Source organism: Rosa chinensis, chromosome 6 (assembly GCF_002994745.2).
Source record: "Rosa chinensis cultivar Old Blush chromosome 6, RchiOBHm-V2, whole genome shotgun sequence".
Taxonomy (NCBI): domain Eukaryota; kingdom Viridiplantae; phylum Streptophyta; class Magnoliopsida; order Rosales; family Rosaceae; genus Rosa; species Rosa chinensis.
In genome coordinates, this window is record NC_037093.1 from 9,818,736 (window position 1) to 9,890,433 (window position 71,698).

Below are 71,698 nucleotides of genomic sequence, written 5' to 3' on the forward strand. Positions count from 1 at the left end.
GGGACTCGACAGGTCAGTTTAGAGCTGCATTCTTTCAACCTGTAATATTTGTGGCATCACCAAAACAGTGTGAACTCCTAGCCATTCGAGCAGGCTTGGATCTGTTATCCTCCTGCGGTATCCACGACGTCAGTGTTGAAAGTGATTGCATGGAGGCTGTCTCTGAAGCGAATTGTAGGAATTATGATCTGTTAGCTAATGGAGGTATAGTGGATGACATTCATGCAGTACGGAGTACGTTGCAGGGAGTGACTATACGTCATACTCCGCGAACATGTAATGCAGTGGCACACCGCCTGGCAGCTTTAGGTTTTGAAAATCCTATTGGAGCCGTCTGGTTTGACAAAGCTCCTTCTGATATTCATGATGTACTACAGCACAGCTTTAGGTTTTGAAAATCCTATTGGAGCCGTCTGTTTTGACAAAGCTCCTTCTGATATTCATGATGTACTACAGCACGACTGTGCTCAACTCGTTTGAGTTGCTTGATCTATAAAGTTCTTTCTTTGATTCAAAAAAAAAATATCGAAATGATAATGACAGTGGTTAAGAATATTACAAAAATATAGGCCATAATTACCAAAAATATCATTCTACTCGAAACGTTGATAGTGTGTTTGTCACTACTCATATTTTCAAGCGGTTCGCGACCACACTCTCACATGGCCAAGCTCCATCTACTCGCATCCAATTTTTTAGCCCGACATTCGCTTTCAATTAAATTGTTCTTCGAAAATTATAATTAATAAATATAAGGGTATAAATGTATATTCAGTTGACCACATAGATCAAGTGCGAAAAAAAGACGACAATGGTTACCCTGTGCCTGTATTATCCTGATCATCACATCCAACGGTTGATTAGACCAATTTCCTTTTAGTCGATCATTTTGATTTTGAAATATATACATTAATTTCTAAAGAACAAGTGACAATTTTAGTAGGCATAAAGAATTGCGATATAAGAAATAAATAAAAAATTTAAAATGATGGATTCAATCTTATCCTATATTTCTCACGTAGCAATATGCACAATGTGAAAAGATTGGCCTTGTGTACCTTCATTTCGGCCTCAATCAAGGCAGTCGATTATTAATTTTATCTTTTACCAAAGTACCTTTTGTGATTGAAACGACTTTAAAAATTCGATATTTAAGCCGTTTGTGACTATACACTCATACAAGTAACGTAGGAATCTAGCAGTTTTTTTGGAATCTTTCATTATATGTGTACATATCACACTCATGTGTTTAATTTATGGCACAATTTCAGTATATTTTTTTTAGGTGAAATATTCCTGCTTTTAGCAGTAGGCCATGAATATTTGATCACGCGGTAAAAGACTCTTGCTACAGGCGGTCGGCCTTTTCGTTTTGAGGCCGCGAAAATTTGAGCTAAAACTTAAAAACTCCCGCCGTTTTCTCCCGCTCCCTCAAACTGAGTTAAACAAAGGGGTGGAGAAAAGAAAAAGGAGAGTCGGTTTCAGAGGTCTCCCATATCTCTGTCTCTGTTAGACAAATCCAATTTCTGGCTCTCTCTCTCTCCCAATCTCTTTTCAATTAGGTTTAAAATTTTCAAATTCCAGTCCTATTTCGTCTCTGTAACTATTCCATTATGTTTTTTTGATTCTAGATCTGCGAGATTCAAGCAGAGTAATGATACTTGGGCGTGGAAATGGAGGCAAGGGTTTGGGTAAGGAAGGAGCAAAACAAAATTGTAAAGCATCCAATGCATAAAGCCGGCGACGGTTCAGTTCTCAAGGTCGGCGAGGAGAAGGAGATCGGAAAGCCGTGCTTGAAGAAGAATCTTCTCAAGGAAGGTGAAGGCTGGGATATACTCCAAAGTGCAGTGACGAGCTTCACTATATTTCTTTGTGCTTATTGGTTTTTTTTTTGATTGGGATCGATTGCGATTATGTTTGAATTCAGTCCATTACACCGGGATTTTGCTGGAGTTCGATTCGAGCGGCGATAGGGGGACATCGATCAGTTCACTCGGACAAGGTAAGGGAACTTTTGGCCCTTCACTTGTATTAATGAGTTGATTAAGCTGTGAGCTGTTTCAGAAGAACGGAAAGATATGAAAAAGAAATGTCTGGAATGGAAGAGGTTGGCAATGGAACCAGGTGCTTCTTTCTTCCAGAAAATAACTAGTGAGAATTTGAAAGAACAACATCGTTTGTTTTCCTTCTTTATCATTGTTTATTAATTTCAATGTATTGTTTGAAAGTTTGATTTGAATTGAGATATGACATGGTGAGAACTGTTGTTCTTTACTAGCTTGTGCTCTGACTTGTTTGCCATCCGCATTGCACAGACGGGTCCTCTTGTGTTTGTCAACAACTAGCTTGTCGTGTTAATTCTAAGTACAAAATTGGGATAGACAAATATTCGTGATATTGTTAAACTAGAGTTTTGGTTTGGCTACTCATGATTTCTCCTTGGTTTCTCAACAGGTTTTGAAGGTTAATTTCTTTCACTGCAATTTCTTTTGGCTATTAAAAGAAGAACTGAAACTTTGTTATCCCTTGTTTGAACTTGTTCCTTTAGTTATATCATTCAGCATCAAATTGTTATGCACACAAGATGTTTGACAAAATGATTCTAAATTGCTTTCTTTTGAGCTTAAGGCTTTGGGTTTAACCTACAGCAGGTTTTGGTCTTCTCTTCTTATGCTTCTAGTGATTGATCTTAATTACTAGTTTCATGGGAATGAGTGAGACTGGAGTGTTCAGGTGGTGACTTTCAACAGGGAGGTGCATATTGCGTGTAAAAATGCGGTTGAAATGGGGTTTTTTCTGGTTATCAGATGGAGACCAAAGAGGCTATGTCCGGTTACCAGAGGTAGTATGAAAAGTACCAACTTGAGACAATAGTCTAAACTGTGAAGTAGGGTCTTTAAGTGTTTAGATCCAGTTGTTTGTATCGTAAAGGTTTCAGTAATATCTTATCATCCCAAGGGAAAAGTGAAAATAGGAATTTATAGTTTTTGGTTTGTTTGTATAATTACCATATGGCTTCAAGTTGAGCAGAGAACGCATTGTTTTGTTTCTTTCAAGTTACCCAGAGCACATTTCTTTCATGCTCTACTTTCCATCTCCAAGGAAAATTACCATACTACAATGCATGACATATTTTTTTCACATTGCATTTGTGGATTGCAAAATGAACGATGAAAAGAATAAGTGGTTCACAAATGCTCTATCAATGGCTAGAACTTCAACTTCACGCATAATACAACATCAGATTCCTGTTTTCTGCAACTCTCCTTGAAAGACAACATATTTAGTATTTTGAATTGCAATTTCTACATGAGCTCACTTTGTTAAAAACACAATGGAACCTTATTGTCAGCCTAAAAATCTTAAACCCTCAACATGAGCTCACTTTGTTATATTATACAACGACATTGCATATACTTTTGAAAGGAATAATATTGTTTTAACAAATAGTGATTAAACTAAGACGTCTGCAAAAACGAATTCAGGGAGTGGGGTCTTCCAGCAATCAAGATACATACGCAAACTACCACCTTATAACCTCCAGCATTCTCCTCCTTTGCCTGCATAAGGACTCTGCTTCTTTATCAACCTGGAATATGTAACCATTTGAAAAACCAATGAGCAATGAAATGCTTGCAATATATTTACGGTTTCCTTACCAATTTCTTGACGGAGACTTGAGGAAGCTATTCTTAAGATAGTCTCATAGCACGATTATGATGTGCACTTAGCAGCCGTGAGAAAGAAGATAATGAGAGGTCCACAACCTTCCCAGCAAGGATAAATGCTAAACAATCATCAATTCAGGCTACAGAAATTCAATTCATCAACCCATCACTGAAACCTTGACAAAGAACAGAGCAAAAAGGACACACTTTCTTGAAAGCCCCCTTGCCTAAAACCTCTATGTAATGCGAAGTGCAAATCACCAAAAACACAATATCAGCACAAATCAACTCATATTCATCAACCCAAATCAGTACTTGATGAAAAGAATAAGACTTGCAAGAGTAGAACAGCTAAATCAAATAAAAAATCGAAACCATACTGTACAATCGAAATTACGCAATAATTGAATTAAAGCCAGAGATTAAGTTCGAACAACTGAACCGTCCGTAACGACCAGTGAGATCAACCTTAGTGAACTCAGCTTCGGCATCGTCCGCTTCCTGGTCCAACGACAAATCTTGAGGCATTGATTCTCGCAAAGCCTTTTGCTTTCGATCAAATCAGACTACGATCGTATTCGGATCGAATCCAAAACCCTCAAATTCAATTTGGGTGGGAACCAATTGTGATTTGTGAAGAGGGCCCGCTAAAAATAGAAACGCATCAGGGTCGGCGATGTGGTTTGGATTTCTGGGTTTTGAGAGAAAGCGAGGAAGACGGTCGAGATGCCCAGCGCCGAGACCACCTGCTGCCTCTGGTAAATTTGGCTTTTACTGCACTACAATTTTTTTGGTCTTCGTTTGACTATGGTTAGTGAACAAACGACCAGCTAACGTTGGTATTCAGCTGTTAGCACACGTGACTTGCACCCTGCTGGTGCAAGTGACCCGACGGTGCATGGAATCCTCTCCGTATCCCTATCATGGTACTTTATTGCAAAATAAGATATTCACTGCAACTTAATTACACAACTATTCTGTTAAGCGGTAAAACGGAACATATGAGTTTTGAACGTCATCTCAACGGTCATCGATCTCCTCTTTCATCTCAACCGCCATCTCCTTTTTCATCTCAACAGCCATCTCCAAGGCCAAGATTGATGGATTTCCCTTTCAAAAATGTGGTGAAGAAGAACACCCACGGAACACCGAGTAGTCCCAGGTGCAAGAAGATTGGAAAGAGAGGAGAGTACGGGCAATGGTTTCAGGGGAAAATCAAGCACCAAGAACAAGAGATTGAAGTCCTAGTGAGCAAGATCAAAGGAGATAAAGGTTTTAAGGTATATCGAACTCTAAATCTTCCTTTCACGGGAAATTTGAACAACTTCAATATACTGTGAAAGGAGGATTTAGAACTCAATATACCTTAAAACCTTTATCTCCTTTGATCTTGCTCACTAGGACTTCAATCTCTTGTCCTTCGTGCTTGATTTTCCCCTAAAACGATTGCCCGTACTCTCCTCTCTTTCCAATCTTCTTGCACATGGGACTACTCGGTGTTCTGTGGGTGATCTTCTCCACCACATTTTTGAAAGGGAATCCATCAATCTTGACCTTGGAGAAGGCTGTTGAGATGAAAAAGGAGATCGATGGCGGTTGAGATGAAAGAGGAGATGACCGTTGAGATGATGGTCCGGCCATTGGAGATAGCTGAAGAGAGAGAGAGAGAGAGAGAGTGAGCGTTCTGATGGAGGAACTATAGCTAAGGCTTTGGGGAGAGAGAGAGAGAGAGAGAGAGTGTGTGTGTTGAGCGTTCTGATGGAGGAACTATAGCTAAGGCTTTGGGGAGAGAGAGAGAGAGAGAGAGTGTGTGTTGAGCGTTCTGATGGAGGAACTATAGCTAAGGCTTTGCAAATGTATGCATGTGATGGTCTTTCTACTTTGGCCTACCTGCATCTCTTCTCATCTTCCCTTACGTTTTGCATTTTAAGGTAACAATGATTATCTTCTGATCTTACTTTTGCAGACACCCAGCTAGCTAGCAGCTGGTCATAGTTTTTATTTGAAATCAATTATTAATGTTTGTTGTCTTCTCTATTACCCATACCCTCCTCGATCTTTGGTCTCTCTCTATCTCATTCGAGACTAGAGAAAAAAGATATTAATTTGAGAACCTTAGATCATATACTTGAGGCCAATAATTTCCCATAGGAGAACTTAATTATCAAAGCTTAATGGCTACTGGGTACGTAGTCAATTCTTACTAAAAGCATGCATGAACTACATGGATGACCATTCTAATAATATAGTAATGCATGTCATGAAAATAACAAATTATCAATACATCCATCTACACCAAAGTTTGTAAATCATATGAGACCTAATTACCCAAAAAAGAAGAATGGATTTAATCAAGGCCAATGCGAGAGAGAGATTGATTTAATTCTTTCTGTTTGGATAAGCGATCGATGAGGTGGGGTTTCATCAACTAATGCTACTGTAATTTTGCAGTTTCTTAATTTATGATAGCAGACTTCATAGATGCATGCAATAATAATTCAGGAAAGAGAAAAGTTCAACGCACATGAGTGATAGTATATTAGTATACCTTCTGCGCGCATTGCCATTTGATTTTTTTTTTTTTTTCATTTTAGGCAAACATTATGACTTTACTAAATGACTATAGAAGGTGGAGAAATATTGATAATCTATACCTAATTTGGAGTTGAAGTTATTTCATAATTAGTCTTAATTAATCTAGATACTTATGTATGGGGTTTCATCCTGCTGTCTCTTTGCTTACTAACCGTAATCCGTATGACACAATTTTTTCCTCTATGCTAGACGGATGCAACTAGTTAGTCGAAAGCCTCATCTTTTGTGTTCCCGAAATTATTTACACTCTTTAGATTCTTATCATACATTTGTTTATCTTATGCATGAATGAGAAAAAGTTTGCCTATTCACTCCCTTGCAATTCTATTTTTTTTATCTTTTTTTTTTGTTTATTTGGCAAGTCAATCATCCAATAGTTTTATTTGCCCGCCTCCTTCTATGTACTCTGTCTTCAATACTATTTTTTTTTTTTCTCTTTTCTTTTCCATCAAAAGCTTCTCTAGCATAGTCATTCTATCTCTCTAATATGACGTTTTGAAGTTCAATCATGGCAGAACAAGCAACTTTATACCCATCTTTGGAGACAATTTTACAACTGATTTGCAATAGAGATCTTCTTCTTTGGCTTTCCTCCGCCAGACTTGGCCACTTTTGACATTGGAAAGAGAAAAATCTTCTAATCACTAATCTTGTAGATGTCATGGAAAATGAGAATCTGGTACAGAGTGCTGAATTGAAGAAGACACCCTTTAATGAGATTTCAATTTGTTTTAGCTTCTTCAATTTTTTTCTTTATATATCTAATTGACTGATTACATATACTAAAGCTCTAACTCTAAATGAATAGTAACACCGAGATTGATTTACTATTTTGTCCATAATGTTGTGTTTATTACTATTCTGCCTCTCATGCCTGTTTTACTATTTTACCCTCCCTCCTAATTAAATTACCCACAAAATTCAAATATGTAATTTGGACCTTATATGTAAAGCTCTAACTCTAAAATCTAAATGAATAGTAATACTCATATTGATTTACTATTTTGCCCATAATGTTGTGTTTATTACTATTCTGCCTCTCATACCTATTTTACTATTTTACCCTCCCTCCTAATTAAATTACCCACAAAATTCAAATATGTAATTTGGACCTTAATTAAATTAGAATGGGGAGTAAGATAATGGAAGATTTTGATCTCATAACTCACACCATTCATATGGTGTGTTGGCAATTTCTAGTTACTACGAAATTGAATTTTGCAACTTGATGATGGTCCAAAAACACTCATTTAGGCCTATATAGCACACTTCATCAGAAATAAGAACAACATAACTCATTATGGGCAGTTGAAAAGCAGTTGTATTTCCATTATAATGTCAAAAAACAGCTCATATAAAGTCTTGCTTAAATAGCATTAGAGTCGAGTATTAGCCAACCTATTTTCTGGTCTAACACTGTGGAGACCATGTGCATAACTATTCACCCCCACACAAGTCATGTAATGAAGCACAAGAAATGTAACCAAAGAATACAAAATCAAACAACATAGCGCACCAGCTTTCCTGTGGTCAGTAGCATTATGATAAAGGAGAGAAGTGTAGAACAGAGTCCTTGCCATATAGTCCGACGTGTGGTCAGCCAGCAAAGGGTTCTTAATTCCAGCAATCAATCCCTTTGGCAGCATAATATGTGGGGGTTCCAAATAGTGCATGGCAATCAAAGACATGGTCCGATCAAAATAATAAACTTCAGGACATGATCAGGACTTGCTCTCACAGTAATGCTTTAAAATAATTATGCCCCTTCCTTTCTCATTGGCCATGACTCACCTATACAACGTATGTAACCCCAATAACACATTTCAGAACATTAAAGCTCAATACTTTTGCCCCAAATCAAAGTCTCTCACATGTCGGGACCCAATCAGAAACTAATCAACTCATAAAGAGCCTGCAGAATGCAGTAGCCTAATACCATTGCCTCATAGAACATTGAAGCAGAATACTTTTACCCAAAATCCTTTCCATCTTCCAAAGAAACAAAACTCAACTATCTATGTACTATTTGGCTTTCGACCAAAAAAAAATATATATGTACTATTTGGCTGCTCTTCCAGTTGGAGCTGAGGTTCTTAATTGTAGCACATTAGCTAGCCTGATCTACATTTGCATCTAATTGCCTCTTGTTTATTTTTCATCAATGTGGGCTTTAGGGTGTCATCAAGATAGTAGTCTTGTGGGTTTTCCTTTTCCTAGCAAAATAATGATCCATACATACGTCCAGCCACGTATCATAATTTCATATTATGTTCTGTAATACCCAAAAAGCCAAACGGAGCAAAATAACATAACAATACATTACATAATCTCCAGAACAAGATAGCATTTCAGGCATTTCGAGAACTTCTACAATAATCGATTGTAGATACGCTTTAGGGATGAGCATAACAGGAACTTATGTCAGTTGCACAAGGTTATAATTTGAGACGTACGAATTATCACAAGTTTACAGTACATGAGTTTATGGTACATCAGCTCTCTTATGCGCGCATGCTCGTCTGATGACAATTAATTCAATCAGGATTACGATATAAAATGCGCAACTCATTATGGATTAACACCACCCAAAAATTTCAACAATTTGCTTCAATTTCCACTCTCCCTTGCTCCAGAAAACACTCTCAACCTCACTACAGCTGTTATTTTTGCTACTATGTTCTAAAATAATGTAAAATTTGGCTCAAGACAAGGGTGATTATGTGGAACAATAAGCACTCACAGATCATAGCAAAGTATTCATATATAACATAAAAGAGCCATGTTTTTATTTGGTATTAACTATCATTAGTCATTACTGGATTTGCTGAACGGCTGAAACAACTTCCTCAATGTTCTGAAATTTTCTCCTCTCCTTAAGAATCAGCTTTGCAAACTCAAGTGCCCGTCGCTCACAGCCCGATCTCTTGCTAGCATCAGTGATTGATTCAAAATCTTCGACATGTGCCACACCAACAATTCTCCTGCAAATAAGTAAAACAAAGTTAAGCAATTAAATCAACAGTTTCCAGAAAGATCTCCAAGATTAGAAATCCTATATATGGTAAAAACATGCATTGTATCCATCTATCTATTAGTCTGTCTTTTCTAGTAAACAATCCTTCAACATGAAAACCTGCCAGAAACTGACAAAGAAACAAATGAAGAAGACTGAAGCTTGAGAGATATTCAACATTATGGGAAGTGCCAGAGCAAAATGTTAAAACTTCTGGAAAAATTACAAAAATAAATAAACCTAAGAAATTGTATGGATGAAGAAAACATTGGCTCTATCTAACCTTATCATCTTTGCAGCACCAAATCCAAGGGTGTCATGAAGCAATTCTTTAATATATTTGTCTTGTACAAGCTGTTGAAGCTCAGAGTTGTTATAAATTGCAGGAAGATATGCGTCACCAGCATCTTTGTTCGCATCCCATAGTGCGATAAATTTTTTGTGGAAAAGGTTCCATGTATTTTGAATTATCCTCAAAATCCAAGCCTTGTATGCCTGCACCACAAAGCGAATCTAATATGAGACCCTAAGACCCACACAACAAATGAATCATATGCAATAGCAAGTCAAATTATGGGTTAATGACGCAGCACATCATTACATCTAACGTGTTTTTGACAACAGCCTGACATAGTAACAAACTAATTGAATTTTGGTATTGACTGCACAACACATCATGAGTCAAATGCCTACTTTAGCGAGTGTGCAATTTTGGATAAATTGACCTTAACCAATAACTATAAACAAAGTATCTCATCTACCCAAATAACATCCAAAAATCCACAAAGTGTTTAAAGTACAAAGACAGCCCAAATAATATTCCAAAGTCCAAATACAGCATTGGGAGAGCACTCTCACATAGACTATCAAAATGTTAAGGACCAGCTCTACGTCTACTCCTATTCAAATGTCAATATTACAAATAAATCATTTTCTGTCTAATTCCAACTGTCAAGTGCATGATCACTGATAACGAAGACTAAGTTCTGTTAATTGAATATTGAAAACGTTCTCTAACCTTTTCTTTTCTTTATAAAGTACAAAATTTCTAAACTAATGTCAAGACAATCAGATTTTTGAATTTATTATCTGAAGAGGAAGCCTTCTCCAAAGATTTTAGTTTATTATAGTTTTGTTCTTCATCGGTTCAACCTGAACACTCATAGTCCAGAGATGATCCAACAGTGAGATTAATGCTTACGCTCAAACATTTCCCAGAAGTTGATAATATGTACAGGGTGCAACTAAGCAAACGGATGGTACTCCATGATCACATCTCAAAATAACAAAAACTACTTATGAACATGAACTATAGAGAACTCTTCAATATCAATTTAATAAAATGGCAAAGATGAGAAGCTTTTCATGGATGATAACTCATACAGGGAAGCGATAACTAGATTCTTTTGCATAAACCATAACTGAATGTGCTCAAGTCAGGTGAGAGTATTTGTACTTGATAGTTTCTATAATTGAAAATGAACCAACAGAATTGCCAGTAGTATATATAACTATATATTTATCTATCAAGGAATATAACACCAACAACAAAAAATATATATCTAAGAATAGATTGAATAGTATGCAAAAGACAGGTACCAGACTACAAAAAACTGTCATAAATAAAAACACTGCAAAAAATTCATAACATCTAGATACTTGAAATAATTCCTTACAAAAAAAAAACAACAAAAACTGAAAATAACAAGGAATATGATCGACACTGAAATAAAAATAAATAAAACTAAGGAATAATGATAAAGAGACAATAGACAACCACATACTTTTCGATCATTTTGTTCATCAGCATGCCCATCTTGTGCAAAGAAAGCCAAAATCAAGTTTCCCAGAAAAGCTCCAATATCAAAACCTATTGGTCCATAAAATGCAAATTCTGGATCTATAACTTGAGTTGAATCAGGAGTCACCATTACAGAACCAGTGTGAAGATCTCCATGTATTAGGGCTTGGGCTCTCTCACAGAACCTAAAGAACAAGCAACTTGATCAGTCATAAAACTTGACGCCAGTCAAAGCCAGGAGCTACTAGATGATGTTTCTACAAACAACTGTGCTACAAAGGGGACCAATGGCAACTTCATCATTCATATGAAAGTTGACAATGATACTAAGATGAGATAGTTTCATTACAAAGATTTCAACTCAGCAACCTCAAGCTTCAAAGCATTGTCCTCTCGCACAGCCTCAGCATCAGAATCAAGATAAGGAGAAGTCCAGCGGTTATATTCAGATACTTTGTAAGGGTCAGAGAAAACAACTTGCTCAGTGAGCCTGCATAACTCCACATTTCCACAAAATTCAGCAACTGCAGAAAGTGCACATGCATATGAGTTAATAAGAAATATAAGGTTAACTTCATTAATAAAAAAATATTAAAAAAAAGGAATTCCTTGTGAGGGAAAATTCAGAATAAAGTCCATCGCTAGCAGAAACAGTTTCCATATCATAAAAAGACTAAGCTAAATTCAATTAAAAACTAATACTCAACTGATACTAATTTTAATAAGAGGAATGCCCCAAAGTTGTTAAGACATTAACAGATCAATGATGAATGTAAAGATACTACCTATATGATTCTAACACAATTAAAATCACCTGTACTACATTGCAATGTTCAATTTCTAACATAACAATACTTGAAAAGACCCGGACCCATGAATACCCCAACATGTTTAGTAATAACACAACGTTTCTAACACTCTAGATTCCATATGATTTAGGCCGAGTATTAGCCAACCTATTTTCTGGTCTAACACTGTGGAGACCATGTGCACAACTTTTCACCCCCAAACAAGTCAAACATTACATTGTTTGTATGAATGTGGAAGCACCCGAACATGATGCATTCTAGTAGTGAAGCACAAGACATGTATCCAAAGAATATAAAATCAAACAACATAGCATACCAGCTTTCCTGTGGTCGGTAGTATTATGATAAAGGAGAGAAGTGTGGAACAGGGTCCTTGCCATGTAGTCTGACATGTGGTCAGCCAACAAAGGGTACTCAATTCCAGCAATCAATCCCTTTCGCAGTATAATATGTGGAGGTTCCAGATAGCGCATGCCAATCAAAGACATGGTTCGATCAAAGTGATAAACTTCAGGCACATGATCAGGACTCAAACGACCATGCTCTCTCAGTGCCAATGCCTCAAAATAAGCTCTTTCCTTTGTCATCGGCCACGACTCACCTATACAACGTATGTATGGAAGAGCCTGCAAAACCCCAGTAACACATTTCAGAACATTAAAGCTCAATACTTTTGCCCCAAATCAAAGTCTCTCACATGTTGGGACCCAATCAGAAACTTATCAACTCACAAAGAGCCTGCAGTAACCTAATGCCATTGCATCATAGAACATTGAAGCTTAATACTTTTACCCAAATTCAAACTCTCTAGCATGTTGAACCCAACAAATTTAAACCCAATAACACAATGCATCATAGAACATTAAAGCTCAATACTTTTGCCCCAAAAATCAAATCCTCTAAACTTGTTAGACCCAACAAGTTTTTTGATCAAATACCAGAAACCCATTACTACCCAGATGGAGAAAAACCATTACCTGCTTGATGACAAAAGAGCCATGAGAACCAACGACGATGAAGACGAAATTGAGATTGCCATCGCCGACTTCCTTGACGGTCAAGTTGTCTAGGTGGTCTTTGAGCTTGGAAGAGAGGGAAGGTGTGGCCTTTATGTAGTCTACGAGCGACTTGTCGTTCAGTGGCTGGAACTCGGAGAAGGCCATGTTGCCGCGATGAAGATGATGACTGAGATGGAGTTGAGGGGTTTAAGAAGAATAAAAGAGTGAAGAGGTTAAAGTCTTAAAGAGGATTGAACAACGTTGGAGACCGGGGTTTTGATGGTGAAAGGTTTGGACTATTATAAGAAAAAAATGGGAAAATGTCTTTTCATTGTTGGATTGGTGCAATGAATCTGGTCCAGTTATGGCTTGTCTCCCACTGCAGCATGAATGGCACCGGGTTCTTCAATTTAGGAAAAGCAAATTGGATGCTCCACCAGCCAATATACTTTTGACTAGAATAAAAACCTTTTTAGCCAATTTTTAATTTACCTAGTTTCCAATTTATTTATTTATTTTTTTGTTTCTTACAGTTTTAGTGTGGGTTAAAAATAGTACTACTGGTCTATGATTTCTGCCCAATTCTGTTCCTGCTTTGTGCAAGTGTAACCGCGTGCGCATATAATTTTGTGTAGAACTTTGTAATTTAGTGTATGTATCGTTTAGAAGTTTAGAGTAGCTCTTAAATTGTAATTAATGAAACTAGGTAATACCTACCGCGCGCGATGTCATAGGTGAGTTTACTTGCTAAGCTTTATACATTTGTTGTACAAATATTTACAAAACAGTGATTTGCAAGCACTGACCTTATTGATAGAGTATAATAGTATACCTAGCTTATGGTCTATAATGATTTCAAGCACTGATTTCATTGTAGTTTACCCTGCCATCTGAGCGAAAGAAACCAAAGAAGCTTACATGGACAACTGGATATTGGTATCCAAAAGCACCCAGGTCCTCTAAACCTACCTTAATTCAATGCTAGGTGGGATTGCATGTGTGGTACAAAATCCACCAACCATACATCCTGCCACATAACTTCTTCGCAACCTTTTGCATGTTGATTAGAGCAAATGCACCGCAGCTGGCAAGACCATGGTCTTGCCTCTTAATCAGCCCAAAATCAAAAAACAATCCATGCACCGCATGTGTTTTGCCCGATTAAAAGCTTGATCGACCAAGCACACTGGCAACTTTTGCCTCTTCATTTGGTCGACCAATCCCGTGGGGCCTGCATAATTAAAGCAGATGAAACAATTCATTTTATCTGCCAGCTTTTTCTCTTCTCACTTTTGACCTTGCTACAGAGAAGAAAATAGAAACAGAGAAGAAGGGGAAGAAGAAAGAGAAGCAGAAGAAAGGGCAAAACTGAGAAGAAAGGAATGTACTCTGCAGCAGATGAAAGTCTTGCCTTATAGGGGTGCACCAAAAAAATGAAAGGCAAAGGCAAAATCAATGAATAGTGCATAATTTGGAGGCAAAACCTCTCCTTTTGCCTTTGCAATTTGCCTGATGCGGTGCACTTGCTCTTAGTTTCCTCTTACTTGGGACAACTTCCAGTCTCAATTGGACCAGCTTGCCTTGCACCTCCAATTCTCCATCAAGCACATACAGTACGTTGTAGAAAACATGTAGCAGTCCTACAATTCATGTTCTGTACAAAATTAAAAACAGCCACATATAAAAATTTCAAATTATGTTTTGTCATACCCACACGGCCAAATCAAGCAAAATAAAATAACAATACATAATCTCAAGAACAAAGGTAACATTTCAGGCATTTCCAGAACATCTACAATGATCGATTGTAGATACGTTTCAGGGATGAGCATAACAGGAACTTATGTCAATTGCACAAGGTTATAACTCGGGACGTACGAATTATCATGGTTTACAGTACATCAACGCTCTTATGTGCGCATGCTTATTTGATGATAATTAGTTCAATCAGGATTAAGATATAAAATGCGCAACTCATTATGGATTAACACTATCCAAAAATTTCAACAATTTCCTTCAATCTCCAATCTCCAATCTCCCTTGCTCCGGAACACACTCTCAAACTCACTAGAGCTGTTGTATTTGCCAATATGTTCTAAAATAATGTAAAATCTGGCTCGAGACAAGGGAGATGAGGGTGATCAAGTGGAAAAATAAGCACTCACAGATCATAGCAAAGTGAATATATATAACATAAAAGAGCCATGTTTTTATTTGGTATTAACTATCATTAGTCATTACTGGATTTGTTGAACGGCTGAAACAACTTCCCCAATGTTCTGAAATTTTTTCCTCTCCTTAAGAATCAGCTTTGCACACTCAAGTGCCCGTCGCTCACAGCCCGCTCTCTTGCTAGCATCAGTGATTGATTCAAAATCTTCGACATGTGCCACACCAACAATTCTCCTGCAAATAGTAAAACAAAGTTAAGCAATTAAATCAACAGTTTCCAGAAAGATCGAACTCCAAGATTAGAAATCCTATATATGGTAAAGACATGCATTGTATCCATCTATCTATTAGTCTGTCTTTTCTAGTAAACAATCCTTCAACATGAAAACCTGCCAGAAACTGATAAAGAAACAAATGAAGAAGACTGCAGCTTGAGAGATATTCAACATTATGGGAAGCGCCAGAGCAAAATGTTAAAACTTCTGGAAAAATTACAAAAATAAATAAACCTAAGAAATTGTAAGGATGAAGAAAACATAGGGTCTATCTTACCTTATCATTTTCGCAGCACCAAAGCCAAGGGTGTCATGAAGCAATTCTTTAATATATTTGTCTTGTACAAGCTGTTGAAGCTCAGAGTTGTTATAAATTGCAGGAAGATACGCGTCACCAGCATCTTTGTTCTCATCCCATAGTGCGATAAATTTTCTGTGGAAAAAGTTCCATGTATTTTGAATTATCTTCAAAATCCAAGCCTTGTATGCCTGCACCACAAAGCAAATCTAATATGAGACCCTAAGACCCACACAACAAACGAACAATATGAAATAGCAAGACAAATTATGTGACGCAGCACATTATTACATCTAACATGTTTCTGACAACATCCAGACATCGTAACAAACTAATTGGATAAATTGACCTTAACCAATAATAATAACCAAAGTTTCTCATCTACCCAAATAACATCCAAAAATCCACAAAGTGTTAAAAGTACAAAGACAGCCCAAATAATGTTCCGAAGTCCAAATACAACAGTGGGAGCTAAGAGCACTCTCACATAGACTATCAAAATGTAAAGGACCAGCTCTACATCTACTCCTATTCAAATGTCAATATTACAAATAACTCATTTTCTGTCTAATTCCAACTGCCAAATAATGTTCTGTTATCGAATATTGAAAACGTTCTCTAACCTTTTCTTTTCTTTTCTTTATGATCATGAAGTACAAATAGTTTAGAAATTGTCAAGACAGTCAGATTTTTGATTTTATTATCTAGAGAGGAAGCCTTCTCCAAAGATTTTAGTTTAATAGAGTTTTGTTCTTCAACCTGAACACTCATAGTCCAGAGATGATTCAACAGTGAGATTAATGCTTATGCTCAAACATTTCTTAGAATTTGATAAAATGTTCGGGGTACAACTAAGCAAATGGATGGTACTCCATGATCACAATCTCAATATAACTACTTATGACCATGAACACTATAGAGAACTCTTCAATCATGAATGATAACTCGTACAGGGAAGAGATAACTAGATTCTTTTGCATAAACCATAACTGAATGTGCTCAAGCTGTCAGGTGAGAGTATTTGTACTTGATAGTTTCTATAATTGAAAATGAATTAATAGAATTGCCAGTAGTATATATAACTATCTATTTATCTATCAAAGTATCAAGGAATATAAAACCAACAATATATATATATATATATATATATATATATATGAGAATAGATTAAATAGTATGCAAAAGATAGATACCAAACTGCACAAAACTGTCCATCATAAAAAATAAAAAAAAACAAACTGCCAAAAACTCGTAACATCTAAATACTGGAAATAATACCTTACAAAGAAAAAAATAGCTGAAAATAACAAGGAATATGATCATGAGCACTGAAATAAAAATAAAAAAATAAATAAACAAATAAATAAAACTAAGGAATAATGACAAAGAGACAATAGACAACCACATACTTTTCGATCATTTTGTTCATCAGCATGCCCATCTTGTGCAAAGAAAGCCAAAATCAAGTTTCCCAGAAAAGCTCCAGTATCAAAACCTATTGGTCCATAAAATGCAAATTCTGGATCTATAACATGAGTTGAATCAGGAGTCACCATTACAGAACCAGTGTGAAGATCTCCATGTATTAGGGCTTGGGCTCTCTCACAGAACCTAAAGAAAAAGCAACTTGATCAGTCATAAAACTTGATGCCAGTCAAAGCCAGGAGCTACTACAAGATATTTCTACAAACAGCTGTGCTACAAGGGGGACCAATGGCAACTTCATCATTCCTATGAGATTCGACAATGATACTAAGATGAGACAGTTTCATTACAAAGATTTCAACTCAGCAACTTCAAGCTTCAAAGCATTGTCCTCTCGCACAGCCTTAGCATCAGAATCAAGATAAGGAGAAGTCCAGTGGTTATATTCAGATACTTTGTAAGGGTCAGAGAAAACAACTTGCTCGGTGTGCCTGCATAACTCCACATTTCCACAAAATTCAGCAACTGCAGAAAGTGCACATGCAGATGAGTTAATATAAGGTCAACTTCATTTTTCTAAAAAAAAAAAAAAGGAATTCCTCGTGAGGGAAAATTCAGAATAAAGTCCATCGCTAGCAGAAACATTTTCCATATCATAAAAAGACAGAGCTAAATTCAATTAAAAACTAATACTCAACTGATACTAATTTTAATAAGAGGAATGCCCCAATGTTGTTAAGACAATAACAGATCAATGATGAATGTAAATAGACTACCTATATGATTCTAACACAATTAAAATCACCTCTCGTACGTTGCAATGTTCAATTTCTAACCTAACAATACTTGAAAAGACCCGGACCCATGAATACCCCAACATGTTTAGTAACAACACAACCTATTTTTTTATCTAACACTGTGGAGACCATGTGCATAACTTTTCACCCCTAAACAAGTCAAACATTACATTGTTTGTATGAATGTGGAAGCACCTGAACATGATGCATTCTATTAATGAAGCACAAGACATGTAACCAAAGAATACAAAATCAAACAATATAGCATACCAGCTTTCCTGTGGTCGGTAGTATTATGATAAAGGAGAGAAGTGTAGAACAGAGTCCTTGCCATATAGTCTGACATGTGTTCAGCAAGCAAAGGGTACTCAATGCCAGCAATCAGTCCCTTTCGCAGTACAATATGGGGTGGTTCCAAATAGCGCATGCCAATCAAAGACATGGTCCGATCAAAATGATAAACTTCAGGCACATGATCAGGACTCAAACGACCATGCTCTCTCAGTGCCAATGTCTCAAAATAAGCTCTTTCCTTTGTCTTCGGCCATGACTCACCTATACAACGTATGTATGGAAGAGCCTGCAAAACCGTAACAACACATTTCAGAACATTAAAGTTCAATACTTTTTATCCAAATCAAAGTCTCTCACATGTTGGGACACAATCAGAAAATTATCAACTCACAAAGAGCCTGCAGTAACCTAATACCATTGCATCATAGAACATCAAAGCTTATCAGAAAAACCATAACCTGCTTGATGACAAAAGAGCCATGAGAACCAACGACGATGAAGACGAAATTGAGATTGCCATCGCCGACTTCCTTGATGGTCAAGTTGTCGAGGTGGTCTTTGAGCTTGGAAGAGAGGGAAGGTGTGGCCTTTATGTAGTCTAGGAGCAACTTGTCGTTCAGTTGCTGGTACTCGGAGAAGGCCATGTTGCCACGATGAAGATGATGACTGAGATGGAGTTGAGGCTTTTAAGAAGAATAAAAGAGCGGAGAGGATTGAATAACGTTGGAGACTGGCCGGGAGCTTTGATGGTGAAAGGTTTGGACTATAATAAGACAAAAATGGCAAAATGTCTTTTCATTTTTGGATTGGTAGATTGGTGCAATGAACCTGGTCCGGGTTCTTCAATTGGATGCTCTACCAGCCAATAGACTTTGACTAGAATAAAAACCTTTTTAGCCAATTTTTATTTTTGCTAGTTTCCAATATTTTCTTTTTTTTGGGTTCTTACGGTCCTTTAGTGTGGGTTAAATTTAATGTATTTATCTTTAGTTAGAAGTTTAGAGGGGCTCCTGAATTGTAATTAATAAAATTATCAAATTGCTTAAAAAAAATATTTTATTGAAAGATATGTATATTTCTTTTCCGCACCATCCCCATATCATCCTCTACATTAAAATTAAAAATGGACTAATTTTATTTATAGCAAATTACCACTACCTACACTTTTAGCCCATAAATTACCATAAGCAAACCTGTTTTTTTTAATTCCCATGTGCTAGTGTGCAAGGTATTATCCCTTGCGGTCAGATTCTTTCCATTTTTTAATTATTTCTACTGACAAATAAATTACAAAACTGCCCTTGTGATTTGGATAATATGAATTAACACTGCTGAATGTCAGTAATATTATGAAAAAAGAATATCTCTACATTCCATCTTTGTTTTTCTTAGAAACAACTCATTTATTTAATAATTCTAAAAACTATTTGTACATATTACAATATGAAACTTGGACACTATCATTTATCTCTGGCTTTGCTGCATCCGTATACAAGCAGTAGTGTACTGAGGGGTAGTAGTATGTCACTCCCAGCAGTATACTAGCCCCATAGTATACTGACCCTCAGTAGTGTACTGATCCGCAATAGTGTACTGGCCCCTAGTAGTATACTAGTCTGGCTTTCTCGCGTTTGCTCACTTCAGCATTGCTTTCATTAGCTCCATCCTAATCCAATAAGAAAGTATCATAAACACAAAACTAAAGCATTACACAACACCGCCAATCCAATAAGAAAGTACCATAAACACAAAACTAAAGCTACTGACCCTCAATACAAAACTGAGAATCCACCAAATACAGGGAAAAAAAAAATTGAAATTCAATTTTATTCAGCACCAATTATTTGGTCATACTTTCAGATCAAAAACCAGTGAAATAGCTTACCCATGCCAAAACCTGTGACAACATGAGGATAAAGGTACTGACCCTCAGAATTTCTCAACCAAATCCGAATTCACAGCCTTGCTTTGCCGGATTCGCAGCCTTGCTTTGCCGGATTTGCAGCCTTCCTTCGTCGGATTCGCAACCTCCCTTCGCCGGCTTCGCAGCCTCGATTCGCCGGCTTCGCAGCCTTGGTTCGCCGGTTGCTTTGCAGCCTCGGTTCGCCGGATTCGCCGCGTCACTTCGCTGGCTTTGCAGCCTCGATTCGCAGGTTGCTTCTCCGGATTCGCAGCCTCCCTTCGCCGGCTTCGCAGCCTCGCGCCGGTTGCTTTGCAGCCTCGATTCGCAGGATTCGCCGACTTCGCCGGATTTGCAGCCTCCCTTCGCCGCCTCGATCCGCCAGCTGCTTCGTCCCTTACCTTCGTCGGAGCCCTAGATCGATTTAGGGAGGATTTGGATTTTGGGATGGTTTCAATTTTGGAACCGATCTGATTTTGGGATAAATGGGTTATGTGAGTCTCAGTGACATATTTCGTAATTTTCTTAATATTTGAGTGTTTTTTTTCTATAAATGGGCTGACAGCCTGTTTCAATTATTGGCCTCATGGGCTATTGGTTTTGGAGTCTGCTATTGGTAAATAGTAGTGTCATTTTGTAGTTATTGGTAAAAAGCTCTTTTATTTAATCTCTTTAATTTATATACCTTAAATCAACTTTGCACCTACACTTCTAATTTCATGACACGTACTCATATTCTCTCTTATTTTAATCAATTTTGTCAAATAATTAGAATATCTTCAAGTATTTTGTAAACTAAAATTGTGGTTTTAAAGTCTCTATTTTATGATAATGTGACATGTAAAATTATATCATACGTGACGAGAGTTTTACAGTATATCACACAATAGTTGGTGAAAATGCTAAGGGTTGAATAGGAATCATCGATATTGACAAATGTCAGTAAACAATCAATAAATATTACAATTAAGAACATTCCATAGGAAACAACTATTAGAGCAAGTGCACCGGTCTTGCTTTGCCCGGGCAAAAGGGGAGAATGATGATGTGGTGACCAGCCATGGAGAAAAAACAACTTCCACCTGTGAAAGTTTGCCCAGCCATAAGTTAGCTTTTGATGACAGAGGGCAGAAAAAAAGGCAAGCTGCTGACTAAATTCTTGCCCGGGTAGAGATGCTGCCAGAAAGAAGGAATGGAGAAGAAAGCAGAACGTGGCTGCACAGTAGGAGGCGTCAGATGAACAGTAAAAAGCTGGGTAACGGTCATGCAATCCCAGCCTTCCATTTCAATTAAAGATCTGATGAACAGTGAAAGATGAACAATCTTGACCGGTCAAGAAAAAAAACGGGTGTAAACCCATGTCCAGTGGCAGTAAATAGTAACTTAACTGGTCGAATTCTTGACTTCTCGACTTTACCTTTTCTTGACTACGGGTGCATTTGCTCTTAGAACTCAGAAAGAGACTTCTACTTACCTAATAAGCACTAAAGTCATTACACCAAATAATACAAGACAAATTGGTGTCAGTTACTTCACCTTTATAATATTCCCTTCAATTTCAAAATATATATATTTTAATCTCTCTTTAACTGTTAGGATGAGTCATTATTCATAAATTCACTTGGATTATGTTTTCATCAAAAGAAAAAAAAATATTAAAAATGGGTGGAATTGCCTAAATAATTACTTTTTTTTTTTAGCATTATCTCCAAAAAGGGGGTCAGTGGTAAATTCGCTCTTGTTTCTTAGCCTTAAAGACAAGGAAGGTTAGATGTGGATTTGTACCCAAATCACATCCACGTGTTGAGTAGTTAGTACTACTGGTCGTTGGCGGTTTGGCATGACTCTTCCAAAGCGCGCGTAGACTGTACACGCCTGAAAGCCCAGTACCCCACCCGTGAAACTGAATATGGATATGAATGCCATGCAAGCAAGCAAAGCCTCAGCTCCGACTTCCCTTCCGGCTCACTCGATCATTCTAGATGATGGCCGCTTCGCCGCCGTTCGCGGTGGCCGCTTTCCTCATCGCTTTCTTCCTCTCCAAAATCGCCGCCGCACAGTTCCCCCAAAACTCAACCGGAACTTCCAATCTCCACCTTCCAACGCCGTACCAGTCTCTCTGCGCCAGTCTCATTCACCCCTCCGGTTACCCTTGCTCGGAGCACAAAGTGAGTCCCCAATCCCTACTCAAATCAATTTTGCATATTTGATTTCAGTCTGTCTCAATTTGCTGACTTTGAGAGAGCTTCGCTCTGATCGTTACGACTGGATTGATCGATTTGTTTGGTGAATTTGTGCAGATTCAAACTAGGGATGGCTACTTTTTGGGTCTTCAACGCGTGTCGTCTTCGAATGTGGATTTGAGAGCACAGCCGGGTCCTCCAGTGTTGCTCCAGCATGGACTCTTCATGGTGAATTTTATCTGTTTCAAATTTCCCATATTTATTCACAATTGCAACGACTTTATTGTGTGAACTTGGGATTGATGCAAGTTTTGAGTGTGTGACCTGCTTTATTTGGACACCAAGCCATGCATTTTTTTTTTTTGGTCACTTGCTACAACTGTAAAAGCCCACAATTGTGAAGTATAGTACTCTTTTGGATGAATGAAACCAATAAGTTGTGTGCTTAGGATTGAAGTATAGAAGTTTAGAAGGGTGGAGTTTACCAAGTCTTGTGGTGGAATTAAATCGATAGTTTTATGCTATGATTGGTGTTTTGCAGATTTAGCAAAATGCATAGAAATAGATGATTGTTTAACTTCAAAAATTAAGGTTGCGATTTATTTGTGCTTTTTTGATAGTTTAGCTCCCTGAAGAGTTAAATAGACTTTTAACTTGCTAGTTACATGTATATCCCATGTTAAGGGCTTTCTTGTGATCTGTATATGTCACATTTTTATGCTCTCTGGTCTGAAGTTTTCAGGTATTATGTACCGATTGTAAAACGACAATTAAGACAAAGTTTTGAACATGTGTGGGATAGATTTTCTGGAATGTACATTGTGTTCAATTAAACCTGTTTACCTGTTTACTTGCTCCCCTTGATCTTATGGTTTCTGTTTTTCAATTTCATACAGGCAGGTGATGCATGGTTTTTAAATTCTCCCGAACAATCACTGGGCTTCATCCTTGCAGATGAAGGCTTTGATGTATGGGTTGGAAATGTGCGTGGAACGCGTTGGAGTCAGGGGCACATATCTTTATCAGAAGAGGATAAGGTCTATTGAGTGCATGCCATTTGTTTTGTCTCCTGACTATAGTAATTTGTTTTCTGTCATTTAATGATAAGTGTGTTCCAGGTTTTTTGTGGCTGCTGCTTCTTTCAGTTGCTGGCATGCAAGTATTAATGGAAACTCTGGATTGTACCCCTGATTACTTCTGTGAATGACCAATCTGTGATACTTTTTGTTAACGGAAGAAAAGACGAATCACATATGAACTAGTACCATACTCTTCCTGCCTCTCACTAGTTTATGGTCGAGCCATCAGAATATAGAATTCTATTAGGGAAACAGATAAAGTAGTTTGAAGAAGGAATGCACCTATAGATAGGATTCCTTTACAGGGACATCAGGAATTAGCAAGTACCTTATTTTCTTGATAAGATCATAAGAGACATGTTACTGTATTTAGTTTCTTTAACACTACCTAGTTTATGTTGAAGCCATCAGAATACAGAATTCTATACGGGAAACAGATAAAATAGTTAGAAGAAGGAATGCACCTATAGATAGGATTCCTTTACAGGGATATCAGGAATTAGAAAGTACCTTATTTTCTTGATAAAATTGTGAGACACATATTACTGTATTTAGTTTCTATAACCCTAGAACTTTCATGTAATTTATGTGCTCAACATATTTCTTGTTGATTGGTAGTGTGAATGTATCTTAAAGTTGGTTGGAAAATAGAAATTCATATTCAACGTCTATAATTCATAATTTGCTTATTTCCAACCTGACATTACCTGGCTTATGCTTTATTGCAGGAATATTGGGATTGGAGTTGGCAGGAATTGGCTCTCTATGATCTTTCCGAAATGATTAACCACATATATTCGATAACAAACTCCAAAGTCTTTATTGTTGGACATTCACAGGTCTTGCATCTCTTCTTCTTCATCATACCTCACCGTCCTGTATGCTTCTTGTTATACTTTATGGTTTGAACTTAATCCATTCATGTCCTTAGGGAACAATCATGTCTTTAGCTGCTCTCACCCAGCCAGATGTAGCAGAAATGGTTGAAGCTGCTGCTCTTCTCTGTCCAATATCATACTTGGAACATATCAGCACTCAATTTGTAATTAGAATGGTTGATGTGCATCTTGATCAGGTATTCCTTGTCTGCATCAAGTTATATTGGATGAATAGCTTGTGGTGATACCACTGATGACTATGCTCATTTTTGCAGATGATTCTTGCTATGGGCATCCATCAACTAAACTTTAGAAGGTTCACCCTTACTTTTTCCATTTTCTTTTTCTTTTGTTTCCCCTACTATTCTTGTTGCTTACTTGCTGTAAGGTGCATTATATTAATCTTACCATTTGTTGTACACTTTTACATTTTATGCAGTGATTGGGGAATTAACCTTCTGAATTCAATATGTGATGGCCATGTTGACTGCAATGACTTGCTAACCTCCATAACAGGTTCTACTTCATACAGATACTACTTTTCTTCTCTGCCTCCCTTCATCTCTCCCTCATTGTGTGTGGGCATGAATATGTTGATATTCCAAACATCTATGGCATGTATTGGGCACTTGGCTTGTTGCCATTTAAAATGTTTGACAGGAAACCCTCTCTGCCTTTTTTTTTTTTTTTGGGTAAATTTTCTGATAGTGTTTATGTGACTGGGCTGCATATATGGCTTGGAGTAAGCACAATTAGCCACTTTCCTAATAGATTTTCCTTTGATTGTGGTTCTTTCAGTCATTTTAGCATGAATGCTGTAGACCTGTAGTCAGTTTTCTGGCATTGCCTCTTTCCTGTCAATCATCAAATGGGAGGCGTATGGTAGATCTCAACTTTATTCGCTATCATTTCAAAAGCAATAAGATTATAGCTTATGTGAGCTGCTGTTGCCTTTCAAAGATGAAACAAAACCTTGTAAGACGTCCCTTGATTTTGAGTTCTTAATTCTTCGAAAGTGTTTTTTGGCAAGATCTGAAAGTTTTTGATATAGGAATTACTGAACGAGTGATTGAACTGTCAGGTAGATATGTATAATGGACCTCACCTTACGACAAAGTATGATTTAAATAGCCGGTAGACATGTTTTGAGTTGTGGAAGATTTCAGTGTGCATATGATCGAGATTGAAATGCCGAAGTTGCTTCTTTCTGACAATTTAAAGCTTTTCATCTCATTATCAATTTGTTAGCAAATTTCTATTAATAAGAGGTGTTTTGATAGCTGTTTTAGGGAATAATGGTTATAAGGTGTTTGATACCATTTCAGGGAAGAATTGTTGTTTCAATAACTCACGCGTGGACTTCTATCTGGATTATGAACCCCACCCATCATCCGCAAAGAACTTTCACCATCTCTTCCAAAGTATGCTATATACTGTTTCATATTAGCAAGAATACCAGCTGTTTAGACCATCCTTTTTCTATACTGATTATTGTATTTTGGGTTTGGCAGTGATTCGCAAGGGTACATTTTCAAAGTATGACTATGGCATCTTGAAAAATCTGATCGAGTATGGTCAGTTGAAACCCCCTGCATTTGATCTTAGTCTCATACCCAAGTCGTTACCACTGTTGATGGCTTACGGAGGCAATGATGCTCTAGCAGATGTGGAAGATTTCCAGCACACCCTCAAGGAATTGCAGTCTACTCCACAGTTGGTTTATCTTGAGAACTATGGTCATGTCGACTTCATTGTCAGCACAACAGCCAAGGAAGATCTTCATGATCAATTGATTGGGTTTTTTAGGTCATGGGGAAAATCTAGTATATCCTAAAGTGACTGCTTTTGGTTTATAAATGTAGACTACACTTGAGTTTTCGTGTGCATATCTTGTAAATTACATTGTTTTGTCTTTCTATTGGTGATGATTCTAATGAATTAGAAAATTTGTAGGATCAGGTAGTATGTATAGAGATATATGTACAGATACATTTCTGTATCGTAATTAGTTTTACTTTCTGATTTGGCTGTGAAGCAGACGAGGGAGAAGAAGATGAGAGAGTTTCTCACTTCTCACTTCAAGATGGACGTGCGCATGCGCTAACGGCTAAGTTTCATGGTTGGCACCAGCCTCCAACACTGAAATGGAAGGTTGTCGCAAAGCTTGCTCATGTTCTTGGCCCGCAGCTGTTGGTTCTTGTACCTTGCATCATACAAGTGGCATCCTTGTATTCTAATCAAGAATATACCTTCTCCAATGCTTGTATGTATATGTTTAATTCTGTAAATTTTCGTATTAATTGTTCTGTGGGTGCAATATTTCTTTGATTCGTGATTCCGCGATTGCAGATTCTCTGGTCACCACTGGACACCAGTCTATCACACTTCATTCCCAATGACAAGCGTCTACATAATTTATCACCCACAAAAACATGTTGCAGATTTACGAAGGACAAGTCAATTTTATCTCTGACAGTGGGTTCACAGGTCACCAGCACGATGAAAATTCATTTGGGCAGGCATGAGAAGCTATTTTTAACCCGTAGCAAGCAAGAAGACACAGGACTCAGATTGTCAGAATCACAATATAACAAGGAGGATCCGTCCGATATATTCCTCCCAGATATTTTCTCTGATTCAGAATTTTCATATTCATCCCCTGAAGGAAGAAAACCTTAAATTGCGTGCCTTCATATTAGCCGCAAATTAAGTACAAAGAAAAGAAAGGAAAAAACATTTCTTGAGGAAAAAAAAACTTTCACCATGCAACTTCTTGCCCACCGATCCATTGTGATCACATTTGCCAATATGAAACATGGACATCATTCAAATTGTGCAGTGAATACTCACTAGAGAGAGACCGCACGTAACGGTATATGAATTGAAATCAAGATGTTCGAGAATGTGGACATGATCTTGGGTCTTGGCATGCATTAGTCATTTTTACACATGATTTAACAACATAACTTACTACTGTTTATTGAATAAGAATCGACTTAAGCAATGCAAGTCCTTGCAATCTCGTCTAGAAAATCTTGAAGGTTGCGTTGGGAAGAGCCGCCTTCAGCCACCGCCTCCTCCGCCACCTTCTTCCATCTCAAAGCGTTTTGCTTCAACTCGACCGCCTTCTCCCCCACCATCGCCTCCAACAAGCACTTCTCAATCTCATCTCTCAGGACCAACCTATTCTCAGCTTCCCCTCTACACAATCTAAGCCCCACACCAAACACATCAACCAAGTACTTGGCATTGGTGACTTGGTCACCCCATTGAGGAAAAGTCACCACGGGTACTCCCAAAGTCAGTGCTTCTACTGAAGAGTTCCAACCACAATGAGTTAAGAAACAAGCCAAAGAAGGGTGAGCCAAAACTTTCTCCTGCGGACTCCATTGCACCAATTTTCCGTTATCCCCAACCTTATCCAAAAACCCTTCTGGCAAAACATGCATGTCAAACCCGGCTGCTTTGCGCGGCGGCCTCAGAACCCATAAAAATGAAATCCCAGAGCTCAATAAACCATGAGCAATCTCATCCACTTGCTCTTGCTTCAAGTACACAATGCTCCCAAAAGATATGTAAACAACTGATGCTGGAGGCTTTGAGCTGAGCCAGTCGAGACAATCATCGGCTTTCATCAAGTCACCGCGAATGGTCGTGTTGTTAGCTTCCGGAATCTTGAATAAGGGCCCCACTGGTTTCACTATGCAGACTTTCGACATTTCTTCAATGGTCTCAGGCTCAAGTTCTTGTATCGTGTCCATCAATACGTAGGACGACTTGGATAACTTTTTGAACTGGCCTAAAATAGCCATACCGAGAATCTGAAATACATCACCAAATGATATGTCAGTACACAAATCGGTATCTTAGACGCTAAAACATCATCTAAACATGAGCAAATAGGCAAAGTTTATTGGCATGCACTTGGAGAAAGTATATATAGTCATCATGCACTGATGATTTCATGGGCACTAGAATTAACTATTAACAATAATAGCTTGAAAAGAGATATTCAATGTTAGTACCCTAAAGGGAGCAAAAGGATGCAAAAAGCTTGGAATCTCATCATGCTTCAAAAGAGGCATACTAGGCAGCTGAACATCTAAGTCTGGTTCAGCTTCAGTCGGAAACGCCACCGCCCCGGCGTTGTAATGGTAATAAGCCGAGAACACAGCACAAGACTGAATCCAAAGGGTGGCACAAGGGATCCCAAGCTCAGTAGCAACATCACAAACCCAAGGAATGAACGGGTTGTTCACAAGGCACGAAACTCTTACACCACCTTGCTCACCATGCTTGTTTATCATCCCAGTCACCAACTCCTTCCCTACTTTCTCAAGAAGTGGGATGTAGAAGTCCAACTGGGTTCGCCTCGGATCCTCGGGGTCAGGAAGCCCGTCGTCAAAGAACTCGAACCTGATAAATCCATTGCCAACTGGTGAAGTTTTGTTGTCGACGATGCCAGTGGCCTTTCTCATCTTATTCCCATAATCTTCAGTGGTGGAGAAAGTGACCAACAAACCCTTGGAAGCTAGATGTTTGCCTAACCGCAGCATAGGGTTTATGTGGCCTTGTGCTGGAAAACACACAAGAAATATATGAGTAGGAGTTTCAGATCTAATAGTCCCCATTCTTTCCTCGGCTTTGATTCTCTCCACTTCCTCTCGTACTAATTGTTATATGTTTTTGTTTCCTTCCAGTTTCTGTTCGGGGTAGTTGATATTTTTATCAAACAACTTAGCTAATTAACTGGCCACTGGATTTGACTGGCTGTGATTTATCCGCATCATGGTCCTTTTGTTATCATAGTTTGACGATGAATATAAATGTTCGTATCAAGTGGATGTTGGCTATCTGTTGGTCAGGTTTCTTGATCAGGACATTGGTAATTTAATAATTTATTAATTGTTTAAGGAAAACTGAATTGGGAGAGAATTGAGTTGTGTTTTCATTGATAATAGGTATAAAAGATTACAAGCATAGAGATAGAGTTGTACATGGAAACATAATCGTACATTGATTGGATATCTCCTAAGATTCTCTGAGAATATTTCTAATATAAACCCTATTTCAACTAGAGCAAGTAATCTCGAGTTTGGGCCAGACACATATTCTGGATTTACTTGAACACTCCCCCTTGTGTCGCCCAAACGTGGTGCTTCTCTCGTTGCCTCATTAAAAACCTTGCCTAGCAACAAAAACTCAGTGGGACAAAAATAACCTCGGTCGAAGGGGAAAAAGAGCACAACACACCTTTCACGTTTCGAGACCATACATGGAGACATCTCCCTCTGATGTCTGCATCTCCCCCTGACGACTACGGTCATTGGAGTTCGGATAACTTCCACAAACGACGCTACTAACATGTTTCTCGAAAGTGGAATTTAGGCAATGACTTAGTGAGCAAGTCTTGTCATACTGTCCTCAGATCGAACCTAGTTCACTTTGGTATTTAAGGAGAGTTTGTTGTTACTGATTATACTTGGTTTGGTCGCTTTTGATGTAGCCTTGCTTCAAAACAAGCAGCATTATCTTAAATGCTCGTAGGCTCATCTGTGGTAGACTTCAAACCACAATTGTTTCGAACATGTGTAATTATGGATCCAATCCATATACATTCATGAACCACTTTGTGAAGAGCAATAATCTCTGCATGGTTCGAAGATATAGCGACTAAGGTCTATTCTGTAGACCTCCAAGATATCACGGTCTTTTCCCATGGTGAACACTTAACCAGTTTGGGAATGACCTTTGTATGGGTCAGAGAGATACCCAGTATCAGCAAAACCTTCCAAAACACTTATGTCGTTTTGGGGTGGGGATAGAAAATGCAGGCCAGCGTTGGCGGCATTTCTGGTGTATGATTGGTCCGAATCCATCATCTCTCTGTAGGGATAGAACGAGCCCATATTAATCGTACATCTCAAGTACTGAAAGATATCTTTTACACCAATCAAATGGCATCGCGTTGGCGCAGAGCTATACCTTAGCTAACAAGTTCACTGCAAATGAGATGTCCAGTCTTGTGCATTGAGCTAAGTACAATAATGCGTCTATTGTACTCAAGTAAGGCACTTTTGCCTCTAACACATCTTCGTCATCATCCTTCAGACGAAGAGAATCCTTTTCAGGATCAAGACTAAGGACGATCATGGGGGTGCTGGAAGGTTTGACCTTGTCAAAATGCTTAAGCATCTATCAACACGATGCTCAAGTTCCAAACTGAGGCATAATCGTGTTCTCCCAAAATCCTTCATCTCAAACTCGGATTTGAAGTGTTCAGCGGTTTCCCTTAACTCTTTAAGGGCTTCTAATGAAGATCATGTCCAACATGAACCGTGATGGAATCCAAAACTTGTTATGGAAACACGTGGGCATATCCATTTCCAATCAAGTAGTCATTTTAGCCAGCGTTTCAACCTCTTTGTAAACGCGCTCCATGATCTAGAACCACTTGACTTGGGTAGATGAAGTTCACCATGAGCCTTCATGTATATTTCATATCTAGATCCCTATAGAGATACGTAGTGAACACATTTGTAAGCTGCATGTTCAGTTATTCAGAAACTCCCAAACTGACAGGGTAGTGGAGTGCAATAACATCCATTACGAGAGAATATGTCTCATCGTAGTCGATTCTAGGGCGTTTTGTGAGAAGCCTTGTGCCATAAGACGAGATTTCCATCTCTTTTTCTCATCACACTTTCTAACGAAGACCCATTAGTCAATAGGTTTTATGTTAGGAGGTATTGGCATCATTGGCTCGAAAACCTTCATATTCGTTAGAAAATCCAACTTAACCTGGATCGCATCTTTCCATTTAGGCCAAATCTTTCTACGTTGGGATTCATTCATCAACGGAGTGTGGTTCAATATCATCGGACTCAACAAACTCATGCGTAATGGAAAGCGCGATTACGTCATCAATTATGATGGAGTTTCTATCCCACGTCTCATGTACACTAGTGTAATTTTCATAGAGCTCTATATTCTCAGGAATAGGTTCTAACGTTAAGGTGTCCCCCAATGATAACCTAACCCGGAAGATTCTCATGAGACGAATTTTGAGTCTTGATGATCAAAGGATTGGAATGTGCCAAAGTGTCATTCGAACCCACGGGCCTCCCACTCATCCTAGCTGGGGCCATGGCCTGTAACGCCAAAGTGCCACTCTCTTTGGCGTCGGCGCCATGCCTACCTCCGTGTTGGGTGGCGCTACATCCTCTCGTAGGGACGTACTTCCTTGCAGGCATGTTTGCAGCATATTTGTGTGATCTCGTCACTTTAACAGGGATCGAGATGAGACATAGTGGGGATAGGCTACGACAATTCCTGTCGTTCCTGCTGAACATCCGTGTTCTTATCTCCCCCTAACGACGAGAAGACTGTCTCATCAAAGTGACAACCTGCAAATCTAGCAGTAATGAGATCGCCTTTGCAAGGGCATTAAGTGGCGGACGATTGTTGGAGTCTCAAATTCAACGTAGTTGCCCATTCGTCTGTAAAGACCCATCATAGAGCGTTGTGGCGGTGCAATTGGTACATAAATGGCTCACTTAAATATGCATAAGTACGATACTTGTACCCAGTCACTAGCTGTAACGCAGAGGTACATTGAGTAGCGGTGGGTCGTAGAGGAATTAGCATAGCTGCATGCGATATTGCATCACCCCAAGTGGATATAAGGAGATTGGTGTGCATTACAAATGTCTAGACTATCATCGTAGTCGTTTCCGCAAGACCATTTGGGTGTGTACATGGGAATATGATATCCAACATCAGTCCCATTGCAATATCCATCGAAAGTCTTTCGATGTAAACTCTCTAGCATAGTCAAATCCAATTGACTTAATAGGATGATCCGGGGAGTGAGCCCATTATCATATGATATGTGCTAGGAGTGTAGTATAAGCAGCATTTATAGGTGGACAATGGCACAATACGTGACCAGTGTGTTTGCGTGTCAACCAACATCATGAAATATTTAAGCGTCCGCAAGTTGGTTGAATAAATCCACAGAATCTCCATGGATTCTATGTAAGAATAGAATGAGTATGTTCATTTCCTTTGCATAGGACGGTCTTAGTCCTAATTTCCCTAAGGAACGGGCTTTGTAAAACGAGCGAGAGGCTTTAGAAGCAACCAATGAGAATTTTGGTTAGGTCTGAGAGTCTGAAACGCTATTTGAAGCAAGTTGGTGATTGCAGCATCACCTAGGGCACCATCACCATGATGGACACCATCCATGGCATTATGGATAGGGACTGCGCCAGCCCTAGGCTGGTGGTGGACGGAGGCAGTGGCTTAGGCAGCAGCGTTGGTCACACTCAGTCCAGGAATCAACTTTTGATTCATGATTCATGTTGCTCGAGAGAAAGGATGTCCATGTGAAGTCTTTAGTAGATGGATCATCATATCATGACTAGGATGACCTATCCTGTCGTGACAAAGTCAATATGTGTCTAAATCCAAGAGATCTTCTCTCATGACTTTATTGGATTTAATAGCTCGAATAGTGACATAGAGTCCACTAGAGAGACACATAAACTTCTCTAAGATGCGCATTTGTTCGCAATCATTAGAAGTATTCCAAAGGAACTCATTTCCGTTCTCTACATGCGTTTTCTCATGGAATCCGTTGGCAATTCATAGGTGCGATTTGCCCTAAGAGAGTAGAGAGTTTTTGCGACAGTAATTAAGGTGCCTTTTGGCAAGGGGAACTTGGGCTATTCCATGTCCTTGAATTAATACTGATAACCCAGCCATCGTAGTCACAAAGTAATATGCTCATAATCAAAATTGAGTCATAATGAAAAGAACTCGAAATTTTATTCATAAGCCAACGGAGTTACATCCACTAATCATAAATTTTCATTCATAGCGCTCAAAAAACGCTATCGTAGGATACCATAGCGTTTACTAAAACGCTATGTCTGCCGGGGCTATAATAGATCAAGAGTCTATCATAGCATTTCTGCAAATGCTATGGAAAGTTTGACATCCATAGCGTTTTGGAAGCGCTATTGTATAGGCTTTGGTTAGCACTTTATAAACGCTATGTTAAACATTCCATAGCATTTACTAAATGCTATTACTACATATACTACAAGATATAAAAAAAAATGCTATTATTCATCATTCAGTAGCATTTCTATGATGCTACTATTCTTTATTTGTTGCATTAAACAATACATTGTCATAGCACCTTGGATATACAATAAAATGTCTTCACATCAAAAATACATCATTTTCATTAATAATCTTAAAAGTAACCAAAATACAAAGTGACATTCCTAAAATTACAAGAGCACTTCATATCTCGGCCAACAAGGTTTTTTCCTTCTATATTAATGATACAAATCCTGCTAGAATTAACACACTAATAATGATTTTGGGCTTTTTTTTTATTGTCGACATGAAACTAAGCACAGTGGTTGATAACATGCTAATTCTTGAACACTCTGTACAAACAAGTACCATTTGTTAACTGGCTAAAGAGAAATTAAATGAGGAACAATAATTTTAAATTAAGAAGCTATAATGACAATGACTTACCATATAATGCTATTCTACGCAGTGATTGTCCACAGCCATTGAAACTGCAAACTGGGTTCTGCAAGCAATTACAACTAATAAGAAACTTTGAAAGAGCAATTGTTAGATAATAGATACTTGAACAGGTTGCATGTAATGCATATTAAACAATACTCAAGTTATTGCCCACTACATTGCGGAATGAAAACACAACCCAGAATTATGTATGCAAATCCTGACTATAATTAAATTGATAAGCCAAAGTTAAACATGCTTCGTTAAAGCTTCAAAGTTTCTATGTCACATAGAGAAAGTGGCATCTAAACAAGGAGAAAATATATGGAAACACCAAATTTTATTACCTTGAAAGAACCATTCACTCTTCAACTCCTCGACCATTCCAACTCTTGAGCTTGGCCTTGAGTTCCAACCTTACAACACATAAATAACCCCCTTCTCTCTAACTTTGAAGTAATTCTGGTTCACTGAATAGGCAGATAACAAGCTGAAGTCTACAATACACAATAAGCAACCTTAGTCAGAACTCACAACATTCAATAAACATGAGCTATTAAGAAATAGGAACTGAAAGTGTGTGTGTGTGTGTGTGACAATAATGTAACTAATGACCTAAGTCTCATCTCTCACTATCTCCCATTATTTTGTGCACTTCCCCCTTTTTAATTACAGCAAAGAAAACGGAACCAAAACCAAAGATGTTATAGTAGACCATTGGAACTTATATTGCAACTTACAGTTTCAATTGTGCCAATAGTGCAGTACTCATTCTAGGATTCCCTTGGGTGCATAGAGTCATTCAACGAAGGGTCAGGATTATCATGGCCTCCTTGGTCAATCATAAAGTCCAAAATACAAAAAAAAAAAAAAAAATCAAGATTAATACATTACCAGTTCCCATCCACGCCTTACGAATTGCATCTCTATTGTTCTTACGACCAAATTTTGAGAAAATTTCAATCACCACTAGTGGCCTGGTTCCATTCCATCTTAACTGCTAAGTGTTGTTCCCTAACAAAGATACTTTCCGGATAAGAATCATAGATTTATACCTAAACTATGTTATCATGAAAGTCAAATAACAATATTGAATTAAACTAGAGAACAAATGACTACCATCTTACCTGCAAGCTATTATTTTCAATGTATCATCCACTGATATGACAGGCCCCCCCCTAAAACGGCAAATTATACAAATCAATTCACATTGCTCAACTTCATTCGTCCTCAGTAATTCACTTATCCATGAAATTATATATTAGAGTTTAAACATGAATAATGATACTTATATATCCAAAACTCACCATCAACTTTAAAGTACTGGGCAGCAAAATGTACCGAAAATTCTACTAGACTCACTAGTTACATTACACAACCAACCCAAATGTGAAAAAAGCATTCATTTTTTCCCTTCAGTGCACACAACAGCGTCAAATAAAAAATCGAATCCCAAGTACAAAACCAAGAAATGCCCACCTGCCAAGTTTCCTATCAAGCTCTTTAATCAAATAAACCCTATTCTCCAAATCCTGCCACAACTTGCATCCAACCCCAAAATTCAAAACCCAATTTTTCCTATTTGGGGATTAATCAAAATCTGAAGAAGAAAAAAATTGAGAGACCAAGCATAGCCAATCATCAGGCGATGTAGATTGAGTCGAAGGTCGAACATTGAGACCAGCAGAGTCGGAATCAGGGATTGGAAAACCTTGCCAGAGACATGTGGAGCCTTGCTCTGCATTCTCTCTCAGCTTGAATGCATCAATCTGATTCTGATTTAGGTCACCAAAAAGATCAAAACTTCGAAATGATGGAATATTGGATGAAATCGAAAAAAAATTTAGGGTTTTGGTTGGATGGGGAAGAGCTTACCCAGGGAAGAGAAGAAGAAAGTCTTTGGGATCTATTGGAGAGAGAGAGAGAGAGAGAGAGAGAGAGAGAGAGAGAGAGAGAGAGAGAGAGAGAGAGAGAGAGAGAGAGAGAGAGAGAGAGAGAGAGAGAGAGAGAGAGAGAGAGAGAATTTTTGTTCATGCTTTGAAATGGTGGAGTATCGGGAGTTTTTTTTTTTTTGTTTAGAAAGTGGACTATTGGGACTTGGGTCACGCTTTGAACTCATAAATTAAACCCCGGGCATTGTTTTTGTTTCCCGCTCGCATTTTCAGTACATGGGTTTCATTTAATAGCGGGTATACTCATTAAGAGCGTTTGCCAAATTTAAACGCTATTGAAATTTTATGAATTCACAATTGATAGCATTTCCAAACAAAATGCTATAGTGATATGCTATGAATGAAGCTTTTTCTTGTAGTGATCATTGTCTCTTTAACCAAAGAAAATCTAATCCAAAATGCTAGCTAATGCAAAACAATGGTAGTAGCCTAACTTATTTCAGTAATTCCAAAATAAATGTGACCAGGTGAGTAAAGAGATGTCGGTGGAACAAGACTCGCTTAAGTACCACTAATCTCAGAACCTTCCTAGACATCACACTTACTTTAGGTGAGCCTACTTTGAAGAAAGACTAAGCCATTGGCATTTACTACAAGGTATATGGCAATTGCCTATTACATCTCTTGGAAAAATAAAGACTTAAACAGAATTGGCGATCTATTGATCCCAGCCAGATTTGTAGTCTTCAACCCTTCACTCTAGATCATCTTCTTGATCTTCTTGTTCCACTTAGTGAGCTTCTCTTACTTCACAATATGCTTTGTAGGCGGTGACAAGTTCTTCACGAGCTTTACAAATGTGTGCCCAATGATCAGACACTCCACACAGAGAACATACATCTCTTTGCTCAAACTCCATTGATTGAGGCGCTTTGAAAGCGTCATTTAGATGGCTCTTAGTGTTGGTAAAGCCACCAACATGGCCAGAGGCGTTGCCTCCATCTCTCTTTCCACGTTGACCTCTTCGGTTCCTTGTTCGCCTATTTTGGTGGTTACCTTCCCTAGTAGAGCGATTATATGGATCAGAACGTCCAAATGTATCCCTAAGATTAGGGTTTCGCTCTTGGCGCCCTCTCTTTGGGGCGCGACTATAATTGGATTATGGAATATGCTCTGTTCTCACGGATCTCGAATTATAGTTCTTCACAAGGATGTTGTCATGCTTTTTAGCGACATTCATAGCTCCAATGAGCTCATGAAACCTTGTGATCCATCTTGCAATAACATCGATTCGATAGTTCTTAGCAACAATCAATGCAGAGACGGGGAAAGTAGAGAAAATCTGCTCAATCAACATTGCAATTGTGATCTCTTTACCACAGAATTTCATTAAGGATTTAATGCAAAGTGCTTCCAAGTTGTAGTCAAGAACTGACTTGAAATCATAGAAGCGGAGGCTATGCCATCTCACTTCTAGGTCAGGAAGCAGGGAGTCACGAACGTTGCCAAATCTTTCTTCGAGTGAAACCCACAATCTTCTGGGGTCTTCTTCATTCATACACTCGTACTGGAGCAAATCATCCATATGATGAGTCATTAGGATGATAGCTTTCGCCTTATTTGCCTCTAAGGCTGCTCTATTTGCTTCTAAAGCTTGAGCTTGCTCAATAGTTGGTACGTCCTGGCTAGGCACAAGAATTGTATCCAGGATTCCATCGGCCTTGAGATGCTGGCGGACATCACGAACTCACCTGTGATATTCAGAGCCAGTTGTTCCCAATGGAGCAAAGTCCAATTTGTTCAGGTTACTCATCCTGAAAGATAACAAGAAATTATGGTTAGTTTCGGAGCGAAAAAGGCTACCACGAAAACAAATAAAATTTCTGAGTGTAGTCGCTTCCAAGAAATTAGGAATTTCCTAGCATAGTCGCTTCCAAGAAATTTGATTCCAAGAGGGGTTGGATTAGATAGAAATAATGATGTTTGCGGTCGATCATTTTATCTCAACAAACTTTAAGTTTGGAGGACTCTACAAGCTCCAAGCTTGGAGTGAGCATGAACCCCCACAGTTCGGCTTAATTTGGTCTCCCCTATGATAAAGAAAAGGGGGTAGAAGAAGGGAGGTTGCAAGTCCCCGAAAAATGAGAGAAATTAAATGTAAAACTCTAAAAAAAAAAGGAACTTCTAGAAAAAAAAACCTCGAAATAGGTCGCAGGAAAATTTGACAGGAAAAATCCCAAAAAAGTCGCCGGAAAGTGGCCGGCGGCAGCTGGAACAGTGACAGGTGCTGACGTGGCAGTTTGTGTGCTGACACGGCAAGCTGACTGTGTGTTGATTGTGCGCTGACGTGGGGGGGCCTCTGGGCTAATGTTAGTTGGGCTACGTCACTGGGCCGAGGGTTGTTTCCTTGCTTCTAGGCCAAGGCAGTCCCTTGCTTCTGGGCTGAGTCTTCTCCAAGATATGGGCTTGCTTTTTGGTTGGGCTAACGTAGGGCTGACTGAAGCAGGGACTGGGATGATCTGGAAAGACTGCCGGCGGTTCAAGATGGAAGAGCTTCTGGTTGATGGTTTGAGGTCCTTTTGGCTAGTTCCGGGAAAAAATTTTCGGTTCTGGCAATCTGGGATCAGATTGCAGCTTCTGGTGGAGTATGGCTGCAGGAGGTTGAGGGAAAGGCTTCGAACTGGGCAAAGGGACTTTCGCTACTTCCGGTGGCCGGTTCTGTGGTTTTCCAACTAGTTCTGGACTCCTGAAGTTGAGATCTTCAAGGTGGTCGGCAGTGGTTTCTGGGATTTGAAGGCTACGAATATATTGTTTTAGGGTTAGGGCTTCGTGCTGATAACGTGTTTAAGGAAAATTGAATTGGGAGAGAATTGAGTTGTGTTATCATTGATAATATGGGCCTCTTTATATAGAGGATTACAAGTATAGAGATAGAGTTGTACATGGAAACATAATTGTACATTGATTGGATATCTCCTAAGATTCTCCGAGAATATCTCTAATATAAACTCTATTTCAACTAGAGCAAGTAACCTCGAGTTTGGGTCAGACATATATTCTGGATTTGCTTAAACATTAATTTATTTATAGTAAATGAGAAATATATGATGTAGATAAATAGTGATAATAAATATTTTGAAAAAAAAAATTTCGATAAAGTCATAAATATTTTAGGTTAATGAAAAAAAAATACCGAATTTTCTTTTTGTTGGCTAGATAAATTATGAGCCACGGACACTTTTAGTGTGCAGCTACAAAAGAACATTTTAAAGGCTTTTTTGAATCAGCCAAAGACCTTTCATTAATAGAAGACCTCAATTGAGGTACTTATAATCATGATTGATTACATCAAGAATGCATTGAGGAACTTGTTGTAGCCATACAGCACAGTGGTTGGCTTTAAAGCCAATATTAGCAAGTCTGTGGGCCACCATATTACTTGAACGACATTAGTAACAAATTTGCACACTTAGAATCTTTTTCATTGCACACTAAATGTCATTTATTATATTTGGGTGCGATCATACCAGCAATAATACACCAGATCTCATCAAAACTCTGAAGTTAAGCTTGCTTTTATTTTTTTTAATAAATTCAATAGGGGAAGACCCCTTATTTGCTTCAGCTAAAAAAAAAATACACTGAATGTCATCTATCAAGCCCCATTAGCTTGAAGGGTGTGGTATGGACAGACAGCTTCAGCTATTGCCTCAGTGCTATCACTCTCAACAACATGTTGCACTTCAAGGGATGATGAGAAATTAAGTCCTTCACGAATAGCCAACATGTTGCACTTCAACAACATGTTGCACTTCAAGGGATGATGAGAAATTAAGTCCTTCACGAATAGCCAACAGTTCACATTGTTTTGGAGATGCCGTATTGTGGTAACCCGAGAGAGGGGTCCCACAGGGCCGCGACCCCGAGCCAATGAGAAACCGACATGTCACTAATGACATCCCGATAACTCATCAACCTGAAATCGCAAGGCCTTTTGGGTTCAGATTGTTGGTTTACAAAACACTTTCTTAGACAAGTCGTTCTAGCAACCAAACAACACATTTTCAAAAGAGGAATTTGAAATGGGCTATGAGTTTTGGGCTTGCAATCGGAGCCCAATTTAGAAAATAAAACATATCACTAAGTAACTGCAAGCATGGGAGACGCGCCCCAGGGTTACGGGTCTCCCGGAATTTTTGTGAATGAGTAGGAAATAAATAAACAAATAAATTAGTGAGAAAGTAAATAAACAAGTTACTTCAAAATCTGATAAAGGACCAAAACCATTTCTTGATAAAGTCAAAGAGAAATGCGCCAAGCCGAGCCATGTGCCTCCTCTGTATGCTCCCCAACCACATACTCGAAACCTGCACACTGTTGTACGGGTGAGCTTTCGTCCTTGCATGCCCAGTAGGGGCCGACCCAACCATGCTAGGTTTGAAAATAATAATAATAATCAAAAATATTTACTACATAATATTGTGCACGTTTATCGAAAATACTTTATAAAGAAGCAACCACAAACATTTATTTCTTTTATAAAGCATATGCAGTATGCTTCACACAATTTGGAGCTCCGAGATACTTACCTGCCAGCTAAACTCAAACAAATCGGTGACCGACCCGGTTTGTCATCCTTCTAGAACCGGCCAACTACTCTGTAGTCCTTGTAACTACAAGTAGCGAAAGTGTCCATTTCCTGGCCCTGAGTCTCCTATGACTGGTTCACTGTCTGTACTCACTTTTCCTCGACAAACATATGAGTACAGCCCCCTCCGGAGGTTCACGGTTATCGACACCGTGGGATCCCTATGAATCTACGCGTCTAGGTCCCATTCACTTTCAGGTCACAAGTACAAACATACAAGGGGTACATTATCTCAACATACAAGTCTAGCCTCGGTTTTAGCAATCAACCATTATCAGTTATGAAAAACACAAGTCTCACGAGGCATCGACTAATGAACAACCAAAAACGTACTTGCATGCAACATAATATTATACTAGAGCATTCCACATATATCGAAAAGCCTCTAACAAGGAAGGGACAGCTCACCCTACCTGGAATTGGAGTGCTCGTCCATATTCGGGTTCATTCCCGACTTTCGATCATTTGTCCAAATCCAAGTGCACACGCTCGAGTCCTTTAACAAAAACTAAATCCGATAAATACTCAATTCATAACTCATTTGCTTAATTTCTTTACGAGTTACCAGTTTAACTTGAATCGATACTTAATGGTAACTGTTCCCGAACAATTCACTTAACGTAGTAAGCTTATTCCGGAGATGGTGATCACACTTCTTTCCATGTTAAAATTTCAGTCAACCGGTATGACTTCATTTTATTTAGCTTTTAAACCTTAAGCAATTAAATAATAATTACCATTCACCTTTCAAACTCCTTTCGGGATATGGTGATTATACTTATTTTCTTAATGTATTCCAAGTCAACCGGTTTGACCCTTTTTACTTAATTATTAAATAATAGCAAATAAATAGTAATTACCATTCCCGAAGGATCACATTCTTACGATAACTTCAGGATATGGCAACACTATAGTACTCCAATTTTTAACCTTATTTCACGAACATTAATCCAATATCCTAATTTAGTTCAATCAAATAAAAATCCACCATTTTCATTAACAATAGCTTCTCAATTTTAACATCAATCACATCATTTAGTTTACATCGTAAAATTGATCCAATCTCAATTTCCAAACTGTTTGAGCCTTGACCCAAAATTGTCATCTTAAATTAATTTCATTCAATCCATTTTCCTATCAATTCCAATCTACTCAACAACATATCCATAACTCCATCAACTCCATATTCCGATTAACAACAATAAGATCACCGAACCTGGGCCCTTACCATTCTTCATTTCCAAGCTAAGAGTTGAGTCACCGCAGCTGCAATCCAACTCCAACAATTATCTTGGCACCTAACAGGTACAATAAGATCAACAATCCAACTCTTAACCAAATTCGTTCCACAAGAGAGTTCGTGAACCCTTACCATTCCTTAATACAAATGGAACTGACCCAGCAACTTCTCTCCTTTCCAAAACCTCCAAAACGCATACTCCAAAATCCTCACAGGTCTCAAATTAAGGAATAGAGTTAGGGTTTTCAATCTAAACCAAACCAGAAGCTCCAGCTAAAAGGGGAATCACGAAATTACCTAATCAAGATGTCATGACGATTTCCAGCGACCGTGACCGACGGAGCAATGGTGGTCCACTCGCCTGCGGCGGTGCGTGCAAGAGTTCTGGGTGGAACCAGAGATCAGAACTATAGGGTTCCAGCGAACAAGAACATGTTGGCTCCATTTATGGTGGTGGGTTGGCTCAATCGTGGCCGGAAGTTGGAGATCGGAAGCGAGCAATGACGGGACTCTGATGTGAGGTGCGTTCGATGGTCTTCCGGCATCAGACAATGCAAAGGCTTCGGGTTTTGGATGAGTGGCTTGTTCTGAATCAATTTGTGGTGGCGATGAGTGGAGAAAGTGATTGGAGGTAGCCTTTCCGGCTAGGCATGGTGGCTGGAACTGTGGTGGTTGGATGCGGTAGCTGGAAGCGGTGCATGCCGGTAATTCTTGCTGGGTTTAGGTCGGAATTGGGTTCTGGTTCGACAGATGGTGGCGATGACGTGAGGTGGTGACCGGAAGCTGGGTTTCCCGGCGATGGCAGAGAGAAGGAGAGCGGAAGAGAGGTCAGAGTCGATGCATGGCTTCGATTTCTCTTGGGTTTAGGTCGCATTTTGGTGCTGCGTTGATGGATGGTGGTGGTGACAAGAGGTGATGGTCGGAGATGAGGTTTTCCAGTGCTTGCAGAGGGAAGGAGGAGAGAGGGAGCCAGAGGTCAGGGGAGAGAAAGAGAATGACGCGACTGAGGGAGAAAAGGAGAGAGTTTAGGTTTTAGGGTTTCCAATTTCCTATTTATACTCGTGTGCGAGAAATGTCAAATTTGCCCTTTCGACGAACTACGCAATTTCCCTAGCTGATTGCTTATGGGATTTGGGCTCGTAACTTTTCTTTGTTCGTTTTTCGTCACCAATGTTCTTAGTCGACTCCGTCGTATGCCCAAAACTTGAATTATTAAAAACTCAATTTGTATCCTTCCATAATAATCCCGACAATCTTTTGCTTCAACAAACCTTAGTAATTCTTTAGGCCCAATTGGAAGGACATTGGCCTAAACTTTAGTTTTCGGCCCAAACTTAATTCAAATAGCCCAATTGGTAGTCTCGATACCTAAAACAATTTCCAAAATCAATCCCTTCACTTAAATCACCTTGCGGAAAAATCTTATTGGCAAGAAATTACTTTTGGAAATTAACTAAAATTTATAGGGGCTCACATGTATGCCCAACTGGACTAGCAAAAGCTGCAATAAACTATCCATAAGCATCTCTTAAAACTCCTCCAATGCCTCCTTTAGTCTGTTGGGGTAAGAAGGCTGCATCCACATTCAATTTCAAAGCACCATTTTCTGCAGGCTTCCATCTCTGTTGTTGTTGCCTGTGAGGTTGCTTCATATTGCCTTGTGTTTTTTGAAACTCATCAAGCCATGTAAAACAGCTTAAGACAATATCTTGAGGTGTTTGTTTTGTGCCTGACCATAGTAGGTTGTTTCTATTTTTCCACAAGGGCCAAACTCTCATCATTAACCGTGTAAAAATATCAGAACTCAAAGTGAGTGCTCTCTCGAGCACCCACTCTTTGAAATTTATAGAAGGTAGCAGGATGTTATGCAAGTGAAATGTTGCTTTTGAGATGATGGTAGAAGTTGTTGGACACTCACAAAAAAGGTGAGCCACATCTTTTATTTGATGATTACAGAGGATGCATCTTCTATCTCCTTCAAAATCCTTGGTCAGCAGTCTCTCCCTTGTTATGAGTAGGTTGTTGCAGGCCCTCCATACACAACAGCTAACCTTTCCAGGCACTTTGGCCTTTCAAAAACACCTCCATAGCTCCTTGTATGGATCACCATTGGACGTAAACACAAAAGCATTCTGCATAACCTCCAGTATTGCAATCCAATACGCTGATTTGACAAAGTGATGCCCTTTCTTTTCTGGGCTCCATATAATTATGTCAGGACTACTATTTCTACCATGGGGAATGCATAGGATTCTTGAGGCCACCTCATTGGGAAATAGACTGGACACTGCAGCAGCTTTCCATTGCCTATTTGTTGCATCAATAAGATCTGCAACTTTGTTGAAAGTAGTGTTATGAGGTCTAGTGACTTGATAAGATGCTTGCACAAGAATCCACCTGTCATGCCAAATATTAACCTGTTCACTATCTCCAATTTTTCACTATACTCCAACCTGAAGTACCAATTTGCCTTGTAGAATGCTTCTCTAGGAGGATGAGGGAGAGTCACCTATTTCAGCCTCCCAGAAAGAACAATGTGGGAAGTACAAAGCTTTGTATAATATAGCAATAAGAGATTGAGGATTGGAGATGATTCTTCATCCTAGTTTATCAAGCATAGCAATATTGTAAGCATGAATGTTTTTGAAACCCATACCTCCCTCATGATTGGTTAAACAAAGTTTTTCCCAACTTCTCCAATGAATTTTCTGTTAGTGTGAGTCATCGTTCCCTATTAGGAATAGACCACAAGGGAATATATTGTTGTAACTACTTACCTTGTATATGTTGTGTAGTACAGTAGTACACAATAGTTGTAGTACGTTGTAGTACGATTGTAATCTGTATATATACGTACACCACAGAATGGGTGTAATAATATCATCAGAAATTTATTCTCCCAACCTTGTTCTATTTGACCTTTTTCTTTTTCTCTTCTGTGTCACCCCAGAAGAATGAGGCACAAAGTTGATGAATGTCATCACAAAGGCTTTTTGGCAATAGGTAGCAGTTCATTGCATAGAGGGTCATAGTTTGAGCAACTGCCTTGATCAGAGTTTCCTTGCCAACACAACTAAGAATCTTGGACTTCCAACTGATCAACTTCTTTGACAACTTTTCTTTGATGTATGCAAATTTAGCTGTCTTGGATTTACCAACCCTTAAAGGTAAACCAAGATATTTATCATGTTCATCTTTACGTTCCACTGCTAGAATGGAGGCCAAGTTGTTTTGAAGATCTAAGTGTACATTCTTGTTGAAGACAACACTACTTTTTTGAAAGTTAACTCTTTGACCAGAGGCTTTCTCATAGATATCCAAAATATGTTTAACAACAATACACTCTGTAGCAGGAGCAGCTCCAAATAGAAGAGAGTCATCTGCAAAAAATAAATGGTGGAGTGTAGGAGCTTGAGGGCACATTTTGAGTCCTTGAATGACATTAGATTGCACTGCATGTGTGGTGAGAGCAGAGAGTCCTTCTGCACAGAGAATGAATAAATAAGGTGACAATGGATCACCCTGTCTAATTCTCTGAGTAGGCATTATGTGAGGAGTTGGTTCACCCTACACCAAAATTGAGTAGCTGATAGAGGTAACATTGTTCGTGACCATGGTTATCCAATTTGGGTGAAAACCCAATTTGGTAAGAATAGCTTGAAGGTACTGCCACTCTAACTGATCATATGCCTTGTTGATGTGTAATTTCAAAGAGAAAAAAACCAATTTCTTGCTGTCTAAGTCTATGCATAAAATGTGCAGCTTCATTGGTTACTAAGGTATTATCAAAGATTATTTTACCCGGTACATAGGCACTTTGCAGAGAAGATATAATGTGAACCAACCAAAACTTGAGTCGATTTGCAACCACTTTAGAACAAATTCTGCAGATAGCATTGTTAAGTGCAATTGGACGAAACTGAGCAACTTGTTTAGGGTTCTTAACTTTTGGTATCAAACATAAGTAAGTGAAGTTGGTGTTGCTTCTCATCTCCCCTTTTTCTAAGAAGCCTCTAACAGCTAGACATACATCAAGTCCTACAATGTGCCAATATTTTTGAAAAAAGAAAAGGGACATACCATTAGGTCTAAGACTCTTGGACAGATGCATCTGGAAAAGTGCAGTTTTGATTTCCTCATCAGAATAAGGCTGCATGAGATTTTCATTTATTTCAGAAGTCACCTTTCTTGGTGTTTCATTCAGTATAGCTGCCATAGCCTCCGAGTTGGTACTTTCAGTTAAGAAAACATTCTTGAAGTAAGCTAGCAGAAGTCTTTGAATTTCATCCGGTCCACTTTGCCATTGGCCATGCTCATCATTTATACCACAGATTAGATTTTTGCTTTTTGATTACTAGCCCTTATGTGAAAGAAGGCAGAGTTTCTATCACCATCCTTCAGCCAAATACTCAGGATCTTTGTCGCTAGTATTTTTCCTGTTGGGTTAGAAGTTGACTATGTTGTACATGCAACAATCTCTGCTCTTCATACTGTTTTAGGGAATAAGGCTTCTTCATAAGATCATTCAGTTGCTCTTGGATGACACGCAGTTCTTCTTTCTGATTATCAAACTCAGTTGTGTGCCATTGCACTAGCTTGTGTCCAGTATCCTGAATTTTGAAAGCCACTTGTTGAAGTGCGTTACCAATAGAGGATGTAGACCAGGTCTGCTTAATAAGTTCCCACAGTTAGGATTTTCATGCCAACATTCCTCAAAACGAAAATGTTTGGGAACTTTCTTGTAATGCACTTTTTCTGAGCTCACAACAATCAAAAGTGGGCAGTGATCAGATTCACTAGGGTTCAGAGTGATAACACAATTGTGAGGAAATAAGGCTAAAACCACGATCAAGATGTTCTTTGGTGAATTTGTTGCTCCAAGTGAAGAGGCTTCCTACAAAACCCATGTCAATAAGGTCACAGTTCGTCATGGTTAGTCGGAATGTTGCCATTGGCGCTATAGCTCTTCTGTGTCCTCCAGACTTATCCTTGTTCGACATAATTTCATTAAAATCACCTGCCATTAGCCACGGCAAGGTGCAGGGTTCAGATGCTAGGGCTTTGATGAGAAACCAAGTTCTGTGTCTTCCACCTCTTGCGGCAACACCATATATTCTTGTGAATCTTCATTTGTGTGTATCCTCCGGTTTGCCTACAACCACATCATTGTGGCTTGGAGATCGAGATATGAGAAATGCATTTGTATCATCGTTCCAAAGTAAGGTCACGCCTTGAGAATCTCTTTCCTGTGGAAAGCAGATGTTATCTATGAACCCTAGCTTTCTAGTAAGAGCATTGATGTGCTTATTTTGCGCTAGGGTTTCAGCAAGGAAGTTGATGTTAGGTTTACGTGGCTGAACTATATCAATGAGGGCCCTTTGTGACTCAAAGTTGACGATTCCCCGGTAGTTCCAGACTAGGACCTCGACTTGAAACATGACCGGAGTATGGAAGGTTACAGGCGTAGCTTGCTGACGTCGTAGTCGTTGGGGCGGCAACACTTAGGGTTTTTTGTTAAGAAAAATAGTGAAAAAATAAGAAATTTTTGTTAAGTGTGAGAGGTAAAACAAATTATATTTATAGAGAACTTTTTACAATTTTTTAGAATTTTTTTTTTTATTCACTTTCTTACCATTATGCATAGTGTTTAATTGTTTGCAGTACGATTTCAAAACTAACGAAAATCCACAGTCCAGATTTCATGTCCATTGGATTCAAATTCCTTAATGGCGCGTTTGGATGAGAAAATTATAAAATCCATAGGAATTTATAAATGATAGTAACTTATGGCTCCGCGTGAGCAAAATCTTTCCGGTATGTCACCACCTTTGTAAAGCGAATAGAGTAGCCAATGATGCACTCTTCGCTAATTGATGTTTATTAGAATACATAGATTTTGTGGAGAATCCCAGTTTTAATCTAGGATGTTCTCTCTATGCTTATTATATTTTAGGGTTTAGGTATCATGTCCCCCCATGTATTCTGAGGTTTCATTAATGGTCAAGGCTTGAGGGCAGCCGTATTGACCCTATTTCAAAAATAAATAAATGATGGAATTTTTAACTCCACAAATCTAAAACTCTATTAATTGCAATTTATGTTGTTTGGTTGTATCTATTTAAGATTTGAAATGTGTAATAAATTAAGAAAGTTTAAAACAAATAAAAAGATAAAATAGAAAAAAAAAACCTTATTTTGGAAATGAAAATTAAATATTGTAAAGGAATTTGTAAATGACACATATTTTAGTGGAAATTGAAGTGGAGAATTTAAATAACTAATTTCTTCATTTTTTTTCATAGAGAAATTTAAAATTTCCAATCTAATAATGCCAAACGAATGAATTAACTTGTATGAATTATGAAATCCTCACTTTCAATTAAATTCCATCATTTTTTCTTTCATCTAAACACGTTCTAATCGCCCAAAGAAACAACCCACGTGCAGGATATGTCTCGCTGACGTCACCTCCTATCCGTCATGGGCCACGGTGGACCCATTCTGGGTCAGTTTTTGCCCTTGCGTGAGCCTGGGGCGACAGACCGGGCTGCAAAATGCCAAAATATGGGTGGAACTCTTCCACAAAGTCCAATTTTTTTGCGTTGCGAGTCATTGTCTAATTGGACCCATATGCCACTAGACTTGCGGCTCTTAGACAAAGGCAGATCGGATAAACTTGAAATCTTATCGTGTGCCTAATATGACAAATCACTTCAATACTTGAGCCACATAACAAGTACATTTTCTAGGTATTTCTTTTGCCGACGACTGTTGACAACTCCGCATGCACCTCTTCCTTATACTTTTGTTTTTTCCTTTTTGAGAATGACCTCTTTCTTAGACTTGAGCCTCATTCAAACAATTTATCATATAATTAACCAACTAATTATCATATAATTAAACAGTTAATGTTATCATAAAGACCGTATAGTGTATAGATTATATGAAAGAGTATGATAGGTAGTAGACCTTAAGGCACTGCAAGTTTCGTCGGATTAAACTATTAATTCCAAGTGTATATGTTTATCAATTGGCACATAGAGTCATAGATTATGTGCAGCGGAGTAGACCTTATGCATGGATATCTTGACTATATATAAGAACCAATTAAAGTCTATACTACGCTAACAGATGTGCACCACGCTAATTTAGGATTTGTACCACACCTAATATTTTAGGGGGGGATTTTGCCACGGTAATGATATGGTGTGTGTCTAATAATTTACTGACACGTATTTCAACTTATACGTATAACTAAATTTCATCTCCATTAAGTTTACGATAATTATATTTTGGACTGACACTGCGGTGTTACCACATGGTGGTCCAAGCTAATAAAATTACTCACTTTTTGTAAAATTCAACGTAGACAGTAAAAAAAAAAATTAAGGGAACCAATAAAAAAAAAAGTAATTCTCATTTAAATAAATCACATTAGTCTGGACCATAGTACGCACGGTGATCCGAGATTATTTAATAATTTCTCTAGGGTTACCATCAAACAATGACTTCTTAACCGATCAAAATTTCGAACATTTTTCTACGTCCGTGCCCCTATTACAACGAGACAGTCAAATAATGACAAAGTTGGAAAACCCTAATTTTGTTTCCAAATTTATTTATAGCGATACAATTTTTAAAGTTATAAATATATAACTTATAATTTAGGTAGACTCAGTTCTTTCTCTGATCAATTCCATTTATTATCTTTTTCTGACTTGAGAGAACTGTGATCGAAGATTATTGACAGAGATCTGGGTCATGAATGATGTATTGTAGTATTCGTCATTTAATTGCCAACCCCACTAAATTCTCCTGAGCTGTACTTATAGCTCACTCTGGCACCATGCAAACAAAAGTTTGGTGGTTTCCTTGTTTGGTTCTGCAATTAACTCCAGTTGGCTAAATAGTCGGTCAGAAGAGCAACTCCAAAAATTAAAACTTTAGCATCTTTTTCTTCTCTAACTCCAATGGATTTTCTATTTTATAATAATATCTAAAATCTCAATATTCTTCCTTAAAATTTTAGAGATTTGCTGTAAATATAGAGAATTTAGTTTTCTCTTTCCTCACTTTCCCTAAAATAAAGATAGTTATGGGGAATTTGTTAGAGCAAAAGAGACTCATTTTTCCTAGAGTAGAGAAAAATCAAAATATGGAGAAACTGTTGGAGTTGCCTAAGTACAATATATATGATTAATTGTACATTCGTGCCAGAATTCGGTAAACAAATGTAATCAACTAGGCTTAAGAAAACTAGCTACTTTTTTGTGCCATGTTGATTCCGCTAGTTGTTATAGACAAAAAGTGAACTAAAAATTTAACATTCTTATTAGGGAAAATCGTCCGTACAATACCTGACATTTGTCCCATTCTAAACTTCAGTACCTCACGTTTAGAAAATATCAGAACGGTACCTGACGTTCTAACCCCGACCGAAGATTGGTATCTGGATCCGTTAGCTCCGTTACAAAAATTGACAGCTGCCATATTTTGATCATTAAATGACCAATTTACCTTTTTTTTTCCCTTTTTTCTCATATAATAAAATAAAGCAAAAAAAAATTTGTTTTATGAAAATGCCAAAATGAAAGGGTGAGGACTGAGGAGGGCCGTAGGTGGGAAGGGGTCAGGCGGTGACGGCGGGAAAGCTCAAGTCGTGATCTGCTCCCAGCAATTTCAAGGCGGCGGCACAGCACAATAGCACTCCAACAAAGTCGGTGAGCAATCATCTATCAGCTACAACCACCATCACCATTACCACAACAGCACTCCAACAGAGTCGCTCGAGAGGCGAGAGTGACTGGCTTCGTTAGAAGGTAGCGGAGGAATTGGAAAGTCATCATCCATCAGCCACCATCACCACCACCACAGCCAAAACCACAACCACACGACCGTCCCCAAACTTTTTTATTCAAACAACACCCGTAGCAAATTTCAACCCAAAACACCACCAAAGTGATTAAAGGAAAACAACTTGAGAAGATTTCCATCTTGATCACTTTGATTTCCCGAAACCCAGACAAAGCCAAGTCTTTGAGCTAGTCATTGGGTTTACTTCTTGGCCAGGTTTAAAGTTGGGTCCGACTCTGATTCAACGCAGAGCAAGAAGAAAGTGGAGCTACTAGAGAAGATAGTGGAGGAGAATGAGAGGATGGTGGGTCTAGTGATTAAACTGGTTCACCGAAAAAACAAACCCGGCTACTAGGGTCGCTGTTGCAAAGGGTAAAGCAGCTGGAAAGGGTTCTCATCAATGAGAGATTTAGAAGAAGAGGAGACATGTTGTAGAATGCAAAGAAGGGTTCTTCTAGATTCTGAAAAATTGTTTATGGGTTTGACCCAAAGACCCCAAAATCTCCATCAGCTCCGTCCAGCTCCCCTCCTTCTCCATCCTCAACTCCACCATCAACTTCATCTTCTCCCAATACGTCGTTGTCCGCAACCCCAGCCGCTCGCCGCCTTCCGCCACTACCACAGCACCAAATTGGCTTCATGTTCATCCCTCCCAGCAAAATCGAGCCCGGTCAGACCCAGTACATAGCCGCCACTTTCGCCGTCAACTCCTTCCCCGTTTCCGATCCCAATCTTTCCAAGGCGATCCATGGCCCGATGGTCTTTCCCAAGTTCGGCGACGGTCTGAGCGGATTAACTGCGGCGGAGGAGGCGGGTCCACAATGGAGATAGAGTCGAGGCTGCAGACGAGAGAGAGAGAGAGAGAGAGAGAGAGAGAGAGAGAACAAATGAACAGTAGGGAAGAGAGAAAAAATAGAAAAAAAAAAGAATTAGATAAAACAAAAATGGATTAAAATATGAAAGGACGAAAATATCCTTTAACTCTTAGTTTTTGTAACGGAGCTAACGGCTCCAGGTACCGATCTTCGGTCGGAGTTAGAATGTCAGGTACCGTTCTAATATTTTCTAAACGTGAGGTACTGAAATTTAGAATGGAGCAAAGATCAGGTACTGTACGGACGATTTTCCCTTCTTATTAATAGATGTGAGGTATCAATTGTAGATTGATTTTTTTTATGATGGATGGTATCTTCCACCTTGGCTGATCCCATATCATTTTTGAACTGATGCGCCCTTGAAAAATTTGACACAAGATGCGTGAAGCGCCAACATTGAGCGTTCAAACACCCTAATATAAAAGATAACGTCTCAATATGTGTACTTTTGCACGTACGTCCGTAGTCTTATTTGGTCGATCAGCTATATTCTCAATCTAGATTGATAACCATTATACACTCCGATCATTGTTAAGCATGGTTGTTGGATTTTCTGTTCGATTAAGTACTTGAGTTTTCCTTTTGTATTTCATGGTTAATAATTGCAGTGCGTGTCTCCAGCTCGATGAAATGACTGCTTGATCAATGATTATATCTTAAGTGGCATGGACTACTGAGCTTTTCATAACCAAAGATATTCTATGCAATTTTCCTACGAATTTTGTGAGCCAGATAGTTTTCCTATGATTGAGCCAGATAATTCCAATCATGCCTGCAAAAGGAAGATAGAAATATGGAAGAGAATTACATCTAACAAACATAACTGGCAAAAGATGTAGGATAATTTGCTAATGCATCAAACCACTTGATCACCTTCACGGAAGATATGAGAAGTTTTGAACTGATACAAACAATTACCCTCCCGTAACATTATTTTGCCAAGACATGACATTAGAGAACGAGAGAGGCCGAATGCACTTGAGAATTTTCTGGTTTCATGTCTCAATTCCCTCAACTATATACAATTCAACATCCCGTACCATTTTTGGTTTGTTGCCAAATCAACACAGGTTTTAGCTCTATGGAGAGATTTAAGTTCGTCACTACTTCGACCTGAGTCAATCAAAACGTTCTCTATTTTTTCAAAGAACTTTTGGTAGACTCCTATCGTATATATCTCTAGAATTAATTTTAGGGAAATTGGTCCAGATGGTACCTGAACTATCTCGCCTAATAAACTTCGGTACATCAAGTTTCAGAAATATCAGAACGGTACCTGAGATTCATATCCCGACCGAATATATGTACCTAGGGCCGTTAACTCCGTTACAGAGCTTGCCAGTTGGCAATTTTTGAAGGGCACTTTCGTCCTTTCATATTTTAATTAATTTTTTTTTTTCCTAAAGCATTTTTTCCTCGTCTCTCTCTCTGTTCTTTCTTATCTTTCTTCTTCACTCTTCTTCTTGCTCGCTTGGTTTCCTAGCCTTTGCTCTCTTCTCGTCTTCTCTCTGATTTTGGATTTTCTTGCCGGGTCACTATCCTCTTCCTTCCAAGTCCAATTCCTACCTACCAAGACAATCCCCCATCCTCTTCTTTTCCAAGCCCCTCTCGTTGTTTTTAGCCATCCATTCATCAAATCTCATTCCCAATCTGCTATACCTTCTTCTCTTCCTCTTCTCCTGATTTCTAATAGTGCCCGTGACGCCTCCACCCTCATCCCCCAACTTGAGAAAGTGCCAACCAATTCCCAATTAGGACTCCATTGCCAAACAATCCATGGCCTCTTTTCAATTACCCATTTTAAGCGGTGTCTGCTCCTCCAGCTAGTCCAATTGGTCACCCACAGTAACTCCATACTCCTCCCACCATTTTTGAATATGATGAGTCTGATACTTCAACTGTTGAATCTGGCCAATGGATGAACTTTCAGAAATTTGCAACAGCCTTGTTCGGAAGGCCGACCTCCCCGACCTTCAATCTTATGAAACCCGTCACTACTCAACAAAACTTGCCGGCCAATGGAATGGCGGAGATGGGGAGAGGATCAAAGTTTGAATTTCTCGGGGGGCAAGTGAAGCCTTGGGTTGGGGAGAGGATTCACGAGGTGGGATTGGATGATTTAGAGCTCACACTTGGCAATGGTAAGGCTCCAAGTTAAGCCTCAGATAGTAAGCTCAGTATCAAATCTTCATCAGCAATACGAAATCCCCAATCCAAGTCTTCGAATTTCAAATCCCTAATTCTACAGAGAGAGAGAGACATGTTACTGCTTCTTGACATGGGTTGTGAAACAGAATTAGGGGTGGTGGGCGCCATAGAGAGAGAGAGAGAGAGAGAGAGAGAGAGAGAGAGAGAGAGAGAGAGAGATGTTGCTGCTTCTTGACATGGGTGGCGAAATAGAATTAGGGGTGGTGGGTGTTGTGGCGCTAGTGGTTCAGCAGTGGAGGCTTGGACTCAAAACTGGTTGGAATTGACCGCGAGCTGTGGATGGGCATGAGGAGGAAGAAGATAAGAAGATGGGTAATCGGTGGAGTGAGGACATGGTTGGAATTAGTGAGAATTGAGACATAAAATAACAAAAATACCCTTCAAAAATTACCAGCTGGCAAGCTCCATAACTGAGCTAACGGCCCTAGGTACATATATTCGGTCGGGATATGAATCTCAAGTACCATTCTGACATTTCTGAAACTTGATGTACCGAAGTTTATAAGGCGAGATAGTTCAGGTACCCAAGGTTTTAAATATCGGTATTTTCATATCTATCGGTACTTTGAAAAAGCGAGATATCGGATATATCGGGGATACAGTGTACGAAAATATCGTTTTTGAAAAAAGTCAATTTATTATAAATTTAGAACTACATATAAATACATATGAATGTAAACTTCATCTACATCCAAAAAGAGACTCTAGGCGGTTGAAAGGCCGCTCGCTGGTCTACGAAAATGCAATAATCAGACCAAGACATATGACCCATATAGTGTGAATTGTAGTGATGAACATGCTAGTTATAGATCTCTTTAGAGCTGCTGACTGTTTCCCCCTATAAGGGGATAATAAGGATGAACCCAACTAGATGATTGATCATATACTTCTCCATATTGATTATATCCATAAGCATCATAACCAAATTGATTGTTGCCTTCATGAGATTCATTTGAGATCTCACTGCGCTCTGTGCCTAAACTGATAGAGTCAAAACTTAAGGCAATTGAAGAAACATCAGATGGGGTACTTTGATCATCAGTTGCACCTCTAGTCCTCCTCCCATATCGGGTCTTCTCTTGAGCACCATGACCAGTTGTTCTCACTCCATGGTCTTCATGTTGGGTGGCATGATCAAAATTACCTTCACAAGTAAATTGGAATCCTCCATCCACAGAAGATTGTCCATATTCATATCTTTCACCTCCACCACCTGTTCCGCTTCCACCCTCTCCACCATCATCAGAACTATCTGGAGTTGCTATACCACCCCACGCATCATCACTATCTGAATTATCTTCTGGGTTTTTAACAACTTCTTCAGATAAGACTCTCTCTACGTTGATTCCAGCATTAGTTGCAGTTTCTATAACTTGTGGACAATACGCATTGCAATTTTCTGCATGTTTGGTGTAGAATACCCACATTGTGTCCACCAATCAGCTGTAAAGCTACTACAATGAGTTACTGCTATAATAGATCAACATTTTCTATTAAAGAAATTATATGTGTGTGTATGTGTGTGTTTTAATGTATACATATACGGATATACCACAAACTTGTATTTCTGGTTTCTCTTATTTTTCTTGCTATGGTTGACCCAAATGATTCCTTTGCATCTCTAAAGCATACAATCTGCAATTTGGGGCCCTTTGTATAGTTTTATAAACATTGCACTTAATAAAATAAAATCAATAAAAAAGATGAATTACATTTAACTATTTAACCGTCTGTAGTTTGCTTCATATCATATATCACTTTCTATTTTTAATTATGTTGATCCACTAAAACAAGAGACAACTTCCAAAAAAAAATTTCAGGTTTAAGAGTTAAGACACAGACTACATAGTAGCTTCGTTATTCCTCACTTTTTTCAAGATGCATAGCCAAAATTTAATACTTCGTACTCTGCACTCTCTTCTCATCATGTCATCCATATATGGTTCCTTGACTTCCTTCTGCAATGTCATTTGGCCTTATTTGAATAATTGAATCTTTATGACTTTATCTTCTTTCTATTATTCAACTACAGAGTTAGAAATTACATACAAAGTTACAAAAATAGTCACAGACTACACAATACCAAATCTCTCCTCACACAGATTTGCATTTAGACTTTTAGAGAATTACTTCTCACCCAAAATCGCCTTGAGGGTATTTATCCAATTCTCCTCACCTAGATTCGCCTTGAGGGGATTTCTCCTCACTCAAATTTGTCTTTAGGAAATCTCTCTTCACACAGATTTTCATTTAGAGAATTACTGAGTTTTTTTTTTTAATTTTTACCTCAAATTTTACAGATATTTCTTCACTTTATCGGGATATATCGCAAATATCTAATATATCGGGGATATTTGACGATGTCGGAGAAATTTCGCAGAAACGGTGACAAATAAGATATTTACCCCCTAAATATATCGGTCCGTCGAAAAAATGAGATATCGGGGGATATATCGGAAATATCGCAGAGATTTAGAATCTTGCAGGTACCATTTGGACCAATTTCCCTTAATTTTAATGCTTGCCAGAATTCTCATCATTACTTTCATTCTGCATCACTGAATTTGCTATTAAGATTGTTAGATGGGCCTAGCTAGCTTCAATGGACGATCAAATCTCCCACATTTAAGGCTTCCCAAACTAGCTAAAACAAACAGATTTTGACAGTTCGATAGACTAGCCATTCCATTTTTTAATTCTATGGATGCATAATTGGATGCATAATGGATGCATAACTGTAGAATGGAAGAGCCTATTTATAACAAATTAGCTGCACGGGTAGCTAGACCTCTATACCCGATAAGCGTTAGGTGCAGCTTATCTTCGTGATAGGTTCAACCTGATCTTGAGCAAGTCAAGACTGTTAGCTGCCTTCAACCATCAGTATTACTCCTACTTGATATCAATGATAACTATAATCTCAACTCTCAACAATCTACCAATCAACTGAAACCCTCAACACAAACACAAAGAGCTAGAACACAGATTTATTACAATATATACAAAGTGGACAAGCGTGTATGCTACGAGTAATGCTCACTTCGCATAATTCAAGGATTATTTGAAAAACTATAAGAGCACAAAGGGGATTGGGAAGGAGATAGCTAGAGAAGAAGAGTAATTAGAATAGATGAGTTACATTCCGAGATACAAAATTAAATTACAAAGAAGAGGCATCCACAGCACCTGATCCCTAGACGCCTATTATAGACCACAATAAAAATAAAATAAGATCAAAAAGAGAGAGAGAAAAAAAATGTAAATAACGCATACCACATCTGATGGTATTTCAGTTATTCCATACTAATTCTGTAGAATATATTAGCCAGAACCAACCCCTTAGCCTTACGCCTCAACCAGTTCAACAACCTTTCCATTGATGGGCTTCGACTCGGCGATTTCAACCTTTCCATTGATGAGCTTCGACTCGGCGATTTCAACCTTCCCATTGATGGGCTTCGACTCGTCGACTTCGGCGATTCCATTAGCCTTTGCCTCAACTGGTGCAGCCTTTCCATTCAGCTTTGACTCAACATACTCCGCAACTCCATTGATCTTTGACTTGACATAATCCACAGTTGTTGACTTACTGTTAAGGGAAGCGCTGATTCTCCTAACCTCGTCGACAAAGGCCTGGAGGTTCCTGTCCGATGATCCTCCCTCGGAGCAGGCCGCCTCAGCCGCGGCCTTCCACTTCAAGGCGTTTTGCTTTATCTCCACCGCCTTGGGCCCGGAGGTTGCCTCGAGCAAGCACTTCTCTACCTCTTCCCTAGGGATCACTCTGTCTTCAGCCTCTCCACGGCACATTCTCACACCCACCTTAAATTCATCCACCAAGTACTTGGCGTCGGTCACTTGGTCACCCCATTGCGGGAATGCAACCACGGGCATTCCCGAGGTGAGTGCCTCCATAGTTGAGTTCCACCCGCAATGAGTCACAAAGCAAGCTGTCGAAGGGTGCTCCAAAATCTTCTCTTGTGGGCTCCATTGGACAACTTTGCCTCTGTCTCCTGCCTTTTCCAAAAACCCTTCCGGCAGAACCAGAAGTTCAAGGCCGGAATCAGGGTGTGGGGGCTTCATCACCCAAATGAAGGAAACTCCGGAGCTCAACAAGCCGTGAGCAATCTCATCCACTTGCTCCTGCTTCAAGTAAACCACACTACCGAACGAGATGTACACGACAGATGATTTAGGCTTGGTGTCGAGCCAGCCGATGATAGAGTCATCGGCCTTCATGAAGTCACCGCGGACGGCGTTTTGGGCTTTTGGGTTCTTGAATAGAGGACCGGCTGCCTTGATCGGGCACAAACGAGACATGTACTCGATGATCTCGCTCTCAAGCTCTTGGAAAGTGTCCATCAATATGCAGAAGGGCTTGTCCAAGTTCCTGTACTGCCCCAATATTGCCCTCCTCAAAAACGGGTAGGGGGTAGTAGGGTACAAGAAGCTGGGCACCTCATCGTACTTCAACAGAGGGATAGATGGAATCTGAACATCGCAAAACATGTCTGATTCCGAAGGAAAGGGGACCAAGCCATGGTAGTAGTGATAATAGGCAGCGAGACAAGCAGCGGATTGGACCCAAAGCATAGCCGAAGGAATCCCTAAACTCTCAGCCACGTCACACACCCAAGGGATGAAGGGGTTGTTGATGAGGCATGAGACAGGGCGACCTTGCTCCGCATTTTTCTTGATCATTTCAGGAATGACTTCCTTCCCGACCAGCTCGAGCTGCGGGAGATACAAGTCCAAGTCCTGGCGCATAGGCTCGTCCTCGGCCCATCTGTCTTCGAAGAATTCGAATCGGATGAATCCATCTCCGACTGGTTTTGGCTCGTCGGTGATGCCATTGGACTTGCGCATTTCCTTGCCGACGCATTCGGCGGTGCAGAAGGTGACGAGGAGGCCCTTGGAAGCGAGGCGCTTCCCCAGGCGGAGGAGTGGGTTCACATGGCCTTGGCCGATGAAGGAAACCAAGAAAACATGGACCAATGATTCGGAACCCATTTATGCTCTCTGTGTTGGGTGAGAGAGGTTTGAAGGTTCTGAGTGTGTTTGTGGGTTTGGATGGAGAGAACGGGGAAGAGGAGTGTAATATATACCTGCGGACTTGGTGCTGGATGAGATCAATGTAATTGTTGTCTTCTTTATTCTGCAAATCAATGTGACTGTTAGGTATGTAGCTGTTCATCATCCTACGCACCTACTTGAAAGTTGGTTTAAGGAAGTTTTCAAAGTGTTAAAATCAAACACGCCACGAGACATTTACGAGCAGATAGAAGATATATGAATGAGCGGCGGAGCTAATTAAAGGTGGTTTTGGTATTTCAAAAGTAAAATTATGAAGTATTTGTCCCCAAAATTTTTATGGCTCATTGGTTCTCCTACTTTGGCCTTTCTTTTCAAAACAAAAGGCATTTGGCTTTTTAAATTAATGAAGCAGATAAATTTGAAGGCATTCCTAAACTCCTGATTTTAGGAATAATTTTTCTTCAAATATAAACTAGAAAAGGCTACAAGCACATTCAACACACTTAACTCAATTACTGGCGTCCTAATTGGACATTCCAAATAGATTTATTGTCTTAGATATTTTACAGATGAGTATATGACAAACTAGAAGAGGAACTAACATTGCCATAAAATTATGAAACAAAAATACTTGAGATCCCAAATAATTTTACCAAATATTAATACCAAATGACGTGGCAGGTGCCATATCATCAAACTATTTTTAGCATATATTCTTATTTTATTTTTATTCTTTAAAATAAAAAGAGCTATAATTAAAAGTTATTGTTGTTTAATAAGAAAAAATGTATATGATAAACAACAGAAAAAGGAAGAAAGAACCTTAAACAAAACCCTTCAATCATGGAGACTTTAACATGCAATTGTAGGAGAAGACTATCAGTCAAAACATAAAAAATAGAATACGAAGTTGTGTATGACTTAATTCATTAGTTGACCGACAATTGAATGATGATCTATTACTATTAGTGGTGGTAGTTTTCATTCTAGAAATAGAGATATGCAGTGATGGCCATGGAGCAATGATGATTTTCAATTGATAACTGGATCTATCTCTACTGGGTTTCATGTTCTTACATTGTTAAAGGAAGATAGAAATAGATGTACTACTATATATGCAGTCTACTAGATTTGATGTAATTTCTCTGCGCTATTCTCCTCCAGATTTCTTTGTCCTTTAGATTCTGCAGATTTGGTTGTTTTTTGTTTGAGGAAGGGCAACAGCAAATTTGGTTGTTTGGTGAACCACGTGTTTTTTTTTTTTGCTGATTAATTAGTTTCTAAATAAAATCAATGAAATTTGTTGGAAATTATTAAATTGAATGTCTTGATATTTAAGACGCCAACTCAAATACCACATAATTTGATATAATTTTTTTGTGTCTCTAGCACTGCTCTTATGAAATGCTCGCAAACTCCTAATCCATGAAGACTACTTTTATACTTTTAGTCGTTTGGGTACGGTCCAGAACTATCGTTTCAAAAATTACCATGCATTCTTTCCTTTTTGTGATAGGGCCAAAAGTAATGCTTGTCAAGTGTCCTTGTCATTGTCCCTTAAAAAGGGTAAATTGTTAAAAAAAAAGTCAAAAAGGAATCACCTGTCCAGATGCATATGTAAATAAGCTACGGTCCTGAATTTAAGTTTAGAGTGGTAACTAAATAGGTAGCTTACTAAGTTTAAATACAGTAATGACTGCACCATGCACGCCGTTTCCCTATGTATGTTTGTTCTTCTTCTTCTTATCTTATATATGTGAAGTACGTACACGTCTCACACACTCAGACTAGTTGACACAACAATAATATATTTTTGGTACCAAAGACACAACAATCCTATTGCCATTAGGTAACGAGAAAGTTCGTCCCATCTGAAATTAATTGCTAGTTATTTTTCGCATATGAAAAACGAAACCCACTTAGGCACTCTGAAAGTTAGAAGCTCGAGTTCCCTTACGAAATAATTGATGTGGGAAGGGATAAAGACGTGCATCTCCTATTTGCATATATGTACCAGAAACTGAAAAGAAAGACCAGAAATTTGTAAGTCTTATTCATGGAAGAAATTAGCTCGCGAGTCGGGACTATATATGGACAACGTACGAAAGTCTCAAAGTTCAATAATTGAGAATGAAAACCCGTAGAATTTATGTTCATTGGGATGGGGTAGGATTTGGAGCTGTTGACCATTAGCTTAAAATATGGCATTTGGCTATCACTTGAATCCTAATCTTGTTTTTTTTTTTTGTAGGAGACCGCTGGTTACTTTTCCAGACAGTCTTATGTTTCTTCCAAAAGATTGCAAGTGATATGATCGTGTAATCATCATTAATTTAGCGGCTCATAATTAACACTTTAACTGTGTTAAAAGTTTTCACTATACGTCACTGACTATAAACTTAAGGGAAAATTCCACAAATGGTCACTCAAACATGACTCATTCGACACTTTGGTCACTCAAGTTTCAAATATATCACTTTGGTTACTCAACTATTACATTGTCAATCACTTTAGTCACCCAAGGGGCATTTTATCTCACTTTGATCATTTCTCCCAATTATTCTAATACATATTTATCAATTTTTTACAATTGGTTCGACGAAAATATCATTAATACTGTGACAAATAAAATAAAAAAATTAAACAAGTGACTAAAATGAACAATATAGTTAAAATTGAGTGAACAAAGTGATATATTTAAAATGTGAATGACTAAAGTATCGAATAAATAAAAGTTGAATGATCATTTGTGATATTTACTGTAAACTTAATTACCGAAACTTGTAGAAGCGTTACCCTGCACATGATTACATACCATCATATTTCAACCGTCGATCCGAGCGAAAAATATCGGTGAGAACAACTGAACCCAGAATCTGACAGTTCGGTCGGGCTTCTCTTCTCTCTCCTTAATGTCCTGCGGGGGCTTTCAGTTGCGTCCCCAATAGAACAAAGATAATTATGAGCAAAGCTACAAAAAAGACCCTAAGGAGCAGCGGAGCAGACATTTATGCCCTAGCAGAATTGATGGAGCACCCATCTAACTTTTTCCCTCACCCATCTAAATAAGGTTTGACTGGGAAAACTCTTTCCCCCACCCATCTATCTCACTCTCTTAAGCCACATCTAAATATGGATTGACTGGGAAAACTTTTTCCCACACCCATCTATCTCACTTTCTTAAGCCACTTCTAAATAACGTTTGACTGGGAAACTAATCAACCTAATTAAGAAAAAGCAAACTACTTATTGGGATCCATTTAGTATACTACTAGCCCCTTAACCAATTAGCTTTTATTTTTATTTTTTAAAATTTAAAAAGTTACAATAGTTTCTTTCCTGATATTGGAGAAGGTTTTATTTTTTATTTTTTTTATTATTTTATTTTATTTTTTTATGAGAAATGTTACAAATTTTTAAGGGTTTTTGTCTATTTACCCCATTTCTAGGGATTTTTTTCCCACTTACCTCATTAAGTTTTTTTAATTATCTCTTACCCAATACACTCTAAGGGAGTCTTCCCTAATATCCCATTAAGATTTTTTTAATTTTTTAATTTTTTTTTAATATCATTTTACCCCTTACCCCTTTGTTACTTAGAGAGAGAGATAGAGAAAATGGAAGAGAGAGAAACCACCGCGGGAATCCGGCCAACTTTTGCTGGAATCCGGTCACCGGCTGCCACCCACCGGAATTTGCTGAAAATCTCACCGGAAAGTTTTTGCCCCCAATAGACATCTATTGCCCCCTAATAGAGGGGCAATAGACGTCTATTGCCCCCCAATAGAAGTCTATTGCCCCCAATAGACGACTATCAGCCATGTATTGCCCCTCAATATACGTCTATTGCCCCCCAATAGATGTCTATTATCCCCTAATAGAACTTTCGGTTGCCAGAATATGAACTAATCTCCCTAAATTTAGACAAATAAAACTTTGTTTAAAGAAAAAAACGAAGAAATTATATTAATTTAAAAACGTTTATTGCTCCCCAATAGGCGCCTATTGCTCCCCAATAGAATTCTTTTTCTTCATTTTTCTTTCTTTCCGGGCCTTCTGCCTCCATTTTGCCAAATAAAAGAAGAAGAAAAGAACAGATTGTATAAAGTAAACAAGACCAAATTAGATGATGAATTTTTTTTCAAAGCTCTGCATGTGTAGAATAAGAACAAATTGTATAAAACTTTTTCTTTTTTCTTTCTGCCTACACTTTACTAAAAAAAAAATTATTTGGCCACCAAGAGAAATACTCTGGGCACCATATCGGAGCAAACCGAGAAATCCTCTGCACCGGTCAGACGTTGGGTGTTGCTGAGGGATCCAAGCTCGGCTTCTGTAGCACTGTTGCAGGATAATAATGGCCTGAATCAGAGACCATGGTAGAGAGAGGCTGTGAAGGTGAGACTAGGACTGAGGTTGAAGACCACCGAAAATCGTCGGAACCCCTTCTTGATTTCCCTCTCCAACAAGCTCAGCTCAGACAAGGCCCAGTTGACGCCGACATTCTGCTCCCCACTCAATTCGCCTCCTCCGACTCCTCGCAGAGGTGTACGGCGCTTGACCCCAAGCTCAATTACCGCCCAGTGATCGGTATTCTCAGCCATCCCGGTGACAGCGCCTCCGGCCGGCTTAGTAAAGTCGCGCGGAGCATCTGGATTTGGAGGCTCTCGTCGTCGCCGTCGCTATCGCCGGTGAGAACGCCGTCGACGAAGAAGACTGGAGGATCGGGGAGAGAGAAAAGCAGACGTCTTCGGAGAGAGAGAGAGAGTTCGCCGCGTCTGTGGAGAGAAAGGAGACAGAGTGGCAGCTATAATTGATTAATTTGATTGAGGGTAAAATGGTCATTTGCTGTCAAATTGTGTAGTTGGGAATAAAAATCTCTTACCGGGGAAAGTGAGATAAATTTTGTTCATTTTGGTGCTTTTGGAGTTTTGGTCAAGGACCATTTTTTAAAATATGATATAGTTTATTGACTATCTTATCCTCGTATAAAAATAATTTACTTTAGTAATATCTATATTATGTAAGGACATATATAATAATTCAAAAATTTAGTCATTCCATCAAGAATTAACATAACTATATAAAATATTATTAACAATCGACTTTTTGTTATATAATCACTCTCCAGGAATCTGGAGGCATTCTTTAATTAAAGCTTAAAGTAGGGCGAGTCTACTCTACTGGCTAAGACTAGGACAGTTACAACCATGGGTCTTTCACAGTTTGAAAGTGAGCTGCAGCAGTAGTGGCTATTATGTACGGCCATGAGTTTGGAAGCTGCTAGCTTCGAGCTTGGAAAGTTTGGTTGAGATTTTAACCGTAATTTGTCCAGCTTTTATTAGAATAGTAATGATCGATGATGATCTGGTTGACCCCAATTCAGTTCTCTGAGTTTTAAATAGTAACTAGTGGATCGGGCAGCTACTTAATATTGGTAAGAACTAAGAAAGGAGGTTGAGCAAATCGGATTGTCTGGGTCTGGCCGTCTGGGCATATTAATGATTTGGTTGATCGATCAAACAAATATAACTGAGTATATATCGGAATTTGGAACTCATGTATTTATGTTGGATATGAGTACCGGAGAGTCAACCTAATAATTATTAAACTCATTTGATATACATTAGAAAATTGTTAGCTGGTCTCCAATCCGAGATCAGAACTTCAACCTAATCCGGCCAAAGTGCTTTAAGCTCGACCAATCAAGTACGTAGTAAGTGCCATATGATTCAATTGAGGTAGGTTAATTAACTGAGTTACATAAGATTTATACTTTGTATTTTTCTATGCACCGGCGGTGCAAGTTATCTCACACTTATTAAATAATCTCAACTCTTGATATTTATAGTCAATATTTTTTTTAAAAGAGTTTTTATCACTAACGTTGTCTAAACTTCTTTTTACGCCGGACATAATGGTACCCAACTTTCAAAAGTAATTAAAATGATACATAAACTTTTAAAAATAAATCAACTTGATACCTCGTTTTATTTTTTGTCACTTTTCTGTTAAATTGATCACGTGCAATGCATGTGAGGTGCAAAAACTGTTTTTTAGTTATTTTTTATTTTGCTTTTTGATTCTCCTTTTCTTCTATCGTCTACCTCTCTCCCTTTTTCTTTTTTTTGTTTCTTCAGAAAGTGGGAAACATCCCAACCTTATTTGTTTCTAAGATGGTGGAATTAATTGAAATTAAATGGAAGATTTTAATTCTTTAGAAGAAGAAGATTGGGTTATAGATGGTTGTTCGCCCATTTGATCACAAATCTTCAATTTTTGGGTTTGATTTTGCATCTGTGCATCTTTGTATTCAGTTCAGATTCCAATTCTATAAAGTTTCAAGGCCGGTGGCAGGACCATTCTATTTTCACGCAGTTCCATTGCTTAATGACTATTGATCCAACTGTTTTTACATAAACAAGAAAAAAATCTTGGTTATAGATGCAATATGCAGAAGAAAGAGGATTGAGCTGAAGTCGGGCAATCACAAGTAAAGAAGAATTAAGTTTGGGTAGTTAGGTTGTAAATGACTAGATGCAATATGCAGATTGTAGAAGAATGATCGAGGAATAAGGAGAAAGAGAAAGAAATAGAGGATTGTTCAAGTAAATCCAGAATATGTGTCTGACCCAAATTCTAGGCTATTTGACCTAGTTGTAATAGGATTTTGAATTAGAGATATCCATAGGTATCCGATTAATTGTACGATATCTTTCCTTGTACAACTTTGATTTTATGTCTTGTAATCCTCTATATAAATAGGCCCCTATTATCAATGAAAATACGACTCAATTCTCTCCAAATTCAGTTTTCCTTAAACACGTTATCAGCACGAATCCCTAACCCTGAAATCCTAAAATCGTAGCTTTCAAATCCTAGCAACCTCCGCCGCATATATTGAAGCTCTTAATCCCAGGAGTTTAGAACTGGTGGCGCCACCCCAAGAACAGGCCGGAAAATCCCCGAACCGGCCACAAGAAGAGAAAGATAGTCCCCTGACCAGTTCACACCATTCCAGTCTTCCATCTACAGTGAATTTTTCCATCACATGCTCCCTAAACCCAGAAACTAGGAACTGGTAAAATTACGGCCAAAACCGGCCGGCGGAACTACTGCACCTATTGAACCATCAGTTTCATTCCCAGAAAAAAAAAAAAAGAAAAAAAAAAAGAAGGAGAAAGAGGCGCAGCCCAGAAGACCCTAGCTCTAGTCCAGCTCAGAAGAAGAAAAACAAACGGCCCAAGCCAGAAAAGAAAAGAAAAAAAAATAAAAAAGAGAGGAAGGCACGGCCTAGAGAAGAAGAGGAAGGCGCGACCCAAAGGAGAAGAAAGAAGACACGGCCCAGGGAAGAAGAAGGCTGATACGGCCCAAGTCGGAAAAAACTAAAAAATAAAAGGAAGCAGGCCCTTGCCCACTTCTGAAGGAAGAAAAAGAAAAAAAATAAAAAGGAGAAGCCCAAGAGAAAGAAAGGGGAGCAAGCCCACATTGCAAAAGAAAAAAATGGAAGCTGCCCACCGCCAAACGCCTCCAGCAATCACCTTTGACGACCAAATTCCGGCGACTTATTCCTAGAAAATTTTGACACATTTTGAGGTATGTTTTAAAGGTTCTTTAAGTTCCCATTTTTGAAATTTTTTATTATTTTTCTCTTCTTTTTCCTCGGGGACTTGCAACCTCCCTTTTTTCTTCATAGGGGAGACCAAAAGCCGAATTGTGGGGGTTCGTGCTCACTCCAAGCTTGGAGCTTGTAGAGTCTTCCAAACTTAGAGTTTGTTGAGAAATTATGATCGACCACAAACACATCATTTTTTCGATCTAATCCAATACTTCTTGGAATCGAATTTCTTGGAAGTGACTACTCTCGGAAATTCCTAATTTTTTGAAAGCGATATGTTTTTGTGGTAACTTTTTCTGCTCCGAAACTAATCCTTTTTCTTGTTCTCTTTCAGGATAAGTAACCTGAACAAATTGGACTTTGCTCCATTGGGAACAACTAGCTCTGGATATCACAGATGGGTTCTTGATGTCAGCCAGCATCTCAAGGACGATGGAATCTGTTAGCCAAATAGCCACCCTCAAGTATAAGGGGTACAAGTAATAGTATAGGGATTTAAGAAAGGTTGTCGAACCCACGAGGATTGGATTCCTTTCACTAGCTAGGGTGTTAACCTAAGGAGAGCAAGAATATGCAAATGTACAATCACAAACCTAAATTCACAAGGAAATCTAGGCTCATGCTGAGTATGTGCATTGTAGTGATAGTGAAATTGTTTGTTGGATAGAGTAATGAACCAAATTAAATTAAATGCTCAAATGTAAACTAAATTACTCTAAACTAAACTAGTAATATAATGGATGAAGTTAGGGGTTTGATTGTCTACCACTAACCTCCCTTGCAAGTATTGAAGTTCAAATACAAGTGATGCTATTCTAATTTCCCAAATACCCTATTTGCATCCGGATAAGACTACAAAGGCTTAAAATCCTTTTATTTTATCAATTTCCATCGGATAAGTGCGAGACTAACTACCCAAGAACAAGTTATATTACCGGATAAGTATCAATTCCTTGCTCCTAGATGCATAAAGATTTGAGTTTAGATAATCAAGCAAGCAAACCAATCCTAGATCTAGGTGATTTTAACTCACTACCCTCACATGCACATAGAGGATGCTATCATGCTATTAATGTTCAAGGTTAACTACTCCCTAAACATTTTTTCATGAGATGACAAACACAACACATTCAAAATAGTTAAGTTTGAATGAATGCATTCACTTCTTGAATTAGCATATGAAGATGAAAATCACAAATAACAACAAATGTCAATTAAAACATCAATTCATACAAGTTTGGCTACGGCTTTCAACCCTAGCCCCAACAAAGTAACTACTCACTCATAATCATACAAATTGGCATCAAATCTATAAAGTAAATCAAGGTAAATTAAAGAGGTAAGGGAAGAAAGAACTAGTTGAAGCTTGACAAATCAATGGGTAGCTTCTCCTTCATTTTTCTCCTTCAATGCTCCTTGAATCCTCCTTGATGGTGGAATGGATGGATAATGAACTTCTGGATGGTGATGATGAATGAAATGGTGATGAAGATATGATGCTCCTTTGGCTAGCTTTGAGTGGTGGTGATGAAGTTTATGGTAGTGGAAGATGGTAGTTGTGGTGGTGATGATGGAGTAGATTGGGTATTGTGGGTTTGGATTTTGGGAGGTGGAGATGGAGGTTTTTGTGAAGAAGATGAAGAGAGAAATCAGATGTAATGGGATGAAGGAGTTGGTTATTGAGAGTGAGAGGAGAATGTGTTTAAATAGGGAAGAAAAAGAAGAGTGAAATGATGAGAGAAAGAAAAATAATGAAAGTGGAGTATGGGAGTGGTTTGTAAAATAAGTAAAAGATGGGATAATGATGAAATGAAAGCAAAGCATGAAGGTGCAGAAACATGGAAGTGATGATGATTTATTAATGAGAATGGAGTAGAAAAATATATCCAAGGAAAAAGAGAAAAGCATCTAGCTTTCTTCATGTGAAAATTTCTAGCTTGCCCAAAGGCAAACAGAGCTAGGAATCGGATTTTACACCAATCCCCGGCAACGGCGCCAAAAACTTGTTAGCCAAATAGCCACCCTCAAGTATAAGGGGTACAAGTAATAGTATAGGGATTTAAGAAATGTTGTCGAACCCACGAGGATTGGATTTCTTTCAATAGCTAGGGTGTTAACCTAAGGAGAGCTAGAATATGCAAATGTACAATCACAAACCTAAATTCACAAGGAAATCTAGGCTCATGGTGAGTATGTGCATTGTAGTAATAGTGAAATTGTTTGTTGGATAGAGTAATGAACCAAATTAAATTAAATGCTCAAATATAAACTAAATTACTCTAAACTAAACTAGTAATATAATGGATGAAGTTAGGGGTTGGATTGTCTACCACTAACCTCCCTTGCAAGTATTGAAGTTCAAATACAAGTGATGCTATTCTAATTTCCCAATTACCCTCTTTGGATCCGGATAAGACTACAAAGGCTTAAACTCCTTTTATTTTATCAATTTCCATCGGATAAGTGCGAGACTAACTACCCAAGAACAAGTTATATTACCGGATAAGTATCAATTCCTTGCTCCTAGATGCATAAAGATTTGAGTTTAGATAATCAAGCAAGCAAACCAATCCTAGATCTAGGTGATTTTAACTCACTACCCTCACATGCACATAGAGGATGCTATCATGCTATTAATGTTCAAGGTTAACTACTCCCTAAACATTTTTTCATGAGATGACAAACACAACACATTCAAAATAGTTAAGTTTGAATGAATGCATTCACTTCTTGAATTAGCATATGAAGATGAAAATCACAAATAACAACAAATGTCAATTAAAACATCAATTCATACAAGTTTGGCTACGGCTTTCAACCCTAGCCCCAACAAAGTAACTACTCACTCATAATCATACAAATTGGCATCAAATCTATAAAGTAAATCAAGGTAAATTAAAGAGGTAAGGGAAGAAAGAACTAGTTGAAGCTTGACAAATCAATGGGTAGCTTCTCCTTCATTTTTCTCCTTCAATGCTCCTTGAATCCTCCTTGATGGTGGAATGGATGGATAATGAACTTCTGGATGGTGATGATGAATGAAATGGTGATGAAGATATGATGCTCCTTTGGCTAGCTTTGAGTGGTGGTGATGAAGTTTATGGTAGTGGAAGATGGTAGTTGTGGTGGTGATGATGGAGTAGATTGGGTATTGTGGGTTTGGATTTTGGGAGGTGGAGATGGAGGTTTTTGTGAAGAAGATGAAGAGAGAAATCAGATGTAATGGGATGAAGGAGTTGGTTATTGAGAGTGAGAGGAGAATGTGTTTAAATAGGGAAGAAAAAGAAGAGTGAAATGATGAGAGAAAGAAAAATAATGAAAGTGGAGTATGGGAGTGGTTTGTAAAATAAGTAAAAGATGGGATAATGATGAAATGAAAGCAAAGCATGAAGGTGCAGAAACATGGAAGTGATGATGATTTATTAATGAGAATGGAGTAGAAAAATATATCCAAGGAAAAAGAGAAAAGCATCTAGCTTTCTTCATGTGAAAATTTCTAGCTTGCCCAAAGGCAAACAGAGCTAGGAATCGGATTTTACACCAATCCCCGGCAACGGCGCCAAAAACTTGTTAGCCAAATAGCCACCCTCAAGTATAAGGGGTACAAGTAATAGTATAGGGATTTAAGAAATGTTGTCGAACCCACGAGGATTGGATTTCTTTCAATAGCTAGGGTGTTAACCTAAGGAGAGCTAGAATATGCAAATGTACAATCACAAACCTAAATTCACAAGGAAATCTAGGCTCATGGTGAGTATGTGCATTGTAGTAATAGTGAAATTGTTTGTTGGATAGAGTAATGAACCAAATTAAATTAAATGCTCAAATATAAACTAAATTACTCTAAACTAAACTAGTAATATAATGGATGAAGTTAGGGGTTGGATTGTCTACCACTAACCTCCCTTGCAAGTATTGAAGTTCAAATACAAGTGATGCTATTCTAATTTCCCAATTACCCTCTTTGGATCCGGATAAGACTACAAAGGCTTAAACTCCTTTTATTTTATCAATTTCCATCGGATAAGTGCGAGACTAACTACCCAAGAACAAGTTATATTACCGGATAAGTATCAATTCCTTGCTCCTAGATGCATAAAGATTTGAGTTTAGATAATCAAGCAAGCAAACCAATCCTAGATCTAGGTGATTTTAACTCACTACCCTCACATGCACATAGAGGATGCTATCATGCTATTAATGTTCAAGGTTAACTACTCCCTAAACATTTTTCATGAGATGACAAACACAACACATTCAAAATAGTTAAGTTTGAATGAATGCATTCACTTCTTGAATTAGCATATGAAGATGAAAATCACAAATAACAACAAATGTCAATTAAAACATCAATTCATACAAGTTTGGCTACGGCTTTCAACCCTAGCCCCAACAAAGTAACTACTCACTCATAATCATACAAATTGGCATCAAATCTATAAAGTAAATCAAGGTAAATTAAAGAGGTAAGGGAAGAAAGAACTAGTTGAAGCTTGACAAATCAATGGGTAGCTTCTCCTTCATTTTTCTCCTTCAATGCTCCTTGAATCCTCCTTGATGGTGGAATGGATGGATAATGAACTTCTGGATGGTGATGATGAATGAAATGGTGATGAAGATATGATGCTCCTTTGGCTAGCTTTGAGTGGTGGTGATGAAGTTTATGGTAGTGGAAGATGGTAGTTGTGGTGGTGATGATGGAGTAGATTGGGTATTGTGGGTTTGGATTTTGGGAGGTGGAGATGGAGGTTTTTGTGAAGAAGATGAAGAGAGAAATCAGATGTAATGGGATGAAGGAGTTGGTTATTGAGAGTGAGAGGAGAATGTGTTTAAATAGGGAAGAAAAGAAGAGTGAAATGATGAGAGAAAGAAAAATAATGAAAGTGGAGTATGGGAGTGGTTTGTAAAATAAGTAAAAGATGGGATAATGATGAAATGAAAGCAAAGCATGAAGGTGCAGAAACATGGAAGTGATGATGATTTATTAATGAGAATGGAGTAGAAAAATATATCCAAGGAAAAAGAGAAAAGCATCTAGCTTTCTTCATGTGAAAATTTCTAGCTTGCCCAAAGGCAAACAGAGCTAGGAATCGGATTTTACACCAATCCCCGGCAACGGCGCCAAAAACTTGTTAGCCAAATAGCCACCCTCAAGTATAAGGGGTACAAGTAATAGTATAGGGATTTAAGAAATGTTGTCGAACCCACGAGGATTGGATTTCTTTCAATAGCTAGGGTGTTAACCTAAGGAGAGCTAGAATATGCAAATGTACAATCACAAACCTAAATTCACAAGGAAATCTAGGCTCATGGTGAGTATGTGCATTGTAGTAATAGTGAAATTGTTTGTTGGATAGAGTAATGAACCAAATTAAATTAAATGCTCAAATATAAACTAAATTACTCTAAACTAAACTAGTAATATAATGGATGAAGTTAGGGGTTGGATTGTCTACCACTAACCTCCCTTGCAAGTATTGAAGTTCAAATACAAGTGATGCTATTCTAATTTCCCAATTACCCTCTTTGGATCCGGATAAGACTACAAAGGCTTAAACTCCTTTTATTTTATCAATTTCCATCGGATAAGTGCGAGACT

The 71,698-nt window shown here is 38.5% G+C and overlaps 5 protein-coding genes and 1 pseudogene across 9 annotated transcripts; 2 read left to right on the forward strand and 4 right to left on the reverse strand.

Annotated features, from left to right (window-relative positions):
• Positions 1-8,764: 8,764 nt before the first annotated feature.
• Positions 8,765-13,246, reverse strand: LOC112171940 (methylthioribose kinase). Its single transcript, XM_024309064.2, has 6 exons — positions 12,864-13,246; positions 12,203-12,512; positions 11,427-11,601; positions 11,061-11,262; positions 9,560-9,771; positions 8,765-9,244 (listed from the first exon to the last, which is right to left on the reverse strand). The coding sequence occupies exons 1-6, from the start codon at positions 13,047-13,049 to the stop codon at positions 9,076-9,078; spliced, it is 1,254 nt and encodes a 417-aa protein (XP_024164832.1). The 5' UTR covers positions 13,050-13,246; the 3' UTR covers positions 8,765-9,075.
• Positions 13,247-14,231: 985 nt separating this feature from the next.
• Positions 14,232-18,883, reverse strand: LOC112171939 (methylthioribose kinase). 3 transcript variants are annotated; one of them, XM_024309062.2, is made up of 7 exons: positions 18,604-18,883; positions 18,122-18,431; positions 17,405-17,579; positions 17,039-17,240; positions 15,609-15,820; positions 15,126-15,290; positions 14,232-14,524 (listed from the first exon to the last, which is right to left on the reverse strand). In XM_024309062.2, the coding sequence occupies exons 1-7, from the start codon at positions 18,787-18,789 to the stop codon at positions 14,485-14,487; spliced, it is 1,290 nt and encodes a 429-aa protein (XP_024164830.1). In that variant the 5' UTR covers positions 18,790-18,883; the 3' UTR covers positions 14,232-14,484. The 3 variants fall into 3 exon arrangements, with proteins under 3 accessions (XP_024164830.1, XP_024164831.1, XP_040364612.1); XM_024309063.2 differs by having other exon boundaries at positions 14,273-14,538; XM_040508678.1 differs by having other exon boundaries at positions 14,510-14,524; positions 15,110-15,290; positions 18,604-18,882.
• A 3,007-nt stretch (positions 18,884-21,890) lies between these two features.
• Positions 21,891-27,096, forward strand: LOC112170286 (triacylglycerol lipase 1). 3 transcript variants are annotated; one of them, XR_005801668.1, is made up of 11 exons: positions 21,891-22,213; positions 22,346-22,456; positions 23,125-23,265; positions 24,036-24,146; positions 24,239-24,382; positions 24,461-24,501; positions 24,625-24,701; positions 25,511-25,606; positions 25,697-25,991; positions 26,224-26,448; positions 26,535-27,096. XR_005801668.1 is itself a non-coding variant. In XM_024307516.2 (9 exons), exons 1-9 carry the CDS (start codon positions 22,028-22,030, stop codon positions 26,017-26,019), a joined length of 1,230 nt encoding a protein of 409 aa, XP_024163284.1. In that variant the 5' UTR covers positions 21,892-22,027; the 3' UTR covers positions 26,020-26,504. The 3 variants fall into 3 exon arrangements, 1 of the variants encoding a protein (XP_024163284.1); XR_005801667.1 differs by having other exon boundaries at positions 21,892-22,213; positions 25,697-26,448; positions 26,535-26,954; XM_024307516.2 differs by lacking the exon at positions 26,535-27,096 and having other exon boundaries at positions 21,892-22,213; positions 25,697-26,504.
• Positions 27,095-28,872, reverse strand: LOC112170285 (putative UDP-glucose glucosyltransferase). Its single transcript, XM_024307515.2, has 2 exons — positions 28,211-28,872; positions 27,095-28,006 (listed from the first exon to the last, which is right to left on the reverse strand). Exons 1-2 carry the CDS (start codon positions 28,814-28,816, stop codon positions 27,182-27,184), a joined length of 1,431 nt encoding a protein of 476 aa, XP_024163283.1. The 5' UTR covers positions 28,817-28,872; the 3' UTR covers positions 27,095-27,181.
• A 17,571-nt stretch (positions 28,873-46,443) lies between these two features.
• Positions 46,444-53,467, forward strand: LOC112170787 (annotated as a pseudogene).
• Positions 53,468-56,551: 3,084 nt separating this feature from the next.
• Positions 56,552-58,565, reverse strand: LOC112170320 (cinnamate beta-D-glucosyltransferase). Its single transcript, XM_024307570.2, has one exon. The coding sequence runs from the start codon at positions 58,455-58,457 to the stop codon at positions 56,796-56,798; it is 1,662 nt and encodes a 553-aa protein (XP_024163338.1). The 5' UTR covers positions 58,458-58,565; the 3' UTR covers positions 56,552-56,795.
• Between the last annotated feature and the right edge of the window lie 13,133 nt (positions 58,566-71,698).

Coding starts and splice junctions, on each gene's coding strand:
- LOC112170320 (XM_024307570.2), bottom strand. CDS start 58,457: ATGGGTTCCGAATCATTGGTCCATGTTTTCTTGGTTTCCTTCATCGGC.
- LOC112171940 (XM_024309064.2), bottom strand. CDS start 13,049: ATGGCCTTCTCCGAGTTCCAGCCACTGAACGACAAGTCGCTCGTAGAC. Junction 12,513..12,863: donor GCTCTTTTGTCATCAAGCAG/GTAATGGTTTTT, acceptor GGGGTTTTGCAG/GCTCTTCCATACATACGTTG. Junction 9,245..9,559: donor GGTGCTGCAAAGATGATAAG/GTTAGATAGAGC, acceptor ACTTATTTGCAG/GAGAATTGTTGGTGTGGCAC.
- LOC112170285 (XM_024307515.2), bottom strand. CDS start 28,816: ATGGGGACTATTAGATCTGAAACTCCTACTCATATATTTCTTGTGTGT. Junction 28,007..28,210: donor ATCCTTTTGCTCCCTTTAGG/GTACTAACATTG, acceptor GATGTATTTCAG/ATTCTCGGTATGGCTATTTT.
- LOC112170286 (XM_024307516.2), top strand. CDS start 22,028: ATGATGGCCGCTTCGCCGCCGTTCGCGGTGGCCGCTTTCCTCATCGCT. Junction 22,214..22,345: donor ACCCTTGCTCGGAGCACAAA/GTGAGTCCCCAA, acceptor GAATTTGTGCAG/ATTCAAACTAGGGATGGCTA. Junction 24,383..24,460: donor TTGATGTGCATCTTGATCAG/GTATTCCTTGTC, acceptor TCATTTTTGCAG/ATGATTCTTGCTATGGGCAT.
- LOC112171939 (XM_024309062.2), bottom strand. CDS start 18,789: ATGGCCTTCTCCGAGTACCAGCAACTGAACGACAAGTTGCTCCTAGAC. Junction 18,432..18,603: donor GCTCTTTTGTCATCAAGCAG/GTTATGGTTTTT, acceptor ACGGTTTTGCAG/GCTCTTCCATACATACGTTG. Junction 15,291..15,608: donor GGTGCTGCGAAAATGATAAG/GTAAGATAGACC, acceptor TACTATTTGCAG/GAGAATTGTTGGTGTGGCAC.